At 41.8% G+C, this 72,089-nt stretch overlaps 1 protein-coding gene and 1 long non-coding RNA gene across 23 annotated transcripts in view; one reads left to right on the top strand and one right to left on the bottom strand.

The window, feature by feature from the left end:
* The first annotated feature begins 38,846 nt into the window (after positions 1-38,846).
* Positions 38,847-47,280, top strand: LOC117874944. The gene is made up of 2 exons (XR_004645129.1): positions 38,847-39,055; positions 45,466-47,280. It is a non-coding gene; the product is annotated as an uncharacterized LOC117874944 (long non-coding RNA).
* Positions 47,281-58,226: 10,946 nt separating this feature from the next.
* EPB41L2 (erythrocyte membrane protein band 4.1 like 2) overlaps positions 58,227-72,089 on the bottom strand; it is a 248,869-nt gene continuing 235,006 nt past the window's right edge. For 12 of the 22 annotated variants that reach the window (XM_034765679.1, XM_034765657.1, XM_034765664.1 and 9 more), the window contains 6 exons: positions 70,877-70,930; positions 70,120-70,674; positions 68,127-68,249; positions 67,377-67,475; positions 65,028-65,108; positions 58,227-58,341 (listed from right to left, as the gene is read on the bottom strand). In XM_034765679.1, coding sequence (XP_034621570.1) covers positions 58,234-58,341; positions 65,028-65,108; positions 67,377-67,475; positions 68,127-68,249; positions 70,120-70,674; positions 70,877-70,930 — 1,020 coding nt within the window. In that variant the 3' untranslated portion in view covers positions 58,227-58,233. Of the gene's footprint in view, positions 58,342-65,027; positions 65,109-67,376; positions 67,476-67,565; positions 67,669-68,126; positions 68,250-70,119; positions 70,675-70,876; positions 70,931-72,089 lie in introns of those variants that run through there. The other 10 variants (XM_034765670.1, XM_034765668.1, XM_034765671.1 and 7 more) reach the window with 4 other exon arrangements.

Here is a 72,089-nt window from a genome sequence, read left to right as displayed (position 1 = left end):
AGCGGCAGAAGCTATGTCGGGAGAAGCTCTCCTGACAAAATAGCACTGTCCACACCGACACTTATGTCTGTGTAATTTGTGTCACTTGGAGAGTGATTTATTCACACCCCGGAGCGACATAAGTTATACTGCAGTAAGTATTAGTGTAGACATAGCCTAAGACGCAGCTAAACTTTTAGACTGATCCAAACACTTGTTTTTTTTCCTCTCTCTCTCACACACACACACTTTTATAATGGAACTCTTTTGTAGCCCTGGTAATACCTCTTTGGGAGAAATAGCTTAAGCAGGCCAAAAACTATTTCTAAAGTTCTGCAAAATATTCAAACACTCTGAATCAAAAAAGTTAACATTATCTGCCTCTTTTGGTTGGTTTTACAGGACACACAGAGATGCTTTGAATGTTACACTGTGAGCAATCCCACCTCATTATGTTAAATGGCTTTGAGTTCCTCCGGTCTATTATATGCTCTCTCATTGAAAAGACAAACTCTGTTCTTCATAGAAATGGAGGTGCGCTACTATGTAAGATCTGTGAGCACTGAATAGCTAGAGGATTAATCATCCTGCAGCCATATGTTCAGTAAGAGACTGCACTGTATGTTAGATCTTTCTCTCTCTCTCATACGCACTCTGAGGCCATGTCTACTCTACTGCATTAAGTTGACTTAAGTTATGTTGATGCTCATAAATTGCTGTAATTACACTGCTTGTGCATGTTCACACAACACTCCTTGTGTCAGTGGAGCACATCCACAGTTGGTACTCTAGTGCCAACAGAGAGAACAGTGGGTAAATATCCTACTGTGCATATTGCCACCTCTCCCACTAGGAGCTCTGGGAATGGATTACAGTACATCATGGGGGTGGGATCACCACCCTGTGATGCAGTCTTCTCTGTCCCATAATTCCAAGGCCTTCCAACTGCTTTTCATGCCATTTTTCTAATTCCTCTGTAAACTTTGCACTCTCCATCTCTGCCTGAAAGCACAGATCCTGCACTGGTCATAAGTGTTATGAACACAATGTGGTTTATCCTGTAGTATTTCATGAGCTGTGAATCTGAACAGGAATCTGTGGTGCCTGCCTTGCTGTGTGCCATGGAAAGAAATAGATGGTGGCATTCATGGAGCAGCTGTATAATGCTGACAAACCCCGGTCACAGGCAGGGGGGATCGAACCAGGAACCTCTGGAGCTTAGTGCATGAGCCTCTACTGCATGAGCTAAAAGCCAACTGGCTGTTAGCTAAGGCTGTAGAGCAGACTCATTCTCTCTTTTTAAGTGGTCTCAGTGCCACTAGATGGGACAGAACACCACACCCAGAAGGTGTGTGGGTTACAGCTGCACACAGTGGACCATCGCTATTGGGCTCAGGAAACAAGACTGAGTGGTGGGATCAGATTGTGATGCAGGTATGGGATGACTAGCAGCGTCCGCAGAACTTTTGTATGTGGAAAGCCACCTTCCTTGAACGCTGTGCGGAGCTTGCCCCCGCCCTGCGGCCCAAGGACACCAAAATGAGAGCTATCCTAGTGGTGAACAAGCATGTGGTGATTGCTGTGTGAAAACTGGCAACTCTAAACTGCTACCAGTCAGGCGTGAATCAGTTTGGAGTTGGGAAGTCCACTATGGGGGCTGAGGTGTGCTATGAAGGACTGTGACTCTGGGCAATGTGCGGGAAATACTGGATGGCTTTGCGGGAATGGGATTCCCTAACTGTGGCGGGGCTATAGATGGAATGCATATTCCAATTTTGGCCCCAGACCAACTTGTGATGGAATACATCAACAAAAAGGGCTATTTCTCTATGGCATTGCTGGTGCTGGTGGATCACTGGGATCATTTCACCAACATCAATGCGGGGAGGTCAGGGAAGATGCAAGACACACACATCTTCAGGAACACTGGACTGTATAGAAAGCTGCAAGTAGGGACTTTCTTTTCAGACCAGAAGATTCCAACAGGGGATGTGGAAATGTCCACAGCGATCCTGGGAGACCCAGCCTACTCCTTACTCCTGTGGCTCATGAAGCCTGATACTGGACAGCAGCAAGGAATGCTTCAACAACAGGCTCAGCAGGTGCAAAATGACCATAGTATGGGCATTTGACAGATTAAGGGGTGCTGGTGCTGCCTTTTTGGCAGGTTAGACCTCAATGAGGAAAATATTCCCATAGTCATAGCAGCCTGATGTGCTCTGCATAACATTTGTGAAGCCAAGGGGGAAAAATTTTCCCAGGTGTGGAGCACTGAGGTGGATCTCCTAGTAGCTGATTTCGAGCAACCAGACACTAGGGCTATTAGAGGTACTCAATGGGGGCCATTTGAATCAGGGAGGCTTTGAAGAAGCATTTTGACAATGAGCCCCAGTAATGTGTCTTTCTGTAATGCATTCAGCCAGGCCTTGTTTACTTGCCACCTTAAATGACTCCTGTAATGATTCCTACCTGAGCGTTAATTGTAGTCTGCAGATATGCCAGTTGTCACTGTGTATGAATTTCTGCTACAACCACCCTGTGTAGGTCACAAATAAAGAATCACTGTGTTTGTAAGACTAAATTTTTATTAAACACCAATACACAGATTAATATTCTTACAAGGGAGTGACAGTGAGCAGTACATTCTGAATTGAGGATCTCACAGCTGTGTGTAAGTCCAGCTGTTGTTATGGAAAATGTCCCTAGGGGTGGAGTGCAAGGGGTACTGCGATGGGCTGGGAGCATGAGAGGAATGTGTGGGGGGAGTTTAGGGAGGGCAAGGAAGGCAGTTCTGTAAGGGCTGCAGGGGAAGTTGAGCATGCAGGTGTTCCACCTGCAGCGCAAACAGGGACTTGAGCATCTCTGATTGGTCCTCCATGAGCTTTATCATCCACTCCTGACCCTCTATTATCAGCTCCTGCCCATCTCCTCTCCTGGCTGTCCATTTCTAGTTTTTCATTTATTGTTTCTCTCCACACTCTGTGCTCACTAATGGCCTGATCGGATGATTGCAGCACTTCATAAAACATGTCCTCCTTACTCCTCCTCATTCACCTCCTTATCTGATGGAGGCGCTCTGCTGGTGTGTAGGAGCTGGCCCTCAAGGGCTCATCTGCAGAAGTAAAAGAAACAACACAGAGAGTCAGTATTATGTGTTGTAACAAGGCCTTTTGCTCGCCCTCACACAAATCAGCCAGAGACCTTCTTTAATTGCAATCACCAGTGTTTTTTTTATTAACAGTATCAGCTCCCACCACCTTCTATTTACAGACAGTTGTAAACCAGCAACCTGGGGGACAGCTAGCTTCTCCAGTCAGCAGGGGTGCACGTCCCCACTTCACTTCCTTCCTTGCTAGCTTTATATAGCCCCTGGCTAATAAGACCTGCAGGTGCTTCTGTTCCACCAATTAGGCGTGGCATACCCAGGCAGCCCCGATTAATACTTCTTAATTGGAGCTGGGCTAACAGGTGACTGGCTCAGGACTTCCTGGCCAGCTCCCTGTTACATATGTGCACTCACAGTCTTGAATCATAAAAGTTACACACAGCTCTTTCTCACTTTCCCTTGGCAAGCACGCAGCATGGCCAGAGCACTAAACATGGTGAGTTCAGACTGGGGGTGGGGTGTTGCAAGATGGGACAAAGGATCTGGGTGGTTTCAGAGGGGGATCAGTACAAGCGCCTAAGGACACTATTCTGAATCCTGGCCCCATTTTCCACAGGCAGGGGTGATTGAAGCGGATATCTTACTACTAAGGGTAACCAAAGATGCAAGGGTGCATCTCCTGCATGTGTGCAGCTTCAGACTGGGTCCACATGGTGCTCGCCTGTGTGTTACTTGGGTTCCTGCAGAAATAATTGCCAATTGGTGAGGCAAAGTTTCCTACAGAGGAGGAAGAAACAAAACAGTTCTGCTAAGGAACCTTCGGCAGACCATTGCAGAGTATCTGCAGGAAAGTTTCCTAGAGATCTCTATGGAGGATTCCTGGGAGACCCCGGGGTGCAATAAACTTTTTCGCAGGGCCCCCCACTATGTAGCTGCACAGGGGAATGAGAAGCAGATGCAAACAGTATCTAGTGTTGTCAATTTTGATCCCTTCTCCCATGCGCGCCTTCTAACAAAATAAAGGACACCTCTAACTCATCTAAAGAAGTGAGGTTTTTACCCACGAAAGCTTATGCCCAAATAAATCTGTTGGTCGTTAAGGTGCCACCAGACTCCTTGTTGTTTTTGTAGATACAGACTAACACGGCTACCCCCTGATACTTGACCTCTAACTCATGTAATTGTGCAGTATCAAGGCAAAATGAGTACTTATCAGAGCTCCCCTCTGCTGCTTCAGGCACACCAGAGCCAGACTTCTAGGACTCGCTAGACCCTTCCGGAGTCAAATAGAGGTCCTGGCTTGCCACACCACCAGACGAGCCTGTCCCCTGTTCCACATCCTCCTCCAACTCGACCTTCTTGTCCACCACTTCGCCCTTGGGGTTGACTCTGTTGGCTGCTGCCTCCAGTCCTCTCTGAAGTATCCACGGGGCTCTTGGCAGTGGAGGTGGGGTTGCCGCTGTAGTTAAAGGAGGCCCTGAGATATAAACCTTGGTATCAGAGGCCCGGTATGCGGCCTAAAGCCTGAACTAAAGTAATGGTCAAGACTTTGCTAACATAAAGCCAAGTTAAGCTGTGAGCCAGAGGCAGGTCCTGCTCACAGAAGCTGGCAAGGAAAGGGCTGATGCTGCAAAAAGAGACATACCTACAAATTACTGGACACTAGATATCAGAACACTCCAATACTTGTACACTCCACACAGATAACAAGGAACAGGCTGACCCATCCCAATGACAGGGCCAAAAGAGTAATATGATGGATAGAGTTGTTTTGTTCCAACCAACATGTACAAGGTGAGAGGCGGCACCTTACTAAGTAGAGGGGTTGTACCTTGCTGCGTAGAGGGGTTGCACCTCAATACGTCAGGAGTGACGTGTAACTTGTTTGTACCTGTGTATAAGAATGCAGCCCTACGTGGATATCTTTGTCCAGCCCAGGGGCAGTGGAAAGTCCCGCCACTGACTGAGCTGAGTCCATTGTCAGGGAGCACATAAGTACTGGCTAGCCGCACCTTAGCAGCACCTTGGACTTCGTTTGCTGGAGAGCTGGAGACTGTGTTTCTCTTCAACAATAAACCTGGTCAACGTGCCTTCGTACCTTACTAGAGTCTGTGGTCATTGGGGGTTCTCTCGGGGTCTGCTGTGTCAGTATCTGCGCAGAGCTGAGGCAGCACACAGAGGGAACACACGCACGCAGCCAATTGATATCAACATTGAACAGAGCAGAGCACCACACTTGTAGCGTCTGACAACAGCCGCCAAAAATGGTGTGCAGCTACTTGTAGAAGCAGCATGTTTTCGGCACCAGAGCGATGGTTGGCCTCCCTGGCCATCTGGCATGCCTGCCTCAGCTCTTTGATCTTAGCACAGCACTGCTGCATGTCCCTTTCCTGCACCTTCTCATGCATGCCACAAGCAATCTGCTCATAGGTGTCAAAGTTCCTAAGGCTGGATTGGAGCTGCAACTGTACAGCCGCCATGTCCCATATGATCCAGCAACTCCGGTGCACTCCAGGTGGGAGCGCATTTGCTGCAGAAAGCCAGCATGGTCAGCTGGGAAGATGCGATGTGAGCTGTCCATGCTGAGCAAAGAGGAAGTGGAATTTAAAAAATTCCCAGGGCTTTAAAAGGGGAGGGGCACATGCCTGTGTACTTGGCTGCGGGCAGTGGAGTAGAAACTGCTTACCACAGCGGTCATGATGGACATTGTGGGACACCTCCTGGAGGCCACTTAGGGTGACATAAACAAGCACAATGTCTACACTGATTCTGTGTCACTAATTTTGTGGCAAAAAGCTCCATGCCGCTCTTCTAAATAGTTTTATTATGGCGGCATAGTAGGAGAGTAAAATCAACATGAGGAGCATCGTTGGGTGTACACCTCCACCGTTTTGTGGACGAAACCTGACTTTTGTTGACAAAACTGTGTAGTGTAGACAAGGCCTTATGAAATTGCATTTTTACATCCAAGCTAGCTTAAGCTATACTTCTCTGGCTTTATTTAAAAGGAAGCTAGAGGAACCTGTATGCTTGGCCAATCAAGGTTTCCCATACCTGTAACTGAGTTAACAGCAAAGATGTTTACTGTAGGTTATATATGGAAAGCTGCTGTCAACTACATTGAATGTCAAAGAGTGCAACACTTTCTGTTAGATTCCCCATGTCCATCTCTACAGGAAAGCTTGTATTGTAATATAAAACAGATTTTCTTCAGAGCCTCACAAATAATTCCCCTGCAGGAGTTCCATTTTCCTCTGGTCTCTGATGTGTCTTTGCAGCTCTCAAAAGGATTATATTTATATCTATATTATGAGATATACAGTGATCTCCATTAAAAAGTCAGCAACTGCCATGTAACCATATAGTGATCTGAGACACCACATTTTCGTCCTTTACTTAGAATAGGCAATAACTGTGATAACTGTATGGCATTGCTTGCAAATGCAACCTATCCTGGAAAATGATCCTTCACTCTCACAGACCTTGGGAGGCAGGCCAGTCCTCGCTTACAGACAACCCCCCAACCTGAAGCAAATCCTCAACTACACACCACACCACAGAAACACCAACCCAGGAACCTATCCCTGTAGCAAACCTCGTTGCCTACTCTGTCCCCATATCTACTCTGGCAACAGCATCAGAGGACCCAACCACATCAGCCACACCATCAGGGGCTCATTCACCTGCACATCCACTAATGTCATATATGCCATCATGTGCCAGCAATGCCCCTCTGCCATGTACATTGGCCAAACCGGACAGTCCCTCCGCAAAAGAATAAATGGACACAAATCGGATATCAGGAATGGTAACATACACAAGCCAGTAAGTGAACACTTCAATCTCCCTGGTCATTCTATTACAGATTTAAAAGTCACTATCATTGAACAAAAAAACTTCAGAAACAGACTTCAAAGAGAAACAGCAGAACTAAAATTCATTTGCAAATTCAACACCATTAATCTGGGCTTGAATAGGGACTGGGAGTGGCTGGCTCACTACAGAAGCAGCTTTTCCTCTCCTGGAATTGACACCTCCTCATCTATTACTGGGAGTGGACTACATCCACCCTGATTGAATTGGCACTGTCAACACTGGTTCTCCACTTGTGAAGTAACTCCCTGCTCTCCATGTGTCAGTATATAATGCCTGCATCTGTAACTTTCACTCTATGCATCTGAAGAAGTGAGGTTTTTACTCACGAAAGCTTATGCCCAAATAAATCTGTTAGTCTTTAAGGTGCCACCAGACTCCTTGTTGTTTTTGTAGATACAGACTAACACGGCTACCCCCTGATACTTGACTTATTTAATCAGTACCTCTTTCTAAAACTTGCCAATTGACTTAGGCAAATAAACATTTTCTCAGTGTTTGCAGCATTCCTACATCTTCCTTTTAGTTAGTAAATATAAGAAATTATAAGTAGGGCTCCGTGGCTGTCACAGAGGTCGCGGAAGTCATGGATTCCATGACTTTCCGTGACCTCCGTGACTTCTGCAGGGGCTTGTGTGGCTGACCCCAGGGCCACCTGAGCAGCTGGCTCAGGTGGCCCACAGGACAGCCACACCAACCCCTAGTGGAGCAGCCTGGGGGACAGTCACTGCTCTGGCAGCCCGGGCAGCAGTCCCCAGCCAGTCAGAGTAGCTGCGGTCCGCTGGCCTGGGCTGCCAGAGCAGAGAAGAGCTCTCCTCCCCCAGCAGCGGCCCCAGTGCCTCCCCAAGATTTAATCACAGGTATTTTTAATATGGACAGGTCACAGGCCATGAATTTTTGTTTATTGCCCAGGACCGGTCCATGACTTACTAAAAATACCCATGACTAAATCGTAGCCTTAATTATAAGGAATGTTGCAAATACTAGTGAAACCATATCTGTTTATCTAAGATCACACCAATAAATTTTAAAGGTGACCATGGTATATCTACATACATAAGATATTTTAAGAAATTGCATCTGCTAATTCCACATATATTATAGAAACACACTCTTATACAACACTACAAATACAATAATTTAAATTAGAGCCTTTGCTAGTTGGAACTATGAGGTTAAATTCTGTTTTCAGTCACTAATTTCACTGAGAGCAGAATGGCTTATATTTTTTCTGGACTGAATTTTCAGAGGAAGAGAAACCCTCAAATCTATGTTTTTTTCAGAAGGTGGCAATTTTGGATGACAAGGGCAGTACATAAAATAATTTATTTAGTTTTGAAGCAGAGAGAAAACTGAAGTGGGCATCTACATCGACATTAAAAGCATTAAGATACAATTTTAGCATAAACTGAATAGCCTATAAGTTATACTTATAATAAGAATAAAGAATACTCTGGCAAGAGACCTTTAAAATATATTTCATAGCTCTTGCATCATATTAAAATATTTTACGTTTGAAAAAGCCCAATAAAATTGCAATGACTTTTTCCTAAAATAAAAAAGTGAGGCTGTTTTAGCTTATTATACCATTCATGGGCAATCTATTTTAAATGCTATATGTAGTACAGTTGAATCAATGGAAAATGAACCTGCACATAGTGAAAATCTTATTATAGTGAAGTGAAATGAAATTCCCAAATTGCTTCAATGCAATTGAAGGGAACTCATTCTGCTTACAGTGAAGCTATTTTATTGCTCAAAGTGAGCAAGTACAGTGACGTATGAGATACTTGTGTTTTGTAATGACTTGCCACACATCAGACCTGCAACTCCTCACTCTCATCCTAGATTCCAGGCATGGAGGCAGGTTAGGGTGTACAGAACGTGCTCACCACAACCTTCACGTGGGGGGTTGGGATTGGGGTTGGAGAGGGTCTTTGTCCAGCTAGCTATAAGAAAAGGGGTATGGCCCCTTTAAGGGCTCCCTTACTACAGGTCGGGAGAAAGTTTACAGGGATGAATAGGAAGGGCAGTAAGCAGTTAGGGCCAAGTTGGGAGAAGGTCACTGCACTGCCCATCCTGCCCAATGTGTGTGTGTGTGTGTGGGGGGGAGGCTATTTACACCCCATGTAGACTCTGAGAGCCCCTCTTTCACGGGGTGGAGGCTGCAGCACCCACTCATCTACCCACAAACTTGGAAAAAGGATCAGGTTCCCTCTTAACCTGCTGTGGGTATTACACTAGTTGCCCTTTTCCTTGTGGGTCTGCAAAGGAATTTTTCCTTCACAGCCAGATTGGTTGAGATGGGGTGGGTTTTTTCACCTTCCCCATAGCAGCTCAGTGGGGTGGGGTAGGGGAGTTAGGTTATAATGTTGTAATTTAGGATGTAAAACTTGTGGTTTGAAGGAAAGCATCACTTAGGGAAGCTGAGTAAGGGAGTTTGGGGGCTCCTTCATCTCATACAGCAGGGAGCCAACCCCTCCCCCACTTTTCCTAGCCTCCTTTAAGGAAACTGAGAAAGGGCGCTTGGGCCTTCTACATCTGGAACAGCAGGGAGACAACCTCCCCTCCTTTTATAGCCCCCTTTTACCTCATACAAGGGGAGGGCGGTGGGGTCCCAGCGATGAGATAACTAGGACCTGGTTGGGGTTTATGTGGAAATGATTCAGGAAAGGATGACGACCTGCACTGTAGAATTTGTTGCTAGTTCTACCAGATACTTTAAGTGAATAAAGTTGTAGCCTAATTACACCACATCCATTGCCTCTTGTCTTTCTTCCAGCATGGCCATAAAAAGGCTTCAGTGCCCCATGTGCTGCGGACTCTGAAGCTAAACCCTATATGCGGAAGCATGAGCCGTGTACATGAGGGGAGTGAGAATTCATGAGTAAATATCTTGATCAATTAAATGTTCACAGGAAACAACCACAAAAGTGGTGCTTGAAAGTGGACAGACTGGTGGGGGAATAGGACTCCGCTGTTAAGGCAATAGGCAGTTTATATCTCTAGCAGGTGCTATGTATCTAGGAGCGAACACAATGTTTTGTGGCTAATTAGTTACCATGGATTATTTCCTGTCTGGCACTACTGTGTGGCGATTTTTACTGGGAAGAAGGGGGAGACAGTAATGTAACTGACCACGCTGTTGGGAGTTGCTGCGGTACACACGACCTGTAGAAGTTTGGTAGTGTGCTGGGTGTAGCTCACATGGAGGCAAGTATTGTAGGCACTCCCAGCCCCAGGCCCTTCAGCTTCTAGCCCAAGGTGGGTTCCTGTAAACACTCAGATGTATTTGATGTATAACAAAAGATTGCTTTAATCAGGTTGCCAGAAAATAAACTGTGCAATTACTCTCGGCACAGTGGCTTTTGGTTACAAACAAAAGATGGCCCAACAGTTCCTAATTCAGCTGCCCAGGCCAAGTGCAGCAGCACAGGGGTGTGAAGGTGGTGTATTTCGAGCCAGGCCACCCCTCTCCCAGAGGCAATCAGTGTTGGCCTGCAGATTTCCCACCCAGAGTTCAGTCCCCGTGTCCCCCTTGTTCAGACCGCCTCACGCAACCATTGCTGAGTATCCCAGTAGACTGTATTGCCAACCTCAAGAGATCAAATATGAGTCAGACCCATGGGGGAGGCGGTTATGGATTTTTGTTTTTAAACATTTATAATGGTACTTGAACTGACACACCAAAACCACAACTTTTACAAACTGTAAAAAAAAAAAAAAAAAAAAAAAAAAAAAAATCACAACTTTCTTATAGCCTTAATCATATTACGTATGCACAAGGGGGCCAAAGTAAGGTTGAACAGGCAACTTTTATCCTGGCATTTCCTAACTTCTGAGTTCTTGACATTTGTGACGGATCTGCAAAGCAGGGGACTACAACTGCCACCAGCCCTTTCTCCACCGTAAATCTCCTTCCTCCTGGCTAAGCACGGCCTGTGTTTTCCATCACCCTCCTCCCCACTGCACTTCCTTTTCCCAGATAAGGAGAAAGGTCCAGAACCAGGAAGTTGCTGGGCACTTTTGAGAGTGGGAGCATATGGCAGGTGGAAGCTGCAGAGAAACCCCAGACTCTGTGGACAGAGCCGCATGTGGAACAGGCTGCATCACAGCTGGGTGGAAGTCTGTGTTGGATTAAAGGGGGAGCAGCAGCAGCTGGGCAGGAAACAAGTGCAGAGGGACTTCAATAAGAGACACTAATGGTATGTCTACACTGCAATTAAACACCTCTGGCTGGCCCATGTCCACGGACTCAGGCTCATGGGGCTTGGGTTACGGAGCTGTTTAACTGCAGTGTAGATGCTCAGGCTGGATCCTGAGCTCTGGACCCTGCATTTGCGAGTTTCTAAGCCAGACTCAATCAGGGTATGTCTACACTGCACTGTTAGCCCAGGGTTCAATCTCAGGTTCAAGCCTAACCTCCCTTCCAGCTACACACCAATCGCTCTAACCCAGTGCGCCAGAGTCCCATGGGAATGGAGGATCCAAGCCTGAGTCAAGCGATGATGCCATTCGCAGCCAGCTCCTGAAGATGTTGTCGCACATCTTCCATCTCGGAGAGGGCAATCCTCCTAGATCTCTCCCTGAAAGGTCGAGAGTCATGTAGTCTGATGTTGTGCTCTATTCCTTTTGCACATCCCACATCCCACTCATGCAATGAGAACACCTTGGATCTTTCACAAAGTTTCCTCCTCAGGCGATCTTTCCACTCCTCGGACAACGGTGAATCTCCAAAGTCAAACTTTGCAGGGTCTATTGGCGGAACTTGAGTCTCACACTGGGGTTTTACAATTGATTCAGGCTCAAAGAGATCCGCTATCTTTTGTCCTTGCTTCACAACAACATCTCGACTTGTTTCATTAGCAATCAGTATAGTCACCTTTTCCTGGGCTTCAGCAGGTAGGGTTATGACTCCACTGGGGACCAGCACTCCTTCCGGGAGCTCTCCTTCAACTGGCTGCTCTACCATTGCTAATGCCCCTTTACTGCCTTTCAGCCGAGTACTCATGACAAGCACTTCTTGCTCCGTCCTTGCAGGCACTACTAACGGGGTTGTGCCCATGTACTTCAGCGCCCCAATCGGTAGCTCAGATGTCTCCTTTTTAGCACCCTCAATCTTCCTATAGGCTTCAGCACAAAGCGTATGGATCATCAGGGTATTCAGGTACTGGTCCCCAGCCCGTCGTCTGCAGTAATCCGCGAGCACCTTGAAGAGACTGGAGTTGGTCCCTATCAGCACAGACACATCAGAGGTCCCTTTAGGGTCAGGGCATATTAATGCAGCTGTGTCCACCTCTTCTCTTACCCCAGCAACCTCCTCTGGGAATTCCAGGTGCACTATGACATACCCTTGGTAGGGGTATTCATCCATGCTGAGGCCACACAGACCAACGCCAGTCAGTGACTGTATAGGCAGGTGCCTAAGCATTTGTTGGTAGAATGACTGAAATATAATAGTCACTTGAGATCCAGTGTCAAGCACGGCTTTACACTCCTCCCCTTCAATCTTCACCATGACCTCTGCTCGAGGCCCTATCAGTCCTGCAGGGATCCCAGCTGGACAGTCTTTTCTGGGGGAATCTTCAAATCCTGCAGGCCTGGGTGGTCCCCGTCCCCGGACTCTCTGGCAGCTACCGGATCTCTCCCAACTGATCCTCAGCTTTCCATACACTAAGGAGGGGTTTTCTTCATTATGGCACTTGGCAGCACTGTGTCCATCCTGACCACATCGGTAGCAGAAGAATTGTCCTTTCCCTCTTCGCCCAGATGGGATGGTGGCTCTAAATGCTGACTTCTCCATCGCCACGGTCAGAGGCTCCTTATTCCCGGAAGTCTTAGCTTGGTCAATGGTGCTTTGCAGTTCAGCTATCCGTTCTGTCAGGACCTGCACTTGTTGGGCAAGTTCCTCTGTGGTGCTCACCATCAGTACACTGGCCATTTGCAGTGGTGTTGTGCCGGCTGGCTCCAATGTTTGGGCTTCCCAAAACTCGCTGGCAGCTTGCCTTTCTTCCTCTTCTCTGACCTCCTTTATCAGCTGGGAATAACTTGGGGGATGTTCCCGTCGTTCTCTTAGCCGGAGATGGAGTAGAATCGAGTTCTGATATTGAGCTCCTCTTACAATTTGAGCCAGTCTGGTCCGATCCATCTGTTCAGCAGTCACTGCACCCCTCATGACAGCTCTCTGAAGCAGTCTTTCCAGCCTCTGTATATAGGCTGAAATCTTCTCGCCAATTTGCTGTCGGGAATTAAGGAATTTACAGTAACTGTCTTCAGGGCCCTCTACACTCCCAAAGGTATGATCAAGGGCCTCTAGGCAGTCCTTCACACTGACCCCAGGGTCAATGAGCTTCAGGGTGCGAATCACATCTAATGCTGGGCCACTAAGGCTCTCTATCAGACATCTTCGCTTTTCTGCATCAGGTACGGCCCACTCCTGCAGCATTTCAGTGGTATGCTCCAACCAGGGTTCGAACTCCTCTGCCCCAGCAAATAACCTTAACTCACGACAAGAGTTTGACCTAGCATGGGACAACACAACCTTTTCCAATATTTGCCCCAGTGCTTTTGCCCAATCATTGGCTGAGGCTGTGGCCCCTGAGCTAGAGGCTGCAGGGCCAGGGCCCAACAAACCCGACATATTAGCCATTATACAAACAGCGATTTCCTCAAAATATAACCACAATTGTTTCCCAATGCAGGGGAACACTCAACAGGTGCTTGCGAGGGGTACTGACCCAGGGGATCCCGGACGAGCCCCCAAAAATGTAACCCTTCTGCCCATCTAAGTTGGCAGCAACAAGGGCCGGGTTCTGTATCTAGGGGTTCCGTTTCAATAACACAATGCAAAACCGGCTCGAGCCCCCACCCAGTGACCTGGGACAATTACATACCACCCCCTGGGCGCCTCTAAGAGGCAATACTTCCCCTCTCGCAAGCACGGAGTCTGAGTGTAACAGAAAATGTTTAATAACATGAGGTAAACAACATCAGCATTAAATTGGAAAAACACCAGAACTAGAGTTCTTAGACCAAACCATGAGCGAAGACCCACCCCAGCAAATTGGGCCGTGCCCTCTCCCATTGGTTCTTGAAACCAGCAACCCAAGAATCACAAAAGTCCCAAAAGTCCGACAACCCCCCAAAGTCTCTGTCCATGATCAGTGCAGCCCCAGAGTTCAAAAGGGGGGGGGTGAGCAGGGTGTTAAGGGGCACCTTACGTGATCCGAGGCCAACCGGCTGCTTCTCCGTGGGGTTCCACTGCAGCCTTCACCACGAACTGCTTCATTCCACCCGCAGTCCCACTCCTGCCGTCTCACGAACTGCTCTGGCAGCTGCTCCACTCCGCTCACCGACCTGTGAGCCGCGCCGCTCCGCTCTGCTCACCGACCTGTGAGCCGAGCCGCTCCGCTCCGCTCACCGACCTGTGAGCCACTCCGCTCCGCTCCAGCCGTCCCTTGGGCCGCTCCCACAAGGCTCTGCTCTGCTCTGCTAGCTGCTCCTCCAGCCTCTCCGCTCACCGACCTGTGAGCCGCTCCGCTCCGCTCACTCCCGCGCTAAGCTAAGCTAGCTTAGCAATATAGCTTCAGGCTCCCCCACTAGTTAACACAGCCTCAGTGATCTCAGCTCTTAAATAGCTTTAGCTCTTTTGTGATTTCAGCTCTTAGTGATTTCAGCTAGTAGTAGGGGAGCCCCAGTGCTGGTGCACTATTGGCCCAAAGTGAACTCAGCTCAGCAGTCTGTAACTAGACTCCTAAGGGAATCAAAGTTAGCTCTGATATTCGACAGTGGAGAGAGGAGGAGGTGCAATTGGAGTTTCGGGCCCACAAAAGGGACCCACACCACCAGGTACCAATACCTGTCCCCATCCTCTCTCAATTCACTGGGTTTTGTAACCCATGCCCCTTGACAAGCAAATGCTACTTAGGTAATGGTGAATGACTCACTCAGTCCTTCTGTCATACACCAGTTCCACTGGCCTTGATTCACAGAATCAGGGTAACAAAACTTTATTCTTCCTGCCCCAATAACAGAGAAACTGGGGATCCCACACCAGCCAAAGTAACCACTTTGAGTTGCTGTTGTTTCCTGCCAGGCGAGTGGGTGTGCCTATGCAAACAAGATCAGCCCCTGGAGTTCTTTTCCACACTCGCCATAATTCACCACCAGATGTCAGGGTAGAGCTCATCCTGACTCTGCTTACACTTATTTACCAAATAGAGACAGGACTAGAGAGGTACCCTAACCACTAGGCCTGAAGAGCCCTGACTCTCAGTTGGAGTGCCCAGGGACATGAACAAGAATCGCTATTGCTCACTTTGACCTATAACGGTTTAAGCCTCTGTACTTGTGGTATTTGCACACTTTCCCCTTTCCTGCCAGCCCTCATAAAAACCTTTCCCGTAGCCATGTGTCTGAGTGGTTAGTGGAATCCATCAGGGCAAGCTGCCTACAGGGCCTAGCTGCTGAAGCACATACAGTGCTTGCCTTCAAAACACAATGCACCAGGCACACTATTGGCATCCTAGGAGTTTGGGATACAGAATAACCCCAATAATTATAGTTTGTAACTTAAATAGTGTTCTCTTAACCTAGTTTGTGTGTGTAATTTCCTAGGTTTTTAGAAAAACAAACTGGAAAAAAAAAAAAAAACACAAATTCCATCATGTGGCATTGTATCCACACCCACGATTCATCAGCAGGGTTGGAAACTTTAGATACACCACACAGATCTCTGCCATTTGAGGCAACAGGAACAGGAATAGCAGTAGTATGTCATCATCCTCTATTTGCATTAGCATTAGATGGCAATGAGGCACGCACTTTGCCAGTAAATTTCACAGATACTTGATGACATCAGAGGAATTGTAAGACTCAAATCTTATATTCTGGATTCAATTCCAGACGATGGAAGGGAATGTGTTCTAGTGGTCACAGAGCCTTCTACTCATTCCCCCCAGCACTGACCTCTTCTGCTCTCTCCCCTCCGATCTGTCCTTGTTTCCAGTCTCTTGGCTTCTCGTATCAGTCCCATTCTCCTTGCTTACACAGTCCTAATCTCATTAGGCTTCTCATCCCAGTCTTTTTACCCAAACAATCCTAGTCTCCCCTTCCCTTCCCTAGCTTCATTTTTGGAAATATCTTAACTGTTTTGGTTGAAATTATCAATAAATAAACAAATAAATAAAATTCAGCCGTAGGCAGACATCCAGCATGGAAAATTGCAGCCAGAACGGTTAAAGTTTGGCAAAGTTATAAGCAACTAGAAAAGGTCTTCTAATGAGAGGTGTCAGGCAACCTTAATAATAGACAGCGTATAACTGGGTTAGTAAATACAAATACCTGCACTGAACACGTGAGCATGCCCAGTGTTAACTAAATATTTCCAGAAGCCAGAGCCAAATCAGTGAATTAAGTATTTGTGCTGTTAATGAAAGTGCTATGCCTTTTCTCCTGGCAAGTTTGACTACTCAGCACTTATTGAGTATTGCACATGGATTTAAAAAATAAACATACCATTTTACACATTACCCTCTATGACATTCACAAACAGTAGCTATGATCGCACTCAGATGTTATGCTACCGCACTGTTTACCAGAGGTTCTCTATGTACAAAGTATCAGAGGGGTAGCCGTGTTAGTCTGGATCTGTAAAAAGACACGCATCTGACGAAGTGGGCATTCACCCACGAAAGCTTATGCTCCAATACATCTGTTAGTCTATAAGGTGCCACAGGACTCTTTGTTGCTCTATGTACAAACTGCTAAGTGTTATTTTAGTGTTTTAATTCTAGTGCTAGTTGGTGCAGCTGGATCAAAGGATGGAAAAATAATTTGGCTAAAAGAATCAACCTGACCTTCACAAAAACCCAAACTAGATGTTTGGGTGGCTAGGAACATTTCAGTTAACTTTTCCCTCCATGTTATTTTTCATTTTCCTGCTCCTTTACACTTGCCTCCAGCTGGACGTGGAAACACAGAAATATACTGCTAAAAGCCTGTTCTTGTGAGATAGCCACTCTGGTTTCATAGATTCAAGAAAGTCGGAGATCTAGGATTAGGCTCAGGTAAACATTCAGAAGTACAAATAAATATCTAAACCAGAACTGCTGAGGTTTCCACATTATTAATCTGCTTCTTAGACATCTGTAATCACAGAGATGAAAGAGCAAGGATGGTCATGTGATAAAGGTACCGGATTGGGGCTCAAGAGATAAGGGTGATATTCTTTGCTCAGCCACAGACTATCTGTGTGATCTTTGGCCTCTGTGTCTATCAGTTCACCATATATAAAATGGGCGTAACAATTCTTCCTTTCACCCATTCTTGGTATTGTCCATTTAGTTTGTAAAACTCTTCAGGGCAGGGGACTGTGAGTCCCCTATCTCTGCTGGGGCTGGTAGAGATTACTGAAATATAAACATCAGTAATTAATAAATAGAGCTGCATATTGCAAAACATCCCTGTGACGGGTTGGATCACAGAAACCCCCTTGGCAGCGGCCACCTAATGTACCAAGACTACTTTTATTCCTGTTTTCCCTGCCAGTTCAGAACTCCAGCACCCTGTCTTGCTGAGCCAGACACTCCAGTCTGCTCCAACACAGACCCAGAGTCTGAATCACTTGCCCCAAAGCTGCAAGTTTACCTGAAAACAGCTCACAGAAGTTTGCTTGTCTTTAGCACTCAGACGCCCAACTCCCAATGGGGTCTAAACCCAAATAAATCCGTTTTACCCTGCATAAAGCTTATGCAGGGCAAACTCAAATTGTTCGCCCTCTATAACACTGATAGAGAGATATGCACAGTTGTTTGCTCCCCCAGGTATTAATACATACTCTGAGTAAATTACTAAGTAAAAAGTGATTTTATTAAATCAGAAAGTAGGATTTAAGTGGTTCCAAGTAGTAACAGAACAAAGTAAGTCACCAAGCAAAATAAAATAAAATGAGCAAATCTATGTCTAATCAGACTGAATACAGATAATCTCACCCTCAGAGACGCTTCAGTAAGTTTTTTTTTCAGACTGGACACCTTCCAGGCCTGGGCACAATTCTTTCTCCTGGTACAGCTCTTGTTGCAGCTCAGGTGATAGCTAGGGGATTCTTCATGATGGCTCCTCTCCCACTCTGTTCTCTTCCACCCCTTTATATATCTTTTGTCCCTTTGGGTTTCCACCCCCCGCTCACTGGAAAAGCACCAGGTTAAAGATGGATTCCAAGTCAGGTGACATGATCACACGTCACTGCAAGACTTCATTGCCCACTTGCCAGCACACACATATACAGGAAGACTAACAGCTAAACACAGCCATCTGCAGACAATTGTCCTGGTTAATGGGAGTCAAGATTCCAAACCACTATTAATGGCCCACACTTTACATAATTACAATAGGCCCTCAGAGTTATATTTCATATATCTAGTTTTAGATACAAGAGTGGTACATTTATACAAATAGGATGATCACACTCAGTAGATTATAAGCTTTGTAATGATACCTTACAAGAGACCTTTTGCATGACGCATATTCCAGTTACATTATATTCACTTCTTAGCATATTTTTATAAAACTATTCCAGTTACATTATATTCATTATGTTTTAATAAAACCATATAGACTGCACAATGTCACAATCTCCTTCCTCATCACGTAAGGAATTTGTTCCTTAAGAAAAAGACAAACTTGAAGATACTCGTCTTTACCCAAATGTATTTCATAAAACCATATGAATAGAGATTTAAGAAAGATGTATACAATTTAAAAAGTTTGCTTATTGCCAAAGAGAGTTTGACAGCAATTTTAAGAATTGAATTTAGTTCCTGTTTTCTAAAGCAAAAGTGCTAACATGCTGTGGAGAACAGCAGTAGATTAAGGTGGTGTCTTTCTATTGTAAGATAATGGCTTCAAGAAAAAGATCAGTTGGAATTGTACTGTCACTAACCAGTTTTGAAATGGATTGTACACAAAGCAAAAATGAGCAGCGACTGAAGAAATGGGAACAAAAAAGAGGGATGTGTGTAACGGAATAAGTATTGAGGGAAATAACATTGTGTTCACATCTTAATGAAGTATTTCACCTACAGTCACAAGTTAAAGTGGAGCTCGACTATTTGAAGTGAAGCTTATACAGATTTGTAAAACTAGCCTTCACTCCTGATGTCTTCATACATACAGCCTCAGTTTTGTTACAGAAGGTCACGTCTGTGGTCATAGCTGAAAAGCTAGAGGAGTCCAAAGATTGTCCTGATTCTTAGAAATGTCAATACAGCAGTTAAAAAGGAACTACATCCAATTTCCCACATTCATTGAGATCCTATCAAGGTTTACTGAAACTGTACCAAGTATGTTAGCATTTTGGAGGCAAAAATTAGGAGTTTGTCCGCTTTAAATTAGATGAGCAAGTTTATCATTTTTCACAAAGCCCCTTGATTTTACAGATCAAAGGTTACTCGTCAGGAGAGTTTCACAAATCTCAAAATGTTTCACTACTAGTAACTATGATAACAGTAGCTGTTCAAATATTATTTATATATAGAAATATATATCTATATCAATATAGATATAGATGTGTGTGTGTGTGTGTGTGTGTGTGTGTGTTGGGATACCACAAAGCAGGAACATGTGTTTAAACTCCTAAAATAGGTTATTATACCTCCTCTTATTCAAAATCTGAAGCAGGGTATATATGCATGCCAAAAATTCAAAGTGAGAAAATATTAAATCAATGCAAGAGTAGAGGAAAAGATTTATTTTAAAAAAAGCCTAAGCCTTAAAACAATTTTTTTTAAAAAATTGAATTTCCCAGATAAAAAATAGACAGATTTCAGACAAAATTTCCCAGATCTGGTTACCAGTTGCACATGCCAAAACTAATTCCTATATTAGCCATGGTGCATTTTCCATTTTGAGAACTAATGAAGCAGGATGCTGAAGGCACTAATAATAAAGAAAAGGACATGTTGTCCGAGTTGTAGTTTATTGCCAACTACCCTGAATTGCAACAATGGAAATCTGTGCTGTTACCACTCAAGAAAGATCTTGGAGTCACTGTGGATAGTTCTCTGAAAACATCTGCTGAATGTGCAGCAGCAATCGAAAAAAGCAAACAGAAGGCTGTGAATCATTAAGAAAGGGATAGATAATACGTCAGAAAATATCATATTGCCTCTATATAAATCCACGGTACACCCACATTTTGAATACTGTGTGCAGATCTGGTCACCCCATCTCAAAAAAAGATATATTGGAATTGGAAAAGGTTCAGAAAAGATCAACAAAAATGATTAGGGGTATGGAATGGCTTCCGTATGATGAGAGATTAATAAGAGTAGGACTTTTCAGCTTGGAAAAGAGACAACTAAGAAGGGATATGATCGAGGTCTATAAAATCATGACTGATGTGGAGAAAGTAAATAAGGAAGTGTTATTTAATCCTTCTCATAACACAAGAACTAGGGGTCACCAAATGAAATTAATAGGCAGCAGGTTCAAAATATACAAAAGGAAGTATTTCTTCACACAATGCACAGTTAGTCTGTGGAACTCTTTGTCATAGGATGTTGTGAAGGTCAAGACTATAATAGGGTTCAAAAAGGAACTAGATAAATTTATGGAGGATAGGTCCATCAATAGCTATTAGCCAGGATGGGCAGGGATGGTGTCCCTAGCCTTTGTTTGCCAGAAGCTGGGAATGGGCAACAGAGGATGGACCACTTGATTACCTGTTCTGTTCATTCCCTCTGGGGCACCTGGCATTGGTCACTGTTGGAAGACAGGATACTGGGCAAGATGAACATTTGGTCTGACCCAGTATGGCCGTTCTTATGTGCTGATGGTTGAAAAGAAAGTATACATTACATGGGTCCTGGCAAAAATATAAAAATAATAATAAGAGAGATGGGCTGCTGTCATATAAAGAATCTAAGGATCAAATTTTCAAATATACATAATTTAGGAGCTTAGGGGACATTTTCAAAAATGGCAAGCCCTTAAGACTTAGGTTTCCAAGCGCCTAAATCACTTTTGAAAATTTTTGTCTTAAGTCAATAGAGATATTCAGGACACTTAATGAATGTAGTGTAATAAAAATGAGTAGAAGATGCTACATGCTACACATCTAAGCTTGCAGACATCATTGTGTGAGGTAATATTTTGTTATTTGAGAAATAACAGTAAAATATTAAAGATTTTAATAATATACGGACACAAAAGGAAGTGGAGCTAGGGTTGTATGTGCCATCTTCACAGTCAATTTTTGACATTTAAGTTTTTAGGCTTGCAACAGTCCCCTTAACTTGCTCTTAAGAGTTGTTTTGATATAATTTGCCATTAGAACTGGCCAGAAAAATGGGCATTTCCTGTCAGAATTTCTCATAGGAACAATTTCCATATGAAATTTTCCCATCGGGAAATCACAGTTTTTCCGCAGCAAAAGCCAGAAAAAAATGTAGACAGTAAAGATAAAAACCTACATTTCCTCATTTTGATTGTTTTCCAATATTTGCCAATAAGAAAATATTATAAAAGTTACCTTCAGAAAAAAAATAATTTCACTTTTACTTGGGAACCTAGAAAATGGGGCACTTTCTTACAATATCAAAATGAAAAATATCAAAAATGCAAAAAAACTCAGCACCCCAAAAATTCCTTTGTTGTTCAAAAAAAATCAAAACATTGCCAAAAATGAGATTCTGTCAAAAAAAATTGCTTTTGACAAAACCCTGTATTTCAACCAACCCTTCCCTCCAACTTTTTGTTGACAGTTTTTTGACCAGTTCTATTTATATTGATGTTTAAGCAAACCAGGTTAGGATTAAAGGAGAAGTATAAAAACCCCTTTAAAACTAGAAAGGATCAGCCTGTTTATGCTTTGAGAGCAAATTGTAAACGTAACACTGTGAGCTCTTCCTGCCCTTAATGCACTCTCCAGTGACAGCAATTTAAACCATAGAAGATTACTCAGACAGCTGAAATCTGCACTTTAAGCCAGGAAAATCTAACAAGGGAACCATCAATGTGTGTGTAGTATTAAAGTGAAAGGGGACATGATGTTTTCAGCTAACAAAATGTACTGTATTTTATAGGATTTGGTATGGGAAAATATAGTGTCTTCTAGTCACAAAATCTTACAGAAACTAAGAGCATTGTTATTTATCAGCAGTTCATCACTTTGTCATTTAGTGATCAGCACCACATACTCCATTTCCCATAGAGAACACATTCAACATTTCAAGCAGGGTGTGAATGAGGGAAAAGGGGTCCAATCTGCATGGTAGAGAAAGGAACTAACTATAACAAAAGAGAATTTACCTCATGCCAGACATCATGGCCATGATTCAGGTCATAGCTGTCCTCATATTGGTTTCTTAATAAAAAGAAACAGGTGATCTGTCCCTTTTGCCATACTTGATGGATCCTTAATTTGGTATGAAAATCAAGTTGGTACTAGCAATTTTTAGAGACACTGAACTTTAGAAAATTACACAAGTAGATTTACTATTGTACTTGCAGATTTATTTGTCTCTATGTAGATTTTGTGACAATACATGCATATGAATAAGAGGAGCACCGGGGCTTAGGAAAAAGCTTAAAAACTAGCGAGTACTGCAGGCTAAGATGAATATTTACATTTAATTAAAGACAGCCATATGTGCCATCAAAAATAGTGTCTTCTGGGCAATGTCCTTTCTACCAGATGTGATTACAGATGCAGAATAAATATTTTGCAGAAAGGCATAATGGCTGCACAGCCCATCAGGAGAGGAGAAAAATAGTAACATGAAAAAGATACCTTAAGCAGCTGCGTGCTGTTTGCCAAGGATGTAGATCTACTATGGAAAATATCTTCCTTTAAATCTTGCCTGGAAAATCTCACAAGCTTCCTGACATTTACTTCTTAGACTCAGGATGAAATTATATGTCAGATACACACACAGGGAGATTTGTGTTTTATCTCAGAATGAGACCAGGTAGCAGAAAAACCAACCTTAGGGCAAAATTGCATATTTTAGATACTTCTAGTCTGCTTGGTTGCACTTTTCTCTATTGCTCAGATGTAGTTTAAGCTCTCCCTAGCGATCACAGGATAGACCTTGGTACCTGCTCTATGCCCTTTGGGCCACTTAGGTGGCACAAAGTGGGTGACAACTGACTGCACCTGCTCAGCAGGTACACAACTGGCATAGCTGGCTCCTGCACCCGTCTCATACAGCCCCTCCATGCAAGGAATATGTCAAGGGTAATGTGCTATGCTCTGGCCCTCCCCAGCTGGCACAATTTAGAGCAGCTCCCAGGCTTCTCTAAACTTTGTTGTGGATGGCATAAAATGAGAACCAGGATCAGGGAGCTATTCATTTGATTCCTGATGCCCACCATCCCTACGGTGCCACACAGAGGATCTGGGTCACAAGCCAAAAAAATGTATTAAGAAATGAGGAAAAACAAAAGAAAGTGCAATGAAAAAGATGAAATTAAAAAGTGATAATGAAAATGAGCTGGATCTGGATAGCTGACTGGGAGTTCTGAGCTCTGACAAATCCCACCATATGCTTTATACAGAAAGAGCTATTGTGCATCCATCTACATTCCCATTATTACTACTATTAAAATGTCATAGATAAGATTTCTGTAAATCCACTCCAGTTACTGTAAAAGTTATAATAATTACTAATGACTTAATGCATGCTAAATATGGAGACTTGAGCTATAAGGTTCAGAGATTGTAAATTGTTATATTATGATGTAATAGTTGTTGAGCTGAATTATCCTTCCCTGCTGACATGGAAACGTACTTTCAAACTGCTTTTGGTTATGGTCATTTAGGTTGCTCTCCAACTCCAGTTAAAGGCAATGGAAATAATACCACTTAGATCTCATATAGCACTTTTCATTAGCAGATCTCAAAGTGCTTTACTCCCTTACTGATTTCAGTGGGATATGTCTCAGGCCTTCAGAAAATATGTTATAATTCAGAGCAGTGCATGTGTTTGAGTAGAGATTAATCCACAAAGGAGATTTCTGAACTGGATCCATCTAAAGAGACAGGTATCTAAAAGCCCCTGATCATCTACCAACCAGAGTGCTCCCCGATCTTGGCTGCCAAAATTCCTGAATTTCCAACTTTGAAAGCAGAACCTCCCAAAATGAAATATAATTTGTAAATACTGATCATTATGAGGGATGTCCTTCCTAGAATTATAGCCTTCTGGAAAGTGCACCTAAGGGTTGAGAAAACATGGTGGCACCACGTAGGCATGGGAGTGGAAGGGAAAAGAAAGTTTTGCACTTTATTTTAATATCATTAACTCATAGCCTTGAATGAAGGGGAACAGGAGTAAAAATCCAGATCACAGCAATTATGGGAATTGTATTCTCAAAAAATCCTCCTTCTTCTAGCAGTAGCCTACACAAGATGCTTTGTACTTTAAAAAAACCAAACCCTGATCTGTCCATTTGTGCAAAAGAGAAGAGCAAGGTCTTAATTTTCTTAATTTATAAATGGAGAATATTTCAACTTGTAAACACATTCTTTAAGAAACCAAGCCTGGATAGGGTTGGATCATACAAAAAAGTAGAGTATTTTAAGAACATTTGTTCGATCTGCTTTTTTCCTAATAAGATGTTGCCATAAAATATATAGCTTTAATCAAAGCCTCATAACATAGCCATGATTATTGTTGTTTTAGGAACAGCTAATTACTTAAATTAGGTCTTTTTTGACATTAAGGATGCTAATTTGATTTTTTACAACACAAAACAATCAATACAAACAGAAAACTTGCTGGCCAGGCTGTTTTTACTAGGTACTAGAGGATACTGCTTACATTAGGGAAATAGTAGCCCCTTTACAGTATTTTTAATATTATTTGTCCTAGTCACATCAATTCATATATAGAATAACATAGGATGACTATTTGAAAACTTGCAACAGTACTTAATTTTAATCTCTTCAATAAGTTAAGTTATTTAAACTTGGGTTTTTTATTAACTCAGAAATGGAGGAAACTTAGTACCGGCAGCTCTTGTGCTCTTTACCACAATAAACTACCCATGCCTGGGGAATCATATAGTTAGTCCTTTTAGCCCAATGGTTAGCCAATATTTGGGGCCTTGCAGGTTGTTTTTATTGGGGGAGAAAATAATGATAGTGTCAGGTGTTTCTTTGATGCAAGCCTGTTGCTGTTGTTTTTGATAAGGAAGGTACACCATGTTCGGTCTCCCTGAACACAGCAGGAATCAAAGAAAAGGAGACAGTTTCTTTGCTCACAGGTCCAAGCATCTTTCCAATCAACACTCAGCCCAAAAAACTCTCTCTCTTGGCTTTCTCTCAGAGCCACATAAGCACTGCTTTTCTTGTTGTCTTCTTGGCTTTCCTGCTGCCTTCTCTGTCTGCATCTCATTCAGACACACCTAGCTCCGAATGATACCCATTTAAATTTGAATTCAGAACCCAGGGAAAGCCCATGGCTCAACTCCTACTCCAGCCTCATCATACTAGTCTGTGATATGGGTGGTGGCTTCTGTTGCTTAGCTATTACTTAAAGGGATATTTAATTGCTCCCTCATTCAGATTCAATGGAAGGTGGCTATCATCCCCACCAGCTTCAGTGAGGTTTGTGACTGTCCAAAGATCAAAAACATGCTTGCTGGGAACCACCCAACTCCAACATAACAGTATAATTTGGATGGCTCAGAAATGGACTTTTGTGATTAATATAAGGAAGCCAGAAGATAGGGGTTCTGTTTTCTGTTCTGATATAGGCTTGCTGTGTGACCTTGGATAGGACACAATTTCAAAGTGTCCCCATGCCAGGAAAAAACATGTCAATGTCTCAGTCCCTTATCTGTAAAATGAAGAGAATTAAGTATCTCTCTGGAGTGTGGTGGCTTAATTCCCAAACAGTGCTGAGGGGCTTAATTTGTTTGTTTAATTTGTTTGGAGATCCTTGAATGGAAGGCACCATTAAAATGTGAAATTTTAGTATTATTATGAAACTCTTTGCCTTTAAAGCCAGCTGCACGAACACACACCACAAAAATATTGCAGAGCAGAGCTTTCTAATGTCTTTGATTGTAACCCATTATCTAAGTACCCCTGAGCGCATTACGCCTCTGAAGCGCCACTGATTGAAGAAGAGTGCTGGATAAGAGATGCTGTTGGAAGCCATTGAAAAATCAGCAGGTTGCTGCCGTGCAATGCTACAATAAGAAGAAAGACAATGCTACAAAAAAGAAAAAGCAGCAGGAAGGAAAAGAATCGGGAACAGTACGTGGGAAGAGAGACCAGCACAAGTTCTGAGGGAAACATGGTTCAGAAACCCATCACAATTTAGAACAGTTAAAAAAAACCAAACCAAACTTAAACATTACATTTTGTGTTAATTTCCTTCTTGCTGTTAAATCTACAATTAAGAACATGCAGTAATTATCCTTGTTACTAATTTTAGGTCTACAGGTACCATGTAGTTTGCTGAACAACAGAAGTGCCCAGTCATGCTAGATTGATAAACAATAGTCTCAGAACATAGTAACTAGACCTATCTGTCCTGGCACCCAGGAAGCAGCCAGCAGGTCCGGCTCCTAGGCTGGGGGGAGGGGGAGAGGGCACAGGGCTCCACGCACTGCCCCTGCCCCGAGCACTGGCTCCATACTCCCTTTGGCTGGGAACTGGCCAATAGATTGGGGTGATGGTGCCTGTGGGTGAGAGCAGCGTGTGGAGCTTCCTGCCCGCCCCCAGGACCCGGACCTGCCGGCTGCTTCCGGGGAACAGTGCAGTGCCAGGACAGGCAGGGAGCCTACCTTAGCCCTGCTGCGCCACTGACCGGGAGCCACTCAAGGTAAGCCTGGGCCCCAACCCTGAGCCCCACCCAAACCCCTCATTCCCAGCCCCACCCCAGAGCACACACCCCCAGCCCAGCCCCTCAACCCCCCCATACCCTAACTCCTGCCCTAGCCCAGAGCCCCCTCCCACACCCTGAACACCATCCCCGGCCTCACCCACCTCCAGCACCCGAACCCCCTGCCTCAACCCGCAGCCCCCTCTCACACTCTGAATCCCTCGGCCCCATCCCCCAGCCTGGAGTCCCCTCCTGCACCCCAAACCTGTCATCCCCAGCCCTATCGCAGAGCCCGCACCCCCAGCCGGACCCTTCACCCCCTCCTGCACCCCAACTCCCTGTCCTAGCCCAGAGCTCCCTCCCGCACTCTGAACCCCTCATTTCTGGCCCCACCCCAGAGCCCACCCCCCCAATTAGAGTCCTCACCCTCTCCCACACCTCAACCCTCTGCCCCAGCCCAGTGAAAGTGAGTGAGGATGAGGGAGAGCAAGTGGGAGGTGGGGCTTCGGGGAAGAGGTGGGGGAAGGTGTTCAGTTTTGTGCAATTAGAAAGTTGGCAACCCTAGCTACAGGCAGAAGTAACTCCACACAAGTTAATTCACACATTGACAGAAAGCGTAGACACCCATTAAAAGGCATTGTCAAGAAGAAGTGGGTTTCCTAGGACAGTGAGAAAGAACTACTTCAACATCTGCTCCCTTTGCAGTTGATGCTACTTTTACCCATATGTATACAGGCTTTGAATCAGAGGCGAGTCATTCTTATTTTATTAAAATTAGCAAATATAGTAATAAATGCTGGATTAACAACCCTGGAAATTGAATCCTATGTACAATATCAGAAACTTCCCTAACCTGACCATGATGGTCCATCGTCGGGGGGCTGAAAGTAGAACTTAGTGTCTATGCTCAGACAGTACTTGTTTGCTGAGATGCCAACAAAGGTGCTAATCACGGTGATTGGGGTGTATTTGGGAGATAGGGACACATGTTCACTGAGAATTGGACTAAAACCAAAGATCTTGACAATTTAGTTAGAGGGTGTGGTGAATTCTCCATCACTTCACATCTTTAAGTCAAGACTGGATGTCTTCCTAAAAGATCTGCTCTAATTCAGCCACAAGATACGGTCTTGATGCAACAGTTACTAAGTGAAATTCTATTACAAGTATTATGCAGGAATTCAGACTAGATTATCATAATGGGGCCTTCTGGCCTTAATAATCTATTATTCATTTCATACAGATCACTTAAAAGCAGGTGTTCATTTCCACATTGTTCTCACATTAACTAAGTCTAAGGAACAGAGCTATAGTGTGCATAAAATTATAGAAAATCAGAATTTGCTCAGCATTACTGGTGTAAAAACAATCCTTCAAGAACATGATCCAAGTCCATTAAGGTCAAAGAAAAGTCTTTCACTGTCTTCAATGGACTTTGGAACAGATCCCAGACAGACAACACATCCCTTCACTGGGATGCATCCTTCACAATGATGTGTTCCTTTTAAAAATGACACTATTGAATTTTAAAACCTTTTACTGGGATGACATATTCCAAAAACCTAGTGCTAGTGACATTTACATGAACACAAAAAAACTTAAGACAAAAAGTTTTTGTATTGAGTCTGGGAGAAGGAACACTCTCAAAGTGCAAAGAGAAGGAACAGAAGAAAAAGACGACAAATGAAATTCTGTAAAATCCTACCTTCCTCTGGACAGGAGAATATAAGGTTTCTGAGTAGGCCATTCACAGATTATTTAAATATCTGTGATTAGATACTATGATGATGGGCATATTAAAAACTAGACAGATGTTCTAGCAAACACCTGCTTACTCCTTGTGTCAACAGAATGTTAATATGTGAACAAATAAAGGAATTGTTTGAAATAACAAGCTATGATTCATCACATCTGTATTTGATGAAGTTAGTAGAGACTGAAGCCCAGAGCGTGTCTTTATTGTTCACAGGGCCGACCCACAACATTTTGGCACCTGAGGCAGGGAGCTCAAATGACACCCTCATGCCCCCTCGCTTGTGCCAAAACTTTGAAGAAGGTCTCAATTCTGCCTTCTTCCTGTTCTACTCCTCTCATGGTACTGTTCTACTACCTACCACCAATAAAGGAGAACTAACAACTTAAAATACCTTGTTCAAAAATTTTAAGTAATACTTGCATTTCAAATGCCTGAACAGCAAATGTAACTTTTCTTGTCTGCATAGTAAACACTGGCATTTTTATCTGTTTGAATAATCAAAGTGGTGCTTTCCGTGCCTTCTTAGTTGCAAAGATTTGAACTGTTTCCTGAAGGTCCACAGTCTGGGCCAGGTCATGCTCTATTGAGATGGCTGCAAGGCCAACCAGCTTCTCCTATGTCATTGTGGAACGCAGATGTGTTTTTATTAACTTCAGCTTGGAGTAAGATTTTCTTTGCATTAGATTGTAATACAATTTTCAGTCCCTCAAGACTCCGCCCTCCCATTGCCATTTAAGATGCTCTCCTGCCCTCCCCAGGATCATGTCCCTCTGAATGAGAAACATTGACTTACTGCATCTAGTTTAGTAAATCCTTCTCAAAATGTTGAGAAACCATGCTGTAAGTGACCCACGTTGTAGCATTCCTTTTTCAAATAGAAATCTTTTCTTATCAGAGTTCCCCTCCCCCTCAATCTGTGTCCTCTCCCTTTTGGAGTTGTACCTCCATTGTGCCACAATCACACATGTATCCTAGGAAGTCATGCACCAAGAAACCCATGGCAGAGAACTTGCTGCTTATTAACACAGTTTTCGGACTGCTTACTAATGTGTTCTATTTTAATTAAATTTTGATTGCATTTGCTTTAACACTTTAATTGATAAAAAGTCTTACACTGCATACATCATTCAGAAAAAGCTACAACCATGGGCCTACATGCTGAATCTTAGTCACAAAAAGAATCTAGAATTAATAAATGCCAAATTATAAGAGAAGCACAGGAGTGCGATTATTATTATTATTTTGATAGGTTATCATATCAAGGATGGCATGAAGGTCTGCATTTCTCATTCCTTTCAGGATAAGAGAAGGAAAATATTGAACTGGCAGATGGCTGCAACTCATTACTGTGTGGAACTACAGCACTGAGGGTGAAATGATGGCAAATTAATCATCATTCACTAAGAATGAATGGCAGGGAATGATGTGTGCTGTTGCTATTTTATTTCATGTCATATTAAACCTGTACTGGATAACTGACAAAATGTGTTAAACTCACTGTGGCCTGTGCTAACATCAACAGATGAGCTAAGCGTCTCTTCTCACATAAACAGCTATTTATTATTTTCTTGCAAATACTGTACCAAAAGTTACAGTTATGGACTGAGCATAATCATGGATGAACATAGACCCTTGAATATTGATATATAATTACTTCTGATGGAAATTACCTTATTTTATTGTAAATTCTATTTAAATTTTAAATTACATTATGCCTCAACCTGATTAATTTCAATTTAAACCAGATACCAATTGCCTATGCAGTCAGGATTAAACACTTTTTTTCAACCCTAATGTAGTTCTCTTCAGCTTGTGCTATCACGTAAGGCGGAAACAAAAATGTTTAATATCTGGCTGCTATCTAGATCTCACTACTAACTACTGACTTCCTTCCCTGATGCCTGGCTGCTTAAAAGAAAAAAATATTTACAAAGGGGATATCAGAGTGCATCTAATTTATTAACAAAGGTTCTTACAGAAGATGTTGCATTCAGTCTGCCGCTCAATTCTTGCTCTTGGACTTTTTCAATCGGATAGTATCAGGGGGTAGCCGTGTTAGTCTGTATCTACAAAAACAACAAGGAGTCTGGTGGCATCTTAAAGACTAATAGATTTATTTGGGCATAAGCTTCCATGGGTAAAAACCTCACTTCTTCATCTATTATTGAGAGTGGACTACATCCACCCTGATTGAATTGGCCCTGTCAACCCTGGTTCTCCACTTGCAAAGTAACTCCCTGCTCTCCATGTTTCAGTATATAATGCCTGCATCTGTAACTTTCACTCTATGCATCTGAAGAAGTGACGTTTTTACCCACGAAAGCTTATGCCCAAATAAATCTGTTAGTCTTTAAGGTGCCACCAGACTCCTTGTTGTTTCAATTGGATAGTTACTTCTCAGGTAAAAGCTATCTAAAATGCCTTGCACGCTTCAGGTACTGCACAATTAATGGTCTATATTTTTTAAGTGACTAGTGATTGAGATGCCTTAATAGCTGATTTTTCAGAAGTGATGAGCCCCCACTGTATGCAAGTCAGGCCCCTTTAAAGGTGTTAAGTTGAACACCCAAAAACTCAGGCACCCCAAAAATCACCAGTCACTTTTGAAAGTAAGGCCAATAATGATTTGTACTTTTTAAATGGCTTGTACTGTAAATAGATTTTAAAGGGCATTTCCATGGCCCATGAGGCACCGTGATTTGTAATACTGTTATGAACTAGATGAAACCTTATTATGGGATGGAGGTTGATAGGCGTGAACTTACCCTTCAGTTAGAATAGCTGTCAGCATAAACATCACCTTAGACAAAGGGAATGGGTGAACCTGCCCAGGAACTTTTTCTGAGTATTGTTTTGAATAGAGATGAGGAGGCAGAACACAAAGAAACTGAGAATAGACAAAAAAGACGAAGAGAGAGAGAGAGAAAGACAAGGGAGAAATTGAAAGCATGGTGGCTGACCTGGGAAGAAATGTGGGGAGAGGTTTTTGGGTTGGGATGCAGGCTGAAGAGAGTGCTTGGTGCTGTGAGCAAAATAAGTTGTTTCCTGCTATTTGATTCCTTATGAGTTCAGAGACACAGGACTTTGTACATAAACAAAACTGCATCAAAGAAATATCTGATTCTACCAATTTCTACTCCCAACTGGAACACCCACATAAACTAACTTTGATTAGCTGCTCAGTCAAAAGGGGCAGTAGTGAACAATTTGTCCACAACAGTAAACAGCACATAGTTTGCTACAATTAGCTGCCTCTGTGCAGAGAAGGGCCAGCACTGGAATAGCTGGGGTTTTGCAGGTCAGGGCACATCAGAACAGCCATACTGGGACAAACCAGTGATCTATATAGCCCAGTATCCTGTCTTCCCACAGTGGCCAATTCCAGATACTTCAGAAGGAATGAACAGAACAGGCAATTGCTCAGTGATCCATATCCTATCCCCCATTCCCAGCTTCTGGCAAATAGAGGCTATGAACACTTCAGAGCATCATGTTGCATCCCTGCCCATCCTGGCTAATAGCCATTGATGGACCTATCCTCCATGAACTTATCTAGTCCTTTTTTTAGCCCTGTTATAGTCTTGGCCTTCACAACATCCTCTGGCAAAGAGTTCCACAGGTTTCTTTTAAACCTGCTGCCTATTTGGTGGCCCTTAGTTCTTGTGTTATGAGGAGTAAAGATGCTTCCTTTTTACTTTCTCCACACCAGTCGTGATTTTATAGCCCTCTACCATGTCGCCCCTTAGTTGTCTCCTTTCCAAGCTGAATAGTCCCAGTCTTATTAATCTCTCCTCATACAGCAGCCATTCCATACCCCTAATAATTTTTGTTGCCCTTTTCTGTACTTTTTTCAATTCCAATATATCTTTTTTTGAGATGGGGCGACCACATCTACACGCAGTATTCAAGATGTGAGCATACCTTGGATTTATACAGAGGCAATATGATATTTTCTGTCTTAACGATGCCCAACATTCTATTCACTTTTTTGACTGCCGCTGTACATTGAGTGGATGTTTTCCGAGAACTATCCACAATGACACAATTATACTCTCTTGAGTAGTAACACCTAATTTAGACCATATAATTTTATATGTATAGTTGGGATTTTGTTTTCCAGTGTATATTACTTTGCATTTATCAACACTGAATTGCCAACAACGAGCTTGCATGGGAAAGATTGTATACGTTCCTATTGCATTGTTGCCTCTAGTTAATACAATTGTAGTCCCTCACTTTCATTCACCAAATTTCTGCAAAGATTTTAAAATAATAAAAGAAAAACATGTTGTGGTGGGTTTTTTTTTTTTTTTTTTTTTTTAAGATTATTTTAATCAAATGTGGGTGAATCTCTACAGGTTCAGAGTTCCAAGCTCCCCAACCTCTAGAGTTGGCAAAGTCAGGCTGGAAATCACTCACAAAGAGCCTGCTCTCATACTTGCTTTATTTTCAGAGGGGTGTACACTTTACTATGGTTATATATTGACAAGGCCCAGTACATTCCAGAGGTAGGACAGAAGAAACGGTCAGGGCAGCAAGCAGCACTGTCCCATGAGAATGGATGCAAGGAACTATCAATAAATATCACCTAACCACCTTCAGTAAGAGAAATTAAAATACATTTTTGTATAACACATAAGGTAACCACAAATAGGATGCAACACAAAATATAAGGTACATTTTTATATTTGCAATTTGTTTTTTAACTCTTGTTTTGACCACATTCTAAGACCTCTAACCTGTATACCATCAGGGTCAGTTACGATAGGTCCGATTCACATTCAGGCCAAGAGTTTGAATCTAGCCTACCTAGTTTTTAGACATTACCACCATCTCATGGCTCTTCATTGATATATGGGAAATGAGCTGCTAGTGAACAGGTGCTCATATAACAAACCACTATCACAAGTTGTACCCTTATGATTAGGATAGATGGACATACACTGAACTATCAACTCTCGAGGTGGTCAGGGTTGAGATATGTTGATGGGGGAAACTTGCACAGATGGAACTCAATTGAACTCTGTGAATAAAATATATCTTTTTATAGTGTTGCAGTATTTAGCACCATCCAAGTACTGGTTTTGTTTTCTTTTTATTACAGGAACAAGGCTAAACTTGGAAATGGCTGCGATTATGTTCCTCTTCAAGACTCAGACTCTTCAAAAGTAATTAGACTAACACCAGAGGTGCTAGAATGTAAAAATCTTAACTGTACTATTTTACTTATGATTTCTGTGCTGATCAGTTAAAAAAAAAAACTTTTCTAATTAGAAAGGTCCCTTAATTCCTAGCAGTTTTGTACAGATTGTCATTGCTCTCCAAGGGTGTCTCTTTAAGGGTGAAATTCCCACAGCTACAAAATGCATGAGGCATATTCAGGCTTTATGAAGGTGGAGTGCAGATAGGTCAAGAAGGTGAAATTAAGTCTTACATATCTGGCATCTACTGCAACACAGGAGGCTTCAAGTTTTTTCTTTAGATATGTGTATGTATGTGTGTGTTGTGGGAGGAGGTACTTAACAGATTTTTTTTAAAATAGCCCATTTTACTTCATTTATCATGCCTCTTTGATCTGATTAGTTAACAGAAATTTAAGTGTTTTTAGGCTTGAAACTTGACCAATCTTAAAACTATTCAAAAATCTCCCAATCTATGGTTGAGAAATAACTAAAACAGCACCTCACCATTTTGGGTGGTTCAATAAAATAAAACAAGGTTTGAGCTGAGTGGCTCTTTAGCTAGAGTACAATATCCCAAGTCATACAGAGCGACCTGGATCACTGGGTAAGCTGGGACCATTCAAACAAACAGTGTTTTAATACTGTCAAATGCAAGGTCAGAAATTTGGGAACAAAGAATACAGGCTATACCTACAGAATGGGGGGGGGGGGCGGGGGAAGGCGCGTGAGGAGAGCATTGTATCCTAGAATACTGAGACTCAGAAAAGGATTTAGGGGCCAACTCAACACAAGCTCCCAGTGTGACACTGTGGCAAAGGGGATAATGAGATCCTTGGATGTATAAACAGAGGAGCTGTGAGAAGGGATGTGGATTTTATCTCTGTATATGGTATTGGTGAAACTGATACTAAAATACTGCATACAGTTCTGGCATCCACATTTTACAAAGGATGTTGAAAAATTGGAAAAGTACAGAAAACAGCCACAAAATTTTTCCAAGGACTGGAGAAAATGTGTTACAAGGAAGGACTTGAAGAGCTTAATCTGTTTAGTTTACTAAAAAAAAAATTGAGCAATGATTTGATTACAGCGTATAAGTGCCTCTACAGTGAGAAAATGCCAGGTACTAAAGGGCTTTCTAATCTTGTGGAGAAACTCATAACAAGAACCAGTGGCTGGAAGCTGAAGCCAGACAAATTCAAATTAGACACATTTTTAACAGTGAGGGTAATTAATCACTGGAAGAAACTACTAAGGGAAGTGGTGGATTCTCCTTCTTTTGATGTCTTCAAGTCAAGACTGGATGTCTTTCTGGAAGATATGGTTTAGCCTAACACAAATTACTGGGCTCAATACAGGAGTAACTGAGTGAACTTTAATGGACTGTGATATACAGGAGATCAAACTAGATGATTTAATGGTCCCTGGTTTTAATCTATGAATAAAAATGCCACGATTGTTGTGTTCCAGTAGCAAGGCATGGGTGGCCATCAGTAGGAATAACATTTTTAGTGTCCAAACTTAAACTTCAGTTTTAATAAAATTATGCAGTGTTCTGGACATGTACTAGCTTGACAGTCCAGGAGACTCAGGTCCTTTGTCCATCCATACAAAGAGATGAATCCTCAATGATAGACCCAGCTTAGCCACACCACAGTGCCACTTGGCAGGGGGTTGGACTAGATGACCTCCTGAGGTCCCTTCCAACCCTGATATTCTATGATATGCCTCAATTGAGAACTGTAGGTGAAATCTTGGTCACATTTGCTCCCTTCATTTCAATGGATCCAGGATCTCATCCCATGTTCAAGAGCAGATAATAGTTCAGTCTTAATGCTTATTTAGTCCTTGGTCTCATTGCGGAGACTGACATCATGAGGGCCAGCTGTGACATGTTCACTTGTCCACCAGAATTTGGAAACCAACTTCATATCACATAACTCCCTAGAAGCTGAGAAATGATTAATTTTGGCCACTGCCAAATTTGAGCCAATGACCTAGAGCTGAAAGGCTCTGTCATTACCAAGCTCCTGAGCAAGCCTCCCCTTTCCACTATAATTACAGTAAAATTGATTTTAACAAGTAAGCCAAATTAAAGTAGCCGAGTCCCCATCTCAGAGCAGATTTACTTCAGTATCTGCTTTGAGGAAGAGCAATCCAGACTGTCAGTTCAGCTGTCATGTGGCTGACTCACACTTGGGCATGTCGTATTAATAGATTGTTATGTTTTGATTACTATCCAAAATGCTCTCAAACACCTGGAATAACTCTCTCGTTTACTCTGCTTCAATAAGCTTGTTTTGATATTTCCAAAACTTTTTAAAAATTTTGTTTGACAGGAAATTTTAAAATTTTTGACTTTGTTCTGATGCTGGACAAAGGGGAGTTTTAAAACATTGGCATTTCCTGCAAAATGGAAATTGTGAGTTTTGACCTGCTCTATTCCCTGCCTCTTTCAAAGCTGTACCATCAAATGTCTATATTGGTAACACTAGTGAGATGGCAACCAAAAGGACTACTTCTTCAGTCTTTTTACAAACAGTGGCATTTCATCAAAACAGGCACATCAACTTCTTTCCCAAGATACTATCAAGTTCTACAGATCATTCAGGGCATCAGGTATTCCCCTTAAACTGATCTACATCTAGTAGAAATTATCTGATTTTCTTCTGGCTCTTATGAGCTCAGGAAAACACAGGAATCATAAAAACTAAAAGTGTAATCACACAACAGAAAAATCCAGGACCAGGAATCATCATTCCACACTTTAAAACTGATTATACAAGCGTAATACTTTAGATTTACTTGTGTGAGAGCTGCAGGGTGACCAGATGTCCTGATTTTATTTTATAGGGGCTTTTTCTTATATAGGTGCCTATTACGCCCCACTCCCTGTCCCAATTTTTCACACTTACTATCTGGTCACCCTAGAGAGCTGTAACAGTAGTTTTTAAAAAACAAAATGTCATTGCTCTGACAGAGTACCTGTTCCCTTTGTCACCCATACTGCAAAGACAGCCATGCATCCCAAACTGATCTGAGATCAGTACAATTTTTGAAGCAGGGTTGTTGATTTTACAGATCTAGAGTAATTGCTGTTTAGACAAACAGATGGAACTGACAGGATAATTTTGAACAATATTGACAGCAACTTATCTTCCAAATGTGTCACTTTTTATTTGGCTACCAGATCATACCAGTGTGGAGGATGGAGAATTTTCTTAATTCCTTTCCAGTCAGAAACCAACCAGTCAACAACTATCTGTTCTATAATCCATCAACTGTCCATCCCTAAAATTATGAAGTGTGACAAAGGAAGGTAAAGATGTACGTTATCCTCTTCTGTACATAATTTCTCAGCTAACCATATCTCAAATACATGAGCAAATCAAACCAAAAAGTCTAAGTGATTGTTTTGTACGTAGATGCATGTTATGATCATCTAGTCTAACTTCCAGTATAACACAGGCCATAGAACTTCTCCAAAATAAATTCCTAGTGCAGATTTTTCAGAAAAACCTCCATTCTTGATTTAAAAATTGCCAATGATGGAGAATCTACCACGACACTTGGTAAATTGTTCCAATGGTTAATTACTCCCACTGTTAAAAAGGTATGCCTTATTTCCAGTCTGAATTTGTCTATCTTCAACTTCCAGTCATTGGATTGCATTACACCTTTCTCTGCTAGATTGAAAAAGACATGAAGCGTCTAGTTAAGTACGTCGAGGTTCTAGAATGTGTGTTATGTTTTTATATGTAACCACTTATTGCCAGTATTTCTACTTGCTATTATTAGAATCTCTATACTGTGTTAAATTAACTTGTCTAACTGCTGTGGTGTGTGAAGCTGAGCATTGATCTGAGGTATAACTGGTAAGCCTGGGTGTGCTGATCTATGAATATTGCAAGTGGCCACTGGAACAGGGGCTGCACACTCCAGGGAGACTCTCAGAAGGTTTGGGGTGTGCCTATCACTAACTGTAGAGAGAGAACAGGTCCTGGGTAGGCCTGGAGAGGTGTGCTGGTGTTGCCAGTGATTGCTAGAGACAGGGAGATGACCCACAGCAGGCACAGACAAGCTTCCTCATGCTAAAGGCAGATGGTATTGAGGTGCCTCACAAACCTGGGTACCCCTGAGAAGCTTCACACCCATCCTGTGGGTATTAAGACAGCTTAAAAGTTGCCAAGTCTGTCAGTCTGACACCTTTAAATGATTTCTAGTACTGTGGAAACTTTGGGAAAAGTCTCTAGAGATATATAGGAACGAAGGTCTTTTGCTTAAAGCTCTGATCTCGTACTCAGGATCAGTGTTCTATTTACATTCTGCCACAGACTTCCCGTGTGACCTGGGGCCAGATTTTCCAAAGAGTTCAGCACACTGCATGCTGAGCTGTTGAAATCTAGCCACTTATTTGGGTGCTTAAATGGGAGCTGAGCTCTTTGGAAAGTCTGGGCCCAATGGTGGGTTCTGAGCCCTGTTGAAAAACTGGCCCTTCATCTCTCTGTGCCTCAATTCCTCATCTAAAATAAATATATGGAGATTCACCTATCTCATAGAACTGGAAGGGACCCCGAATCCAGCCCCCTGCCTTCACTAGCAGGACCAAGTACTGAGTTTACCCCAGATCCCTAAGTGGGCCCCTCAAGGAGTGAACTCACAACTCTGCATTTAGTAGGCCAATTCTCCTTTCTCCCATCTTTGGTCTGTCTTGTCTATTTAGACTGCAATCTCTTTGGGGTAGGGATTGTCTTACGGTGTGTGTGTGTGTGTGCGCGCGCGCGCATGTATAGTGCTTAGCACAACGATCTTGGGTAGGGCCTTTAGGTGCTAGTGTAATACAAATAATAAATAAATAATACTGAGAGTAAAAATGCTAAGTATTCAAAAACAATTGATTTTCCTGCAAAAAGCGGTCTCAAAGAAAACTGCTAAAAATGCAAGTGAACAAAACCCAACAAATCCAAACCTTCCAGTCACAAGGCGGATTGTGTCATGCCAATGTGCACTTTAGGAACTTTGTAACCCGTTACAATCCTATTAGAAATCACAGGCCTGAACAAACAGAGCAAAGTCCAAAGAAAGCAATAATGCTCAGAGCAAAGGGCAGAAAGTGTGTGTGTGGGGGGGAAGGGGGAACAGAGGGAAAGGCCTAGAGCGTCTCTTTCAGCAAGAATGTTGCCGATGAGACTGGCCATGGGTTACACGCTGTCAGCATTTGCAAAGGAGCTGCCTGCCTGGATTATCTTCACTGGGATCTTCCTGCCAGTGGTTTTGCTCCTATTGTTGCTCATTGCCTACTTCAGGATCAAGCTGATAGAGGGTGAGTGAGACCCCTGGGGATGACACAGGGTGGACAGACAAACCTCCGTGTATAATCAAATACATTTTGCATATACTAAATAACTAACCTGCAGTGAATAGCAGAAGCTGGGAATGGGCGACAGGGGATGGATTACTTGATTACCTGTTCTGTTCATTCCCTGTCGGAAGACCGGATACTGGGCTAGATGGACCTTTGGTCTGACTCAGTATGGCCGTTCTTATGTAAAAAGCAAAACCTGTCAAGCCTTCTGAAGCTGTGGTGCCACATTTAAACAGTTTCTCCAACCAGAAGATGGCTTATAGCCACAGTTCAGGACTTGGACTGAAATTACGTTTAAGCCCCACAATTTTACTGACTGCGTGAACTGAAGCAGAAAAGAGCCATACTCATTTGTATTACAAGCAACCATAAAGGAGAAAATATAGTACAGCTAAACTACAAATCAGGTTCCTCTGCACCTTTGCTGCTCAAGCCTTCAGTGGGAGGTTAATAGTGATTGAGTCTTATGTCTATTTGCTCATTAAGTTGAATGTCTGCACTCCTGAAATAAAATTAAGAGCAGTGTACCTTCCCTTTTTACTGAGTGCATTGGTCAAGCCCCCCATCTGGCGTGTCACAGCTTTAGCTGGTCCATAATCAATTAGAGATCTACATTCAGATTTTTTTTTTTAACCCCTAACTCAGATACCAAAGACCATGTGTGAGAGAGTGCGCCCACAAATGTGTGAATACCCACATATTGAAAATCAGGATCCGGAGTGCTAGAACAATCAAATGGCCCTTGTGCAAGAAAGGCCCTGGGATAGCAGGATTGTTGCAGTAAAAGCTTGAATGATAAACATTTTAAAAAGGGATCTCCCATCCTCTCATGTGTCATTCTGACAAATTATACATACAAGGAGACCTGCGCTGCATTCCTTCTCAGCTCATGTCATGGCTGCAGGTCAAGACTGAGCTGTAGTGGCAGACCGGTGCAATGCTGCTTGCACTTCAGACTGCCAGGCTCAAGCCAAAGCTGTTTGGGCCTGATCCAAAGGACATTCAGGCCAATGGACAAACTCCTTGATTTCTGTGGGCTTTGGATGAGGCCCTTAGCAAACAGAAAAGAGTAAACTCCTTGGATGCTTCACAGTGAGTTCTCAGAGACCACAGATTCCATTGGATTCCAGTGTCTAGACTCTATAGGTTGCTGTGTTTATTGGGCACAATGTATGTCAATACTTACACACCAAAGTTGTCTGATAACACTTTTGCTGCTGCTATCAAACTGACAGCCTGTTTTGCTTTGGTTCTTCCTTGTTCGATTAGGCTGTCTACAGCATGTTAGAATTCAGCTACTGCTGTACTTGAAAAGTCTATATTCATTATTTGAGGCAGAATGGGAGAGCACCTTGAATCTGATCAGGAGGATGTGTTAATTGTAAAGGGTGCCTAAGTACAATTTAAAGAGAAACACTGAAGCTGTCAAAATAGCAATGCCAGATTAGAAACCCCCTCCACACAGTCTTAGAAGTGCCAGTGATCAGTCAAACCTACCACAGGCAGTGCTCACTTTTCTAATCAACACTGACTGTGCATAGAACACCACCAGAGGAATTATCCAGACAGTCACTAGCACTGCACAGTTTGTTTTGAACACATGTTAATCCCATTATCACATGCACAATTCCACATTAAACAAATCAAATCTTCTTGACAAAGCACTAAAATCATCACTTTGGAGTAATTGTATCTGATGCCGTCTCTTCTGCCTCAAATGTTGTGGTTTTTTTAATTGAGTTTTGGTGTAACTGAGATCAGCTGCCTTTGACTATCTGAGATGCCAGGTGGCACCATCACAAAGAGTGCTGTCAATTCTGTGTATCTGAATGAATTAGGAATTAGCGCTCAAAGAAAAGCTCGTTTATCTGCTGTGGCACAGTCCTTTTCAGACCTCTTCATGAGGCTGTTGGGCCAGGAAGCTCCGCATTTTAGCTGCTTTCAACACCACTACTCCAGAGGAGCTTAACTCTAGTCCCCACGTAGAGAGCTGTGATGATACTCTAGGCCTCACCTGTCAGGATAGGGCCATTCTAGGCAGACTCAGTACAATTAGAGTCCTCTAGGGCACTTGTGTCAACAGCCATGTGGACTCTAACCACAGAGCTGCAGCTCAGAGCATAGTACCCGCTACCCCCCAGCCCACCCATGGCCAGAGACTCAGAACTATGGCTAGTGTGACATGGGGCAGTGTCCTGGCTAACACCTTTGATCACAAGGCTCTGAGGTCTATAACTAGGGTGCGGCAGCTGGAGCCCCATATCCTCGCCTCCCCTTCCAGGGAGCAAGAGGCACCAACTGCCAGAGCTGGACACTCCATTAGAGACCATGGGCAAGAGCCACAAAAGGGCTTAGGTGCCGAACTGCCACAATAGGCACCTAAGTCCAACATTTTCGGTGCCACTGAGATCCTCAAAATCTTTGCTCAGCTGCCACCCTACCTTGCTGGTGCCCAAAGTCCCTTTGAGTCTATATTTTTGCTACCGAACTGCCCTAGGTGCCTATGTCTTGCTGGCTGGGCATGTGCATAGCTGCCTCAATCCTGACCCCTCCCAGCAGCTCAATGCCTAACTCACCCCTAAGCACCAGCCACATGCTCGGATGAGGTGAGCCACCAGCTCTCTCACGTGTGGGGCTTTGAGCCTCCTAACTCCCCACAAAATGGCTGGGAGGTAGTGAAGTGGTGGCCTCCCTTATAACCGTTAGCCCAGGAGTCCAGCTGCTCATCCATGATGTGGGAGACCTTGATTGACTTCCTCCCTCTGCCTGATGTGGAGAAGGGATTTGAACTGGGGTTTCTTACCTCTCAGGTGGATCTCTAACTACTGGGCTAGAGTGTCATTCTTATGGTCTCTCTGGCTCAATTAATACTTAATTGTTTAAGTATTTCATACACAGTAGAACTGCTTTAACAGGAGACATTGAAAGTGAGCCATGTCAGAATTCCCCTTAGCTCTGTTGTTAAGGCACTCCCATGAGAGCAGGGAGACCCCCAGTTCAAATCCCGGCTCTAGATCAGGCAGATGGCGGAACTGAACCAGGGTCTCTCATGTGAGTCCCCTATCCACTGGGCTAAATGTTATAACGGAGGGTCATTTCCTCCCCCCACCCCGGCCCTTTTGTGTGGAGTTAGGCAGGAGTGCTGCCACCTTACTTGCAAGGAAGGGTTTCAATGCCAGACTCCAGCAGAGGATTCACAGCTGTGGATCCCAGGCAGACATAGGCACCTCCCTCTATCCTGGACTCGGGCACCTAACTCCTTGACAGGGGCAGGGCTTAGGATGCATCCTATCCTCAGCATCTGCTCCTGGCTAACTTATGCACCTGCTCACTAAGTATGCTGGCTTTTGTGGATTCCATTCACCTGTCTTGCCCCATGCATTGTACAGGAAGCCGAGGCACCTCACTCAGGGTTTGTGGATTCCACTGAGTGACTAGCTACTGCAATGTTCAGCATTGCAATCCTGAGTCCCTTTATGGATTTAGCATTATCAACCCAGAGCATCCCCAGCAGGAAGCAGGCAGATTTCCCAGTCAGCAGCAGGGGCCACCAACCCAGCCACAATTCCCCAACCAGTCCAGGACAAGGCGCAGCCAGGGTAGAGTCTCCTGAATTATCTGGATGCCAGTCCAAGTATATGCCAGAGCCCCACCGGGGCACAGCAATTCCTCTGTTTCCAAAGCTTGTTCCATGCTGTAGCTGTGTGTCAGGCTTAAATTCTGGTAATCAGGATGTTTGTTGTAGTCATTATGTAAATAAGGTGATACATATTCAACGATGCAAAATAGGGAAATATGCCATTTGCATAACATCTCCAGGTTTCTGAACTTTCGGCCTTAACAAGTGGTGTGTGTGTGTGTGTGTGTGTGTGTGTGTGTGTGTGTGTGTGTGTGTAAATGCACAAACTGTGTTACCCGCCAAGCTGCTAAAACAGTTACTCAAGCAGCCCCTTGTTCAACATGCACTTTTCAGACACTGACCAGATCAGTGAAGCCCAGTCTGTTTGCTTCAATCAGTTCTGTCATTGCCTTTCTCTGACTAAAAATAATTTGTAGCTACCGACAACAGAAAACCAACCACACGCTATGGTACCAAAAAACATGACACTATACAGTATCTATCAAACATGAGGAAGCTGAAGTATTGAGGTGCTACTGGAAATACCCAATACTACCACAGAGAGGTGGTGTAATGAGAGAACAGGAGATGGCCAATGAAGTCCAATTATTGTTAAAGCGAACATTTACATTAGACTTTTCTTGAAATACAAACAAAGGATCTCTCTTTTAGTAAAGAGCCATCTCGGTGACTGTGTATTAAATATACTTCAGCAGTGATGAAACAACATCAAGGTAAACCTAGTGCAGTGGTTTCCAATCTTTTCAATAGCATGATCCCTTTTTCTGTACTGGGACACCCTCCCTTGGCCATGTAACTGGGATGTAGCCAGGATTCCCCCTCGGGGGGGGGGGGGGGACGGGGACGTGTGTCACTGATTGCTGATGGCATACTCGCTCTTGCTGTCCTAGACAGTCATTACACTACCAGTACCCTTACTCTGAAAGTTCTTTGGGATTATCATACCTATGAATGTCTTTATGTAAAACCAGATGTTTAAATGTACTGCTAAAGTTTAGGATTTTGTTCCGGTTTGGATTTTGATAAGGCAACTGGTGTTTCCTAACATCACACAGAGCCATAAAAGAGTAATCAGTGGACTAATTGGCAGAGGAGTTCACCAAAGGGATCTAGAACCTTTTATTATATATGGCCAATTCAAATCCAATAAAGATTATTGTGATTAAAAACCACAAGGCCATCAAATGTTAGGTGAAAAATTCAGTTCAATTTCAATGGACACATGTATGTGGTGCCATTTTCAAAAGGGCCTGTTACCAGATCACCTTACTGCCTTTTGGCACCCAGTTCTCTGTGCCTCGGTTTCCCCTCTCCAGGCTTTAGACACCTCCATTTCCTGCACTTAAGCCAATTCCCAAATCTTCAAATTATTTAGTTCTCTTGTCAAATCATAAAGACTACGCGTCTCCCTTCTGGAATACACAAGAAGTCCAAAACCCCACCCAAACTTCCAGCAACCTAATATTGAATCTTCAGTCTGACTCCAGGATCAAGAGGCCTTCTGCCTCTAGTATGAGGGGATTTTCAAACTGCACTTTTCAGTGGCCTTGTAGGGCCTTCCTGTGCCTGAGGTTCCAGTCCAGGGACCCAGTAGTAATCAGAGAAGTTCCACCAACTCAGACCCAGTGCTTCACTTTGCTGGCCACTTCTTACCTAGGCCTGTCTCTAAGTCACTCTCACAGCCCCTTGCTCAGCTCTCTAATAACCCCCTTACCAGGGCTTCTCAAATCAGTCAATCCCTTTTCCTCATGGCTTATCAATTACTTTCATATCAGGATTCCAGCTCTGGGTTTACTGGCACTCCTAGACTCTCCTTCCCAGCTCTTTACAGTGAGACTTCTAAGCACTTCCATCTATCCCTGGCTTACAGCAAGAGAGCCCTCCTGCTCCCAACAGGTCCCTGGTACTTCTGAGCAGGCTTCCTCTTATAGGAGGCCCTACCCCTAGGCTATCATCATGTGATCCTGATCATCTGATCCAGCCACCAGACCAAGTCCATCACATGGAGGCTGGATAACTAGGCACAGGCAGGGCTGAGCACAAGTCTTTTGAAGGACCAGTCCAACCGGTGACAGGGCCTTAGGCATTCAGGAGGAGCTAGGTGCCTCATTCGTTGAGACTCCTTTGAAAACACCATCCACACTACCAAAACCAGTGTCTGCGTGTTCAATTTTCGAACACTTTCTCCCATGATACCCTTCAAGCACAAGAAGGCCTCATTGTCCTCCTCCTAATTCCCCCTTTAAGAGCCCTTTTGCGTGAGGCCTCAGTGCTGTGTCCAGTTTTTTATGCTAACCAGTTTTGTCTCATTGTTACTTTGTTCTCCCTGTTCATTTGCTGTAGCCCTCTGTTGTGTCTTACCTTACACTGGATTGTAGGCTCCATGGGGCAGGGAATGTCTTTTTGTTCTGTGCTTGTACAGCACCTAGTGTAATAGGGCTCTGGCCAGTGATTGGGGCCCCTAGGTACTATCATAACACAAAATAAAATGCCACCATTAGCACAACTGGCAAAGGACTCAGAGCCTGATCTAAAGCCCAGTGAAGTAAATAGGATCCTTTTACTTCATTAAGTTTTGGATCAGGCCTTCAATGGGCATGCAGTCTTAACTACCTTCTCATGCCCAGAAGAGGTTCCTCCAACAATGTTGGTAAGCTTACCCGACTGTTACCTTCTCTGTGTAACAAGTTCAGAGCTGCTAATTAACATGACTGTTTCTGCTTTTCAGTTAACGAGGAATTGGCCATGGCCGATGATCCCACAAATGCCATCCTGAACTTCCACATCCGGTACCAGAAACTGAGATCTGAAAGAAAGAGATTAACCAAAAGAACATAATGACATTTAAGGGAGGTTCACCTCAGAAAACAGGTTCGACACTAGCAGTCAACTCAGGAGGTTTAAAAATAACCTGCTGTATTACAAAAGTCATGTGGGGAACAAAATGGTGGGAAGTTAGTACAGAACAGTACAAATGAAGCAGCTGCTGCTATCTGAAAAGGCCTTGTAACAGTTTTGCTTTCTCTACATGATATTAGTAAGCAACACTTTCCTGAACTCATCAGCACCTGTGACTTAATGCAATGTACTTTATCGGTTGGCTTCGGAGACACAGCATTTGGAAAAAAAAACCTCATTGCTCACTATTCCTTAGATGCTTATATCAAATAGAAATAGCTATTGGAGTGTCTTCACGTGACAGCTGAAGTCTATGTAGGTCTATGAATCAGCAGCAGTCTTGTTGAATCACAGGTGCATGAACAGCAGGTTAACATGAATTACGTTTTTTTTAACATACATATTGACAAAAGCATGCTCTCTGAACTGATGAGAAACTATAGAAAAACTTGAAAAGTGAAAGACAATAGTGATGGAAGGAAAAAAAGGATTTCTTCATTTATTTTTCCTGTTTCATATTTCATTAAACTCACCTCCAGTTCATACTGTATTATATTCTGTTTGTGAGACAGAGTATTCAAGTTGGTACACCTGCCACCAAACCATGGAAAGAAGCAACACATATCTTCTTAAAGGATCTGAGTTATTTTAGTTTGGAAGCACAAAGAAGAACTCTTACAATACTTAAATAAGGGGATGAGTTTTTTAAACTATCAGGTGTAAATATGTTGTGAAATTCTTTCTCCATGTTTTTTCGTTAGTTGGAAACAATTTTATGTTCAATGTAATTATAAATATAGCTTCATCGCCATGTGTCTGAAACAGATCACCTTACAAGAACGTACCAGTGGTCATTATTAGAAGAAAGCAACTAAGAAGCCAAATAGCAATCAACTTCACCATGCACAAAGTCTTCTCTGTATTACAATTTAATCTCATTCCTCTTGCTTCAAATTCATGACAAATGGCATTACTTTACATCTGCACACACAGTTTACTGTACATTGTACTGTATCATACTGCATATGCAGAAGGGAGCTGAATTAAGTCTGCATGGGCAATGTTCATATTGGCATTTCCTAACTTGTGCATGTTTGACTTTGCAACCTTTTAATTCTTAACTTTATATCTCCTAATACGGTTTCATTTGAGAATAAACCATAACTAATGTTAAATAAAGGGGGTTTTTTTGGTTTGGGAATTTAAATTGGGACTGAAGCAAGAATTATATGAATGTATTCAGATCAAGCCACGAAAGTGGAATATTACAATGAGTGGCGACTACATATATTGATACATTTTCTAATGCCTTGTAAACCTGATAAAATGAAAGAGGTTTATCCAGCTTTCTTTCAGAACAGGCTATTTACTTTTATAGTCTCAGTAAAATGTGGACTAGATCCATTGAATGTCAAACCATCTTTGTGTAATTGTAGAGAATCCAAACTTCACTTTACTTTTTTGTAAAGTCTACCAATTTAATATGCAATTTCTTCATTCAGTCAATAAAAAATAATTTTACTGGTTAACACAGAAAGTTATGTTAAAGGGTTCTCACATTGTGTACAATGTAAATTGGCCCCCATCTGCACATCCCATAAATATTCGTAAACACATTTCTGACATTGCCGTATGGTTAAATAATGTAACTCCCTGGTGCTTGTTCAATACACCTTAAATATTTTGCATGATACTGTAAGTAGAGGCTGTGAAAAAACCCTGAAATGTACATCCTCCTCACTCCAGTAACCTCCACTGGATATTGCAGATTTTCAGTGAGAAGAGCCAGTATTTCCAGAGGTCATGCTTAGTATTAACATGTAACCATTTAGGGCAGGACTATTGGTTCAGTGGGAGCAGAGTTAGACAATGCTGATAGATACAAAGGGTAAGATTTGCAAAAGCTAAGTGCGCTTTCCTTAACTATAGCTAGGCTTGGCAGAATTAATTTGATATATATAAACTCAACGGACAATACTGATGCTTATTTTTAAGCCTCCCCCTCTTTTTTTTTTTTAAACCAATTTAAATAATTTTCACAGTTGCACAAAATCATGGCTTATAAGCATTGTTCCCCCCAATTTTTATTTATTTAAATTTTCACAGCTGGGGGAAATCAGACAACAGGGCTGATCAGACAATAAGGATGATGCTGATCCCCTTGAATTTGAGAACAACACGGACAATCAGAGTTTGTACTAATGAGTCTTCACACAACTCCACAGACCAAATTAGAATGTTGAAAGCTGTGTGAGAATTTGTTTAAAGTGGATGAGCAGTTGCACACCAACACGCACACCCTCTTGGTCAACCAGACCATTTCCAGTAGCAAGGCAAACTGACAGCTGAAGGACTTGCTGGTTGCAGATTTATTTTCAGAGTTACAGTCTCTTAGGTCAATTACCCAGGCTAATGAGCCTGGTCCACCCAGCCAGAGCCCCATTAGCCCCAGTGTTTCAGAATGAATCCCTGTAGGCTTTCTTGGCTACCATAGCATCCCAGAGAGCAAAGCTCACCACCATACTTCGCCCTACAGCGCACTCTCCTACTGGCCCTGCTTCCACCATCCCAGCAAGGGGAGGAGGAGAAGTTGGACTCAGAGGAGGCAGGTGAGACAATTATTTCATGACAGTAGACATTGATTTCAAAAAGTTAAATCTTTATCACTGTTAAAAATCAAATCGTCAACATCGCATGTCAAAACATACAAAGTAAATACCCTTAAAATCAAACTCTAGTAAGTTTTCAAGCAACATTTTTCTTACTTGGCCTAGCTGTACATTTTTGTCAGTTTCTAGGTGCACATTGAAATCGAGGTTTACTGATGTTTACCAATAAGAAGCTAATTCTTCCAAGCTGAGATCTGTTACCTTGATGAACAAACTTATATCCTGTATAAAATTAGAGATAAAGAAGTACACCCATCCTTATGAATGCAGCATGTTGAAAAGTCATGTCTGGTGTGTTTTTATTAAGTCCTGACAGAGCATCTTGAAAGAATGAAGAATCTAAGTTAGAATGTGAGACTGAGGAGGCAGTGATTGAGCTACAGATTTCTCTGGCAACTGAATGGGATGGGAACTTGCCTTAGGGGATGTCTAAATTGCAAATTCTGTGGTCGGCCCTTTCCAGCTGACTCAGGCTCATGGGGTTGGGTTAAGGGGCTGTTTAATTGCTTGGGCTGGAGCTCGAGCTCTGGGACCATGGGCAGAGGGTGAAGCTTCCCCTTGGGGAGGCTAGCCCCCTGCCTTGCCTCTTCTGGCAGAGGCACAGCCCCCCCATGGCCCCAACCAGGGCAAGGGGGGCTGAGAGCTCAGCCCTGGCCTGGGTCAAGCTCTCAGCGTCATCCAGGAGCGTGGCAGAGCACATTGCCCTGTCTGGAGCTCAGTGCCCCTCCCCTGTTTTGCCCCTTTCACTTGTGGTCACACCCATGGCCCCACCCCATTCCATCCCCACTCCATCTCTTCCCCCCAAGGCTCTGCCCCCTGCTTGTTCCTCACACACCCCCCCCCCCCCCCCCGCTGCAGCCTCAAGGCTGGAAAAGCTCTGGGGCCATGGCAGGGAGCAAGTGCTCTTCCAGCCCTGGGGCTGCGGCAGTGGTGCTGGAACAGTTTTTGGAGCGGGGGTGTTACGTATTCCACATTTTGGGACATTTTATCATGCAAACCTCACAAATCTAGTGAAAAACCATAGGTGCTTCAGAAAAGCACCTCTTCCAATGTATTGTTTGTACGTAAAATCCCCCAAAACTTCCCTTAAATGCAAACCTCTCCATTTTGACTCACTTTTCAGCTCACCTTGCTGCTTCTTGGCTGACAAATCTTTCCAGTTTATTATGCTCATTTCTCCTATTCCATCCTGGGCTCCAGTTAATGAAAAGTCTTTTCTATTATTTAATTGACAGAGTGCCTCCATTATCTTTGCAGGAAAGGAGATGTTAGATAGTTTGCCAGCGTTCAGCATATTGTGACAAGTAATTAAAAAACACCAAAGTGTTTTATATTGTTTGACATTAAAATATAAGTTAACATACCAGTTATTGGTGACTTACATTATCCAGCCTGTATTAAGTAAGGGCTGATCTGCCTCACTCCCCCACCACCATATTCTCTGCCAACAACGAGCCCAAAAAGCAGTGGAAATGCTGTGGTCCCACTGGGACAGTAGATGGCCATGGAGTCCACATGGAGAATACTACATCCTAGGTGCACCTCAGCGTATTGTTTTGTTCCACCGCATTGAGCGGAGGTTACTGTTGGGGTGGGGAATATAGTGCAAGGATAGGTGCCACATCCTTATTCATCATATCAAGTTCAAGCTTTTTGTCATATTCCCAAGACCCTTCAAACCCTCCCTCCCTACTTATTTTGTTCTTTTAGTGTTGCCACATTGTTGGAACTCTAGTAATATAAATAATACTTAGCAGAGATATAAGAATTTTCACAGACAACTTGCGGTGAAAACGTGATGGATGGGCTTCAAAATTTTGGTAAATCTTTTGCTGGCATCAGGTATCAGCAATGTAAATTCTATCTATATCCAGTTGGTTTTGTTAGTGCGTGTACAGCATACTTTAGATGTGCAATAGTAACAAGATGTGCTAAAGAGGATAAAATGTCCCAAAAATGTGGAACTCGTAGCACCCCCATTCCAAAATTCAACATAGCATTAAAACTCTATTCAATTGTCTAGAGGAGAGAAAAATAATTGCTTTAAGTAGTCCTATGATCCATTCTGTTACTTGCTGACCATAATGTAGACCTTACTCCATGAAGTCAACAAGGCAAGGTGCTTCTTAACATTCGGAATGGTATAATATTGTGGCCCTTTGCCAGCAATGGTAGATTTCTTTACTGAAAGATGGAAATTGGCATTGAGACACAGAGGCCCATTCATTACTCTGTGTCAGCAACTCTTGTCAGGTCTGACAAACTCACTGCACCTAACTGTTGTCATAATCTGTATCTGAAAGGTGTCATGTAAGGTATCGTATAAAAACTAGTAACATGTTGGGTCTCCAAAAATCACTGTGTGGTATGTGTACAGGGTATGTACAAAGAGTAATGGATATGTGCTAGAATTATGTTCTTAAAACATGTTTGGCAAGCAAGCCATAAGCCCAGTCTGACCTAGATAAAGGAATGTGTATTAGCTTGTCTGACTAGCCCGGTCATCAGGCAGACACAATGAAGGTACATTTCCATGTGAGAAAAAAAAAAACCCACCATCAGGAGAGCAAGTTAGGAAAAATGAACATTTAATCTGACAGGAGATGGAGACTGCACCCCATGAAGTCTTCCTGCCTCTTGTAACAGGGTGAATGAACTTTGGGAGATGTAAGTAGAAGCAGAAAGCCATTTTGGTATCTATCACTTGAGGGATTAAAAGGGCCAGTGTTCTTGATATCATAGAATGTGGGATCCTTCAAAGAAGAGGGATGAAGTCTCTAGGAACTGAGTTTAGATGAGAAAACTGCTTAGGCAAGGATTGTAACTTGATACAATTTTGTGATAAATTTTAACCCTTTCTATCTTTATTCCTTATACTTGGTATCACTTAATCCCATGTCTTTTTGTTAAATAAACTTGTTTTACTTTACTATAAACCAATTCAGTGCATTGATTGAAATAAGAGTCATTGTCAAACCCAAATTAAATTAATGAGCTGCAGTATATTGTCTTTTTAAAGGAACAATGAACTTCACTTCTGTGAATGTTCCAGGACAGAGCTGGATGCTACAGGGAGTCATCTCTGGAGAACCTGAGAGTTGGAGTTCATTGTTGTTATTTGCAAAGCAAAGCTTGGACTGGCAGAGTCCTGAAGAGTTTGCTGGCAAGACAGACAAGCTGGTGTGTCAGGGAGTTGTGAGACAGCTTACCAGTAGCAAAATTCTTATTTGCTGAGGCTGAGAGGGGTAACAGTAACTCACTATTCTGGGAACCCCAGCAGACTGTCACATTGGCAGATGATTTGGGGAAAATTTGAGAATGGGAGGGTGTGGGGGTCACTTTCCAAAAAGTAACTAGGCAGTTGAAGCCAGGGTATGACCTGCATACTTGTCTGCTGGCTGTTGGGGTCAGGGCTGTAAACCACAGCGGCAGAGCATTTAAGGCACCCAAAGTTGCAGGCAGGCAGTGATACAACTGCTTACTGCTCTGGGTTTATACCCCAATGTATCAGAGAGGTGCCAATTAGAGAAGACATGAAAGTCACTGGCACTGTAATAGAAAGAAGAAAAGCTGGAATATTGAGTAATATGATCTCAAGTCAGACAGCAACGAAGCCTCCAACTAATTACTTTTGAAGGTTCTCTACTTTTTATACCTAATAATGTCTCAAGAGTTCCAGTTATTTCCCAGTTGGTTTGCTCACTTTAAAACAGCCAGCATCTTCCAAATGTTTGTGTGTCTGACTAAGTGCCACAAATACTGTGCATTTTATATCAAAAATAAGAAAAATGACATGTAGAGAATAAACAAACTTTATTTGATAACAGTATTACAGAAAGCAAAATATCACTTAATACAACTTCAAGCTGCTATAAATCTAATTTGGCATCTTAACTATACACAGAGTCAAGAGCAAAGAAATTGACATAGTTAACAGGTTTCTATACAGGTTTCCCCAGTGGCAGCCTCAACAAATGGTGTTGCTTTTTTATTACCTACAAGAATGGACCCACCCCTTTCCCTTCGTATCCTAAAAACCTGTATTGATCATTAAACTATCTGAAACATATACCTGCTCAACATCAGAAATGTCAGTTCTAACATGTAGACAATGAGGTTTAATAGAAAGCAAGCATTCTACACATGTACTTGAAAGGGAAGTGCTGACATTTGGAAACGTTAAGAAAAAAAGCACTAAGGTTTTAAGCTGCCTGGGTCATCTTTTATTGGAAGGGGAGAAAGCATTTTTTTCCATCCTTCCTTATCTGGAATGTTGTAGACAGCAAAGTGTCTGAAGAGTTGAGCATTGGCACTGTAGTGCAAAGGTTTCTAACACACAGTGCTCAGTCAGAAGAAACTCGTTTATAACTCTCTCTCTTCTATAGACTATCAGCACCTGTTCCCCACAGAAAGGAGGAGACCCTCAGAACAGAAAGAGTTATAAGGTGTTAGTAAAAAAAATCCATCCAGTCAAAGCAAAATTCTCAATTTTTTTTTCAAATTGTATGAAATGTTTTGTTTTTACAAAAAAAAAATCTTCTGTTTTTATGTTATCTGATAACGTGTATTTACCTGAATAAGCTGAGAAAATCTGTAAATTACTCCAGTAACAGACTTGAGTTGAAATATTTGGAAAAAAACTACATCTAAATTAGTCAAAGATTCTCCTTTCTGCACAACTTCACCTGTTCCAGTGGACAGTGCTATCAGAATACTTTTTGTTCACTCTCATATGATCAAGAATCATTTATAAAAATGGCAGGTAGTTGTGCAAATAAATCAACCCCTCTAAAACCTCAAAAAAGCTAAGAATGTTAAGAAGTGGTTATAAAAATAAACAAGAAAGATGTAAGGGGACTATATAGACCAGGGTAGTTAAGGTAGTGTTTGGTGTTGGCATTTCAACCTTGAGTGTCTGGTCATTGTTGCTAGGCCTGGTGAATTCAATGCAGTAGTGGTAGTGTCACCAACTTGGAATGGTCAAAGTTCTTCATGGTCACAAAGTGGGTGGCTTTTTTTTTTTTTAATTCTAAAAAAAGAAAGTAAGATTATGTAAATATTCATGAAGACGACCGTCTTAAAACACAATATTACCTATAAGACCATAAGAACGATCATACTGGGTCAGACCAAAGGTCCATCTAGCCCAGTATCCTGTCTTCCAACAGTGGCCAGTACAAGGTGCTTCAGAAGGAATGAACAGAACAGGTAATCATCAAGTGATCCATCCCCCTGTCACTCATTCCCGGCTTCTGGCAAACAGAGGGTAGGAGAGTCCAGAGGTTGTTTTCCCATGCAGATCTTTCATTTTAGCAAAACTTCCTGAGTGATACAAGAGCTCCTGTCTCCTCATTCATAGAATAAATTGCTTAGTGTGTGTGGGCTAGACTACTGCGGTAAGTCGATCTAAGTTCTGCTACTTAGCTGGGTTGATGCAACCTAGACTGACTTATCGCGATGTCTACACTGCGCTGCATTGACGGGAGACGCTCTCCTGTCGACTTCCCTTACTGTTCTCGGACTGGTTGATTACTGGAGTCAATAGAAGAGTGCTCTGCGATCAATTTAGCGGTTCTTCACTAGACCTGCTAAATCAACACCCACTGCATCAATTGCAGCAGCACCGATCTACTGGTAAGCGTAGACTGGACCAGAGTCTGTTGCAGCTCGTATTATTTTTCTCTCTTTGTGACATTTAATAGTTCTTTTTAAAAAGTCTGCTGAAATTTTTATTCTACAACTTACTGGACAAATTTATGTTTTCAGTGAATAAGTTCTAGGTAGCCAGGTGTGATTTTTTGCATCTCTATCAGCAAATGCAAGAGTATACATCAAGAATTCTCCTCCAATCATAGCTAGGGCAGAGCCTTGACTGGTCTAGATGCAATAATCAAGACTGGATGCCTTTCTGCAAGGTATGCTTTAGTTAAACACAAGTTACTGGGCTCGTAGAGTGGTAAAATAAATGTCCAGTGAAATATAGGAGGTCAGAATAGACGATCGAATAGTCCCTTCTGGCATTAAAATCTATGAATGGAAGCATGTACAAATGAAAGCCGGGAAGAGGACTATTATTTAGAATTCCTTCACACTGGTCCTATCGGACACCCATATAATCCTTTCAGAGTAACAGCTATGATGGAATTGCTGCACTCATTCTGTAGCAGGCAAGCACCCTCAAACGTGGCAAAACACTGCTTTGTAACTACCAGGGACAGTTTTATACATACACAATGTATGTCAGACCTTTCCAAAAGTCATAGTGATCTTAATAGTCTCAAAGGATTCTGCTGATTTGCCTGCAGGATTTTCTCTTCCTCTATGCTGCATTTGACAAAAGATTTTACTACTTTCTCTTCTCAATGAAAATCAATTTCACAGCTGGTCATCACTTCACTTCCTTTCAGTGGAATGACAGCACGGCCCCCTCATGTCAAGATAATTTCCTCTTCCCACAACACATACCCAGGAGATTCTCATAAGGAAAGCTGTTACTTTTTCTTCTTATGCTGGGTCATTCATTGGCCAAGTATATTACTTGGATTTTGGTAACACCCAAAACTTGCTAAAGACTGTTCAAACACATCAAAAGAGGCAGTCCTTGCCCAAATACCTTAAAATCTACACAGACAACACAAAACAAACAATAAAATCACTTGATAAACTGGACAAGAAGCTAGAAAATCTTAGTTTCCATGTGGATCAGATTACTTGGGGAATATCTCACCTTTTGAGCTCTGTTTGTGCAATGTAGGAGGTTTAACACCTGCCACCTCTTGTCCTTCTAATCCAGTGGTTCTCAACCATGGCCTGCTTGCACACAGGTGGCCCATGTGACATCCTCAGGGCCATAGTATATATATTGCGTGAATAAAGCGCAAATAACACACAGTTGCACATGCAGCCTATAATGGTAAATAGGTTGAGAACCACTGTTCTACTCAGATTTAGCTATACAGACTCACTGTGAGCAGAAATGTAACAGTTTCAAGATGCTTAAGAAAGGATATTCCTTTTTATGTTCTTTCTAACTGAAAGAGGCAACATTTCTTATTGTTAACTGATAGAAACAGGGTGACCAGACAGCAAATGTGAAAAATCGGGATGGGGGTGGGGGGTAATAGGAGCCTATGTAAGAAAAAGACCCCAAAATCAGGACTGTCCCTATAAAATCGGGACATCTGGTCACCCTAGTTTGAAAAGGGGACAGGATATGGTTAAAACCCAGATAATTAAAACTGTATTCCTACAACAAAGAACTGCCACTGCAACTCAAAGTAGCATACTTCCATGCAAAAGAAATATAATAATGCTACACTGGCTTCCTTTAACTGCTAAGGGAAATAAATATAAATACAAACTGATACCAATGTTTAGATCTGTTCTGTTACTGTTTGACCAGCCCAATCAATAGCTTTTCCTCTGAACTGAATTTAGAGCTACCGAAAGATATCACATTAACAGCAGGAAAATTACAGTCCTATTAAATCATCCAGTATGGCAGAAGAAACTCAACCTTCCTGCACCCCGGTCTGCCATGGTGTCTCAACCCTGACATAGAATTGATGAGACAGCACATTCAATTCAGAGCTCCTTCTAGCATTTCTGCTGCCAAGTATGTTGGTGGGTTTTGTGACATGGACATCTCTATACATTAGGAAATGGACTGACACTACAAATGTACTGTCTGCCTTTACAAATATGAACACTGAGCACCTTTTCTCCCTGGTGGGTGAGCAACTGGCCACCGTGAACCTGTTGTTAATTACTTAATACCATTGCAGACGTTAGGTAAATATCTGGGATGTTCTAAACCTATGGCTTATGTCTGTGTATGCTTAAATCTAATAAACTGCAGGTTTAGGGAAGATTCATGCAAATAAGTGTGCTCTCTTATCAACAGAATTGCTGTGTTCCTATTGATTTATTCCTGACACTGCCTGAATTGAAATAGTTAAGCTGCCCCTGCTGGGGGTTCTGAAAACATCAGGTAACAATATGGGAGAACAGAATCATATCCATAAAGTTTCTGTGAAGGCAACTAACATCCCAAATGCCTAAATCTGTAGTAAAATTAATTATATTCATCTAAAAAAATATATAAAATCTGCTAAAGAAAAACTTGGGGATAAATAAATTGAATAGTGCTCCTAAAATCTGAAGAGACTTTTATAGGTGCATATAAGTATAGCATTAGAAACTCAAACAATTCTGCTGCGGCACTGTATTAGCAACTAATTGCCTACAAATTCTCAGTACATCAATACTAACATTTAATTGCCTATACTATCTCCTCCTACTCACAATGCTCTGAAGCAACAGTGACGACAAAATGTCCCTCTCCAGCCCTTATGAAAATAAGCTGGTTATCTCTCATGCAATTCTGGCCTTGATCTAGACCATTTATGAGGAATTATTTACTGAGTGGTGTAAACGGCCCTCATCTTTTCCCAGGATTAATTGACTAATCCACCTGGTCCTGGCCCACATTGCTTCACTGCTTAATTAACAAGAACAGAACAGATAGTACCACATTTCATCTCGTACCTCCCATGTATTTTGAATGGCACAAAAACATATTGGGACTGTAAATCAAAACATCGGAGCATCCAGTAAGATATTATATAGGTTATTATGACACTATGAAATTCAATCAAAATAAAGAAAGCATTCTATTTATTTCATTCTCCAATCAATCCGATATGTAGCCAACAACAGTCAGTATGACTAAATGAAATTTAAAGAATCTAATATAGCTACTGTTTTAAATTGCCCATTATTTCACTATTAACACTAGACAACCCCTGGGTAAATAGGGAGAATGTAAGAATAAAACATTCTCACTTTTAAAACAGTAACTTCTGCTTTTGGCCCATAGTGCTACTGGTCATTTAGTTCTTTTATCACAGTAGGAATAGATTTTCTAGTTTTAAAAATTCAACGAGGATGTGAATTTTTCCAAGTTTTGTTACCACTATAGGAACATACTCTAATCCCAAATGTCCTAACACCAGGATATACAGTAATTTCCCATCTACAGAGACATTCTGAAATGAGGACATAACAGATCAGGATTCCTTAAAATACTTCACTCAACTGATAAGCAGCTTAAATACTTTAGCCTCCAAATTGTTGACCCCTAACCTGTCCTTGGATTGTTTATAGTTTTGGGTAAAATATAATTTATTTTCCAAGCATGCTTATAGGAATAATAATGGAAGTTATTGAAGCTGTAACAGCAAGTAGGAAAACAGAAATAATAGGGTTGTTAGGATTATATCCTATGTGAGGCTCACAGGTAGTTTGTGGTCTGACAAACGAGGATGTAGGGAGTGACCCTGGGTTGCATATTTTCGCCTGCTCATGATGAGAGAACAAACAATTGCAGGACTGTACATGGTCTCCATACCAATACAGTAACTATTCAAACAACGGAACCCTAAACATAAGGCAGGTATGATAAGTGTGAGTAGGGAGTTTGCTTCATATTTCAGACTTTGCAGACTTTGCCTGAGTTGTGTTTCCTGCAACGTACTAAAGGTAACATGATGGGATATCAGAGTAAATGCCATAACAGGACTTTGTGACAAAATTGGTGGATATTTTTTATAGGAAACTTGAAATTAAAATTGAGAATGAGTTTCAGAGTGGATTTTAGATAAAACCGCACAGTACACTTGAGATTATAAATGACTGCTCCAATGTGCCAGTTTTCAGTGACACACACTATAGACAAGTGTACGCTTTTTTAAAAAAAGCATCTACTACAAAATTCAAGTATGGGTATATTAAAGAAAGATGAAGCAACTTTTCAAACTATTCTGTATGTAAAGGGCAATTGTGAGGAATAAAGACCAATGAAGATGGCCTTCTATCTCAGGCCTAGTTGTACTATTTTGCTTGATGTTGCAGGCTTCCTTACCTTGACCTTACTCCTCCCCTTCCTCAGCAAGTTCAGTTTCTTTATGCACCACTACCCTCGTGACAGACATGTCAGGATGCTGCTCTTTGGCTTCTTTGATTGCCTGTGCCAGTGCCTACAAACATATTGGAAAGATTTAGTTGAGCAATGGCAGAGTGAAATTAAAAACTGCACTGGAGTGGTGGGCTAATGACAACACATTATGATACCATTTAATCACACAGTTATACAGGACTAAACCTCCTGAGTCTAAAGGGGCTCAGGAAAGGAAACTGAAGAGGAAACCCCTCCTTTTCTGTCCAATACTGGAAACTAGATAAAAAATACCCTCTATCAATCTAACAACAGATTTATATGCTGGTTCAGAGAATCATTCAAGTGCAGGGCTGAAAGGGACCTTGAGAGTTCATCTAATCCATTCCCCCACACTGAGGAAGGGGAAAAAACAGGAGCAACATCATGGTAGAGCATATAGATCACCATATCAGGAGGAGGCAGAGGATGAGGCATTTCTAGATCAACAGAAATATCCAACACACAAGATCTGGTAGTAATGGGGGACTTTAATTACCCAGATATCTGTTGGAAATATAATATGGAAAAAACAAACAAACAAAAAACAAAAAAAAACACATTCTGGAATGTAATAGGGACAACTTCTTGTTTCAGAAGGTGGAGGAAATAACCCGGGGAGCTGCCATTTTAGACATTATTCTAACTGAGAGGAATTGTTTGTGACTCTGGAAGTGAAAGGGAAGTTGGTGAAAGTTATCTTGAAGTTATCTTGATGATTTCATGATTCTGAGGAAAGGAAAGATTGAGAGCAGAAGAATAAGGAAATGAAAGACTAAGCTTTTGACCTGCTGCAGACTAGCAATAGAAAGCAGACTCACATGTTTGCCTAATAGAATGCACAATATGGGAATATTACATATAATCATTTCCCCACTTCTGAAATTTGTGATATGATTTTGCAGATCATCTCCAAAGATTACAGAGAGTAGACAATGAGGTTATATTCCTGTATTGGTTTCTTTGTGAAAAATAATATTTTCAGGTGTGAAATTTCTAGTATTGTTCTGTTTCATTTGAGTACTAATTGCTTAGATTCATTAGTGATTATTTCCTTATTTGCCATCCCTTAATGGCCTTCACTCTCGTATTGGAGAGTTCCAAACCATTAGATAAAAGGGAAAATTCAAGTGTACAAAAAGATAATCAGGGGCACTTATTAAATTCCAAATAGTTTTTAACTAGGGAACACTTTGAATGCAGCAAACCTAAATTGGGTCTGTACTTTACATCAATATTCACACTGGAAAGCCAGCATGACAGGACAGTCACCGTGACATATGTCTTTAGCTATAGGTACACTGGGAAAACCAGCAGGGAAATCCCTTGGTAGTGATACACCGGGAGTACTTCCTCCTATCCCCATTCAAAGAGCTTCAAGTTAGAAGTTTCTGGGTACACAGTATATAGTAATTCTGCAAGAAAGGCACTAATATTTTAGTAAGGCTTCAAAAAGTAAATAGTCACAGAAAATTATCAGTTCTTGATTGTTGGAAGAGGTTTTGCAGAATAAAGTGGGGATGTACTCAGTGCTAAAAAATAAGCTTCTTTCAGGGTCCTCCTTGAAGTTTTATCATATGGTAACTGGACCACACTTGTTATCAACACCCATACATTCCTTTCCACAAAATCTTACCCCCCCACCTTTAATTTACAGGAATACTGAAACTATTAAAATACATTTTTTTTAGTTTACCAAATTTTCCTGGTTTGAGGGTCCTCACCTCCCCATAATCTTGGGAAAACACTGCCACAGTACCAGTGATTTACGTTCAGGGAGAGAAAGAAATGGGTGAAATTAATCCCAAACTGACTGATTTCATTTGGCATTATGTTAGGGGGAAAACAATTTGAAGTGGGATAGCATGCAACAAAGGAAGCAGATAGTATCAAGTGATGTTAAATGAAATCTAGAAGGCCATGCGTCTGACGAAATGGGCATTCACCCACAAAAGCTTATGCTCCAATACATCGGTTAGTCTTCAAGGTGCCACAGGACTCTGTTACTTTTTACAGATCCAGACTAACACGGCTACCCCTCTGATATTAGAAGGCCATATTACTCTCACTCCTTTATGCAAGGTGTTTTAAAGTAACAGACAAACAATGTAGTTTGTCAATAAATTGATATATCCTAACTAAGGGACAAGGAAGGTGTGTATTAAATTAAGAAAAGCTGCTCTCAGACACACTGAACTACTTTTGCCCAAGAACAATGGATAGTCTCAACAAAGACCAAATTAACTTGATGGATTAGGCAGAAACTTGCATACCAAGCCATGAAAGTGCCATACGTGTGGCTTATGAAAAAGGGAGACTCCAAGTGAAATGGGGTCGGGTCTGATGGAAAATACCTTTTGGGAATGTGATCCTTACATAATATGGTAATGAATTCCAAATACCAAAGGCTTGAAAAACAAGTGAAACTGTAGGGAGATGTGCTTTGCTGTCTCTGGATTTCTCCTTGTTCTTTTTGCTGATACAGACTAACACTGCTAACACTCTGAAACCTCTTTTTTCTGTAACTAAGCTAAAAGTACCTTAATTAGTTCAGCTAAGCTGAAACTTAATTCTATATGTTAAGTAAATGGTTTCTTTTGACTCTGTTTTTAATATATTTTGTTTTATTAAGAGATGTACTGCTGCAGGTGAGCCTTGCAGTTACTCAGTCTCGACTTGCACTCACTCAGTTTCAGAGGAGAAATGCACCTGCAACCTCAAAGGAAACATACACCGTGCAAAAGAGTTTTTGGAATCTACATGCCACACTTGATCTCAGTCAAGAGTCATGGGCAATGATGTCCTACCTGACTGAGCTGTGTTGCTATGGAGCTGCAGTGAGTGAACCAAGGGAAGATGCCAAAGAACCAAGTAGGAGACAAGAATTGGAGATACTGTTTCAGAACAGTAATAAATCCATATACAGCTTTAAATGACAAAACAGCCTAACAAACTATACTGAACCCTAAAAAGAATACAGGGTGCAGCAAAATAATATTCTTAGCTTGGAGTGCAGGGGGTTGAAGAGGGCCATTTCTTGAACTAATAGGATAATGGGAGGGAGAGGAAATAAACAGAACTGTGAAGGGAGATTGGAAGGTCAAGGAAGAATGCCAAGGTTAGAAAGGAGATGCACTGATTAAGGATAAAGAGTACGGAGTCTTATTAAGAAAACTTGTGGACCCAAAAGGGAATGCTTCATTAGTACAGCTTGGTGCTTGCTGTCATCTCTAAAACCTGACAATTTTATTACTAGTTTGCATTTTAAGCAGCACCATGTAGTAGTATTTAAGGGGCCAGCCTGTTTAGGTGATTGTCATGGCTACAGGGCAAAGCAAACGACACCTTAGATCCCTTTAACCCCTCTGAGTGTACTCCTTAGGGAACAGGCCTGGCTTCCTACACCTCACTTTGGTGGAATCTTGAAGTCTAATCACTCAGAGTGGATCTCTGGGCTGCAGCCCCTTGGTTCCTAGTCATGTTAATGACATGGCTCAACTTGCTTTTGGCACCTCTAACAGTTTTCCTTTGGGAGCCCATGAGAGTAAAAGTTTGCACTGATACAGGAACAGAACCTTGACACAAAATATTATGACAGGTTTCAGAGTGATAGCCGTGTTAGTCAGTATCAGCAAAAGCAACGAGGAGTTCTTGTGGCACCTTAGAGATTAACAAATTTATTTGGGCATAAGCTTTCCTGGGCTAAAACCCACTTCATCAAATGCATGCAGTGAAAAATACAGTAAGCAGTCTATGTATAAATATAACAGCACATGAAAAAATGAGAGTTGCCTTACCAAGTGGGGGTTCAGTGCTAACAAGGCCAATTCAATTAAGGTGTAAGTGGCCTATTCTCAACAGTTGACAAGAAGGAGTCAATATCAAAAGAGGGGAAATTATTTTTGCAGTGCTAACGAGGCCAATGCAATCAAGGTGGACGTTGCCCATTTACAACAGTTGACATGAAGGTGCTGATATGCCCATCATATTCTGATGTGAGTATGATACTTATAAAATGTTTTAGGTGATTGTCCTGGCTACAGGGCAAACTACACCTTAGATCCCTTTAGTCCCACTCAAGTGTACCCCTTAGGCCAGTGGCTCTCAACCTTTCCAGACTACTGTACCCCTTTCAGGAGTCTGATTGGTCTTGTGTACCTTAAGTTTCACCTCACTTAAAAACTTCTTGCTTACAAAAAATACAAAAGTTAATCTTTTGCACACTATTACTGAAAAATTGCTTAGTTTCTCATTTTTACCACATAATTATAAAATAAATTGGAGTATAAATATTGTACTTACAATTCAGTGTATAGTATATAGCGCAGTATAAACAAGTAATTTTCTGTATGAAATGTTAGTTTGTACTGATTTCGCTAATGCTTTTTATGTAGCCTGTTGTAAAATCAGGCAAATATCGAGATGAGTTGATGTACACCGTGAAAGACCTCTGTGCACACGTACCCTTGTGGTACGTGTATCCCTTGTGGAGAACTAGTGTCTTAGGAGAACAGGTCTGGCTTCCTATACCTCACTTTGGTAGAACACTGAAGTCCAATCACTCAGAATAAATCTCTCAGCTGCATACCCCCTGGTTCCCAATCATGTTTGACAACTTCCTCATCCTCTACAGCAGTGATGTACAGTAACTCCTCACTTTAAGTCATCCCGGTTAATGTTGTTTCATTGTTATGTTGCTGATCAATTAGGGAACATACTCATTTGAAGTTGTTCAATGCTCCACTCTTACATTGTTTGGCTGCCTGCTTTCTCCACAGCTGGCAGCCTCCCTATGCGCCCTCCCACCCCAGCACCTCTTGCCAGATCCCGTGGATCAGTGCCTTTTCCCTCTTCCCTCCCCCCCGCAGCAATCAGCTGGCTTGCGGCATTTCGGGGGCAGGAGGGATGACTCGATGCGCAAGTTCCCCCTCCCTCCCCTACGCCACAAGCAGCTGATTGCCCTGGGCAGGAGGCAGGGGGAGCCTGTGCACCGAGTCCTTGCTCCTCCCCCCTCTCTCCTAAACACCACAAGCCAGCTGATTGCCCCAGGCAGGAGGGAGGGGGGCGGAGCAAGGCCTCAGCACGCCTCCCCCCTCCCTCCTGCCTGGGGCAATCAGCTGGCTTGTGGTATTTAGAAGGGAGGGGAGGAGCGAGGACGCAGTGTGGGAAGTAAAGGGAGAGGAGGTGGGGGGGAGAAGAGGTAGGGCAAGGATGGGGGCTTGGAGGAAGGGGGGAGTGGGTGGGCGGAGGATTGCAGAATAGGGGAAGCTGCCGCTGCTGCACAATGTGCTTCTCCTACAGCACCTTCAGCCTCCTTGCCTGCCATGTCATCTCCAGTGCCAGTGGGCTGTGCCTATGTAGGGTAAAGGCAGGGGCACCTCCCAACTATAGTACTGTACTGTATCTACAGTATGTTTGTAAACACACAGCACGTGCACACTACTCCCCCCTGCGTAGTATTAAATTGCTTGTTTAAAATTGTTTAAAATGTATATAATCCCTTTTGTCTGGGGAAATTGGATTCACTTAACATCGTTTCACTTAAAGTCGCATTTTTCAGGAACATAACTACAACGTTAAGTGAGGAATTACTGTACAATGCCAACAGTCAAGAAGGAATCAATTTCCATGGTATAATTTGTTAGTATTATGAACTTCATAGATGCTTTGCAGAGTCAATGGTAGAGGAATCTATAATTTGTCATAAGCTAAATATCATGGTGAACTTTAGTACAAAAATGTACTGTGTAGTCAATACTTACAACTTATTTTTCTGCTTCATACTGTTTATTTCAATATAAGAGGAGGACTTGGAGAACAGCCGAGGGAATAAATGGAGTTTTATTAAAGCTAAGGTATTGTCTGACCTTTTCAGATGTCCCAAATGTATTAAATACATCTCAGGGTAGACAAAACCCATGCCTAATGCTAAACAGCTCTGGCATTTAATTACAAGCTTCAAGGAGAGATTGAACTTGTCATGAGCCACTTACTACAGGCACATCAAAATTTGAAATTAAATTTACTCAGAGCCCTCAGTACATTATAATTAAGAAGTGAAAATCAAATCCTTATTTGTTGATTTGTATACCTGCCATCAACTTAGAAACTGGCTCCAGTGCAACATCATGTAAAGTGCAGACTTTCTTGCCTAAATAACTCAGTGATAATGATTTTTTGTTTTAGCTTTGTCACCATCGCCTCTTAAATGAAAAGTTATGCAAATAATCTGAGCAATCACGATCCCAAGGGACAAACAATTGCATTTTTCTGATTTTCCTGTTCTCCACTTTTCAACGTCTTTTTTGGTATGGGACAGGTGAAACAATATTCTAAGCCCTCTCTCTCATGAGCATGAAAAAAAATGGTGCTTGGTTTTGGGTACCTAGTGCTAATAAAGATTAATTTATCTGTGCAAGATTCCAAAGGAATCCAATTGAGTCCTATACTTAATTTATTGCTAATATACATGAACACACTATGAAATATTTTCTTGATATTAAGGGAAAGATCTTGGTGTCCTAATATTAATCAAAACTTGCATCATCACTCAGAAGACTGAGGATCCTCCCAGGAAATACATATGATAGCATAATTAGTTGATGGAATTGACGTTCTCAGAATCTACTTGCTCCTATGAATTCTGCTGAGCTCTTCCTTTTCTGTATTGCCCAGCTCTTAGAGGGACATGGATGGCATACTGTAAAAGGGAACGGCATATGTACTCACCTGGTCATGGTCAATATCTGCATCTCCAGTGATGACAATGCGCTTCTCAATCCTTGTTTCTGATACTCCACCTTTTACTGTCTACAGATGGCACAAAACAAAGAAATTCATCTTTAAAATGATTCCATATAGGTAAGGAGGGAGAATCATAAAGCACATCTACTTCTACTCTCCAGTGCATAAGTGGGAACAGAGTTGGTGTGAAAGGGTTGCAGTTAGATTCTTGGTCCTACATCTAAATCATCCTTTCTTTCTTATGGTTAACTGTATAGCAATGATGTCCAAGAGGAAGTTGCCCAAGAAGACCAACCCGCAGAGGAGTCCTTAAGACATTATCTGAGATCAAGTTTAGACAGATATGGAAATGGGGCTGTTAGATCAGGGTTCCAGTCGTCTTTGTCATCATCTTGGTGAGTGACAAGTTACCTGAAACTTCCTTAACTGCTGTGTCTCAGCTCAACTGTTCTCCACACAATCTCACCATTATCGGTGCAAAATTCTCTCTCGTCTGCAGTTCCGGCCATCGTGCATCTTTCTGCCTCATCAATTAACCATCTGATTTCAAATCTCAGATGAAAAGCATTAAATAGACAAAAATGAAGTTAAGGCATTTTGGGAAACAGTTTGTACAGAAGATACTACAGATGATAAAATTGTATTTTATATAAGTATTTGGTCAGAGATGAGATTAAGTTCTTCCTTTGAGATTATAATAAACCGATTGTTCTTTGAAGACAGTTATGAAAGACTTCCATATAGCAATCAAGAACAACATTGAGATTGGAGGTACAAAATTTTAAGCCACTTTATTTTGCATTAATCAAGAGAAATGCGTTATAAGAAATACTGGAAATAATTCCAGTATGAGTCCTTTGAGAATTCCATAGGAAGATTCAAATCCTTTTGGCAGTTTCTGTATTTCAAACAGATGAATGAAAAATTCTGGATGCAAAATTTGAGCCAACACTGGAAAGTGCCTAGAATATTTGGAATCCAAGGCCACAATTTACTGTAATTATAAAGAGGCTGATAATGGCGATGTAGCAAATTTGCTATCAGATTGCTCTTCCATACTTCTCTTTGACCTCCTGGCTGACAAAGTATCATCTAATTTAATTTTAAAAATATGGCTCCTTTCAATAAAAGGATATTCTCTAATAGGTTTTTTTAGCTCCATCTGTACATTTGATAAGAGAATGAATTTTTCTGTTGGAAAAAGAGGTGGCATTTTATTCCACAATGGCTTTTCAAGATTCTGATGGTGCTCAAGGATTCTAAAAGCAACAGGAAGTTGAAGAGGAGCTGCTCACTAAACTTTCTGATAAGACACTTAGTCTTAAATTCTTAGTTCAGAATTTATTTTTTGGTGACTTTCACTGGACAATTTCCAACATCCTTCACTCCTGACCTATTCTGTGAATATATTTTGCTCTCTTTAGGATATTCCATTATGAACTTAATTCTGTGAGCATTGAATTACTAATAAAATTAAGATTCTTGTCCTGAAATAGGATTTACTGTGCACCTTTCACTTCCCCTCTTCCTTTGTGTTTCACCATGAACTGGAGTCCTTCTTGAGGTTTTTCCTTCTAGAACTGCATTAGAAAATCATCAGAATTCAGTTACTCTGTTTGCATGTCTCTTTTAAAAACAAAAACATGTTTATTCACCATTCATGAAAAAACATTTGTCAGTTGGAAAAGTGTCACACAGGACAGAAATGGAAATAGACCCAACTTCTTGCTGACTTTGAGCTTCTTGACTTTCTCTGAATGCTGAACATTGAGGACTTGATTCAGCCCTAGCATATCCCAGTTTCTAAAGCAATCCAAGGCACAAAGTCCACAGTAGCAGAATCTGCTTAGAAAGGTAACAAAAACTGATCAATGCAGTCCTAAGAGGATGAGTAAAGAGGAATGAAGCCAGCCAATGTTTCAGCATATCCCCTGAGCTGACTCCATTAGTGGGGCTTCTCCAGAGCTCAGACACATTCATTACCCCTTCCTCTGGCAGAACCCCCAGCAAAGATAATCAAGTAGTGAGATGAACAGAGTCAGTAAAGGCTGTGTCCCCAAAACTCTCAAAAGCCAGAAGTAACACCAGCTGCAGGTACCGCAAACTCTGATTATATTTCTCTCTCTCTTCCCCAGTTCTCCCTCCTGATTTCATCTGTAATATTGCACTAAGACTTGGTTTAGGGAAGTCAATTTTAGCCCAGAACTGGGAATGGCATGATCCATTTTAAACATCAAATTTGTTCAGTGATTTGTGAGGAGTAATCATTTTGAAGGAACCAATGTACATTTTGACAGGGCTATTTTTTATGCACAGAGAAGTTGTCAGTTTTACCTTAGTGATGTGTGTGGTTGTAGTTGTAGAAACTGATTCAGACGTTATAGTCTGTGCACTCAACAGCACACCAGCATCACCACCTGCGCTGCCATCAAACTGTAGACAGTTGGGAAAAGGAAAACAAAAGTGCATTTTCATGCTAAGGATTTAAAACTTGTGGCTTAACAAAACACAGTTAATGCAACATTCACTACTAATACCTACATAATTCTCCTTTAGTTCAAGTGGAAGAGTGCTTTTGGAACAGAAACGTCTCTGTTCTGTACCCCATGCTGCCAGCATGGTTTTGCTGGCAAACAGAATGACCATATGAAGACAAACACAGGTTTGATACACATTAGACGACTCTAGAATAAAAGCTAACTGTTTTGCTGAATCACATCAACCATTTTAACATGTCCTTTGTGGACAAAATTATAATCAAAGTTACTCTTCCCTTTGCGGAGCTCAGAGGTGAGTTAAGTCAGATCTCGGAACCCATACATTTTTAGACAACCAGATCCTATTCTATTTGATTTTTTTTAAAAACCAAACCTTTAATGTTAGAATGATACTTGCTCTTCTGTCTACTTAGAGTCATTTTAAAATTGTTCCACGCTAACAAAATAATCAGTGCCACTATAGGGAAGTGTTGATTTGTTAAAAAATAACATTAATATGTTATCTCTCTTAAATTTGGAGTTAATCATAAAGGCCAACTTGTAAACAGCATTATAAATGATATTCCAAATCACATGGCTCCTGTACCTGTGGAGATTCATATGTGATAGTTTTGGTCTCTGTTTGAACAATTGGGACTTCCTTGGTGGAGATTTCTGTTCTCTGTGTGGCATCTGAAATGGTCACCATCTCGGTCTTTACTACCGGAGGCTGTGGTAGAAGAGATAGGATAAAATCAATCCAAGGGACATAAAACAAAGATTTGCATAGTGGGCTAAAATGAAATAGAACAAAAACACAGTAGTGATAGAATATATATTAAGAATGTCTCCCACATACACACACAAAAACCACTATGAGAAAAATAAAGAAGAAGAAACAAATAGCACACCAGCCCATCAATACCCGCTCTACAAGAATCATAGGAGATCTAAGTTTCATGTCTTAGCCAGTAGCAGACACTGAAACCAGATTATCATCACTTCAATACTTCAGATGTCTATTTAAAAATGTCTGAAGGACCATCAGTGGGAGATTCTTAGTTCAGCTACAGTTTCTTCCATCAGAAGAATGTTGCCAGTGTTACATAAAATAAGCCTTGCATTAAAAATGGAGAATGAAGTCACTACAATATTTGACACATTTCCCTAACAGTGGATAAAAACTTGCAATATTTTCTAAGCATTTCTAAAGTTTAATTTTATTTTTTAATGTAAGCAACTTCTGGAGTAGACAAAACTACTGTCTATGGATTTTAAAAAGCATATAGCTAAACTACAGGTCTAGAATCAGGTTTAGGTACCAACTATTTTCCTCTGAAAGCAAACTTTAAAAAGCCATTTTAGCCCTTGTAGTAGTTGATATTTTTTCAGTAGCATTCTCTGCTTGGGAACCAAAAAGCAATGAAACCAGAACTCTGCAAGTCAGTAGAAACTAAAATGGTCTTAGACATGATGGACCAGATTAGACATCTAGTCAGATTTTCAAAAGAACCTAGATTCCTAACTCTCATTGAAATCAATGGGAGTTAGGCACCAAGCTGCTTCTGAAAATCCCACTAAGCATCTATGTGCATCTTTAAGTGCCTTAATACTCTTAAAGATCTGGCCTGTTTTTCTTATATTCTTAGAAAGAATGTGTGGAGCCCAACATAACCTTGGAGAAACTAGTTTACTCACGTTCTCAACCACAGGAACAATTGTGGCTATTCACATAAAAGAGGAAATTAAGGTGGTCTGGTCTTCAACTGGAGCCGAGTACAATGAGGAAAAACCTTAAATGACTGAAGAGTGACACCACAAAAAGAATTCTCCAGTGGCCAAAGCTTCACAGAGTTTACCATCTGTACATGGTCCTCTACATTCCACTTTACTCCTCCTTCCTCAAAGGTCCATCTAATGATTAACCCCATTAAACTTGTTTCTGTGCTAAAACAGATGGCCATAATTCCTTCTGGAACCACTTCAGGCTTCCACTGGTACTAGAGGAGACTGCTATAAAGCAACGATAGATGTGCCATCCCCTTACTGCCTAACCTGCCTTAACTGTAGGTGCTCTTACCACTCCCAGCAATTTGTATCAATATAGATTCCAGGCACTGCTTTCATAATAAAAAGATTTAGAGAAAGAAAAAAATCTGTGGATAGTAAGAAAAAAAACTGAAAAAAGCTGTGAAAAATTGTTTTTAGCATTTATAATTTAAATAACTTTCCAACTACACCTACAAGTCATGGGTGTGTCAAAAACAGCCAACAAAACAGACAAGACAAGACTTAAAAACATTAAAGACATTCAAATAAAAGTAAAAATTATGTAATAAGGAAAAAAGGAGATGGTACAGCCATAGAAAGGTTTGCTTTACTGGGCAATTCCTATTCATTCCAGCAAAAAGCTAGAAACCATGACTGAAGTAGGCAGAGTTTCACTGCTCATCAGTGGTATCCCCCTTCCATAAGATTTGAATCTTGGTGAACACCTGAAGAGCTGGGAGAACAGGAGAAGAAGAAAGGCAGGTATATTTCCACCCCAAGGAACATAACATCTCTATATAATCTAGTTCTCAAGCTGTGCTACCATTTACCTCAGAACAACAAATTATTTTTGGCACAACATCAATGTCAACATGAGACACATCTCCGTTTATTCTGAGCTGTTCTTCCTCATCTTCTGCTCTCAGGTCTTGCTTCCCCTCTTCCATTACATTCGTCTCTGCAGTTTTAATGGCAACTGCATTTTCCTGGGCCAAAGCCTTTGCTGTAACTTGCGTGTGCTCAACTGTTACTTTACTGCCTTCTTGTACAGGTTCCACACTCTGTATTATTTTTGTTGCACACTCCTCCATTCTTTTGGCATCTTCATTTTCTTCTTGTTCTTCTCTTATGGTGTCCTCAGCCGCCCTGTGATGGGGCTGATACTCTCCCACCACTTCATCCTCACTCTCACTACTGCTGCTGCTGCTATCTGATGACAATGAATAAGAGTCCTTTTTTGACACATGTTCCACCTTACGGGTCTCCCCAGCATCAGTGACAGCTTGCATTTTCCCTCTGTTGATTTCGTCTATGACTACAGTCTCTTCTATCCCCACCTCTGCCTGTTTCTTCTCTTCCACTACGTTCAGAGTCTCATGTGAACTCTGCACAAAAAACACGGATGAAGAAAAACAAAAGTACAGTGTATGAATAAATCAAAATGATGAAAACAAAATGAACTGATGGCTGGTTCATGTCATGTAGAGAACAATGGTGACTGTGATGGTTAACTGAAAAAAGGAAAGAAAGAATGAAGGTGGATCAGAAATGTCAGACCCGAGTTAACTATGGAAAAATCAGTAGAACCTTATCAGCATCGCTGGCTCCAGTGCAAGGCCGTTCTGCTCTGGAAGGAAGTTTCTGTGAAACAAAAAGCAACCAGAGGACACAAATCAATACGTGTTTTAAACACCAGATGACACACACATTTAACATCTCGTAGACAAAACATGCAGACACACTTTCATTAACCCTTATTGATGACACAGTACTGTCTGCCTAAAAAGAGTTTTAAAATGTATGCATTCTGAAAACTCTGTGGGTATAACTGTTCGATTCAAGATCCATACAGAATTTACAGTTGTTTGTTTTCTACAAGCAATTCTTTAATCTAGTTTGTAAAATACCTATTTAAGGGTTTGGATACCATTAGAATCATGCAAGATCTTTACCAAAAAGATTTGGAACAGAAGCATAAACATCAGCCAAGGCTGCTTCCTACTGCGGCAATCAATTATTTACTGCAAAAATAGTTAAATCAGTCATCAAGCAAAACTTAAAGAAAAAAAAGTCTTCACACACTATTCCAGTGTCAGTTTCTCTCTCTCTCTCACACACACACACCCCCCCTTCCATTTATAAATGTTTTGATGACTGGACTTTATTTGGTCTGTTGCTTTAAGGAATTTGGCAGATCCTTTCAATAATTTTATAAATTGCAATAGAATATCACAACGAGAACTTTTAGAATACTCTGATGTGAGAATGTCAAAGGGACCATATTTCAAGATTACCAAGAAAACCCTATTAAAATCTCATTTGGATAACCCAAAATGCGAGATTAAAGAAATTCTATTAGTATTTGTGCCATAACAAAACAATTTGTGATGGGTATGCATGTATTGTCATACTATGTGAAAAGAATTATCAGATTTAAATAGCCATGAAAATTAAACAAAAAAAAAAAAAAAACACTAAAGCAATGTTCAGGATCATATGCACAAAAGCAAAAATCATTAAAACCAGCACACCATCTGTGACTTAATCCTGTTTTGTTTACAAACTGCAGTATGTACAGGGCCTGATCCAGCTCTCCCAGGGAATCAAAAATGGGAGTCAAGTGATATTTTACAAATGGAAAGAATAGAGGATTAAGCCTCTAGTTTACCAAGTGATACTCCCTCACCCTAATAAAAGTTAAGATTTGCTGAATTGCTTTGACACAATGGGATTGAATAAAAGGTTACCTTCATGCAGATTTTTGGTTTTGTGGGTCTATGTCTAAATTTTAACATTAAAC

Source organism: Trachemys scripta, chromosome 3 (genome assembly GCF_013100865.1).
Source record: "Trachemys scripta elegans isolate TJP31775 chromosome 3, CAS_Tse_1.0, whole genome shotgun sequence".
Classification (NCBI taxonomy): Eukaryota; Metazoa; Chordata; order Testudines; family Emydidae; genus Trachemys; species Trachemys scripta.
Note: the sequence above shows the minus strand (reverse complement) of the source record. Positions and strands in the feature narration are given on the sequence as shown.